At 37.3% G+C, this 70,761-nt stretch overlaps 7 protein-coding genes across 19 annotated transcripts; 4 read left to right on the plus strand and 3 right to left on the minus strand.

Moving 5' to 3' along the window:
• Positions 1-286: 286 nt before the first annotated feature.
• Positions 287-6,923, minus strand: LOC121807528. 8 transcript variants are annotated; one of them, XM_042207784.1, is made up of 5 exons: positions 6,616-6,923; positions 2,090-2,157; positions 1,681-1,750; positions 1,261-1,596; positions 287-1,175 (listed from the first exon to the last, which is right to left on the minus strand). In XM_042207784.1, the coding sequence occupies exons 4-5, from the start codon at positions 1,276-1,278 to the stop codon at positions 555-557; spliced, it is 639 nt and encodes a 212-aa protein (XP_042063718.1). In that variant the 5' UTR covers positions 1,279-1,596; positions 1,681-1,750; positions 2,090-2,157; positions 6,616-6,923; the 3' UTR covers positions 287-554. The 8 variants fall into 8 exon arrangements, with proteins under 8 accessions (XP_042063718.1, XP_042063716.1, XP_042063717.1 ...); XM_042207782.1 differs by having other exon boundaries at positions 2,090-2,177; XM_042207783.1 differs by lacking the exon at positions 2,090-2,157.
• Positions 6,924-10,012: 3,089 nt separating this feature from the next.
• Positions 10,013-16,878, plus strand: LOC121808102 (F-box protein At3g54460-like). Its single transcript, XM_042208460.1, has 8 exons — positions 10,013-10,569; positions 11,698-14,307; positions 14,396-14,609; positions 15,176-15,460; positions 15,537-15,596; positions 15,684-15,814; positions 16,058-16,172; positions 16,564-16,878. The coding sequence occupies exons 1-8, from the start codon at positions 10,118-10,120 to the stop codon at positions 16,726-16,728; spliced, it is 4,032 nt and encodes a 1,343-aa protein (XP_042064394.1). The 5' UTR covers positions 10,013-10,117; the 3' UTR covers positions 16,729-16,878.
• Positions 16,879-18,374: 1,496 nt separating this feature from the next.
• Positions 18,375-19,157, plus strand: LOC121809079 (two-component response regulator ARR9-like; the record flags this gene model as incomplete). The annotated part of the gene is made up of 2 exons (XM_042209631.1): positions 18,375-18,516; positions 18,593-19,157. Coding segments are annotated over 2 exons (564 nt in total), but the record flags the coding sequence as incomplete, so codon positions are not given.
• Positions 19,158-29,149: 9,992 nt separating this feature from the next.
• On the minus strand, positions 29,150-40,893 carry LOC121809420 (flowering time control protein FY-like). Its single transcript, XM_042210035.1, has 18 exons — positions 40,448-40,893; positions 39,498-39,589; positions 38,177-38,245; positions 37,906-38,010; positions 36,948-37,043; positions 36,788-36,870; positions 36,633-36,704; positions 36,200-36,297; positions 34,522-34,581; positions 34,374-34,434; positions 34,194-34,281; positions 33,955-34,018; positions 33,027-33,105; positions 31,940-32,029; positions 30,535-30,623; positions 29,763-30,238; positions 29,496-29,684; positions 29,150-29,396 (listed from the first exon to the last, which is right to left on the minus strand). The coding sequence occupies exons 1-18, from the start codon at positions 40,770-40,772 to the stop codon at positions 29,298-29,300; spliced, it is 2,235 nt and encodes a 744-aa protein (XP_042065969.1). The 5' UTR covers positions 40,773-40,893; the 3' UTR covers positions 29,150-29,297.
• A 2,543-nt stretch (positions 40,894-43,436) lies between these two features.
• LOC121809339 (uncharacterized protein At5g39865-like) lies at positions 43,437-44,952 on the plus strand. The gene is made up of 2 exons (XM_042209917.1): positions 43,437-44,414; positions 44,829-44,952. Exon 1 carries the CDS (start codon positions 43,610-43,612, stop codon positions 44,411-44,413), a length of 804 nt encoding a protein of 267 aa, XP_042065851.1. The 5' UTR covers positions 43,437-43,609; the 3' UTR covers position 44,414; positions 44,829-44,952.
• On the minus strand, positions 44,628-47,980 carry LOC121809337 (probable ADP-ribosylation factor GTPase-activating protein AGD11). Of its 6 annotated transcripts, none has more exons than XM_042209914.1 (10): positions 47,783-47,980; positions 47,550-47,662; positions 47,138-47,218; positions 46,446-46,530; positions 46,226-46,301; positions 45,972-46,135; positions 45,656-45,884; positions 45,379-45,495; positions 45,187-45,282; positions 44,628-45,117 (listed from the first exon to the last, which is right to left on the minus strand). In XM_042209914.1, the coding sequence occupies exons 2-10, from the start codon at positions 47,596-47,598 to the stop codon at positions 44,833-44,835; spliced, it is 1,182 nt and encodes a 393-aa protein (XP_042065848.1). In that variant the 5' UTR covers positions 47,599-47,662; positions 47,783-47,980; the 3' UTR covers positions 44,628-44,832. The 6 variants fall into 6 exon arrangements, with proteins under 6 accessions (XP_042065848.1, XP_042065847.1, XP_042065850.1 ...); XM_042209913.1 differs by having other exon boundaries at positions 47,774-47,980; XM_042209916.1 differs by having other exon boundaries at positions 47,138-47,212; positions 47,731-47,980.
• A 14,154-nt stretch (positions 47,981-62,134) lies between these two features.
• LOC121809596 (translation initiation factor eIF-2B subunit beta-like) lies at positions 62,135-67,795 on the plus strand. The gene is made up of 10 exons (XM_042210318.1): positions 62,135-62,363; positions 62,444-62,598; positions 63,706-63,993; positions 64,229-64,352; positions 65,493-65,600; positions 65,717-65,819; positions 65,897-66,022; positions 66,780-66,973; positions 67,198-67,325; positions 67,455-67,795. Exons 1-9 carry the CDS (start codon positions 62,311-62,313, stop codon positions 67,286-67,288), a joined length of 1,242 nt encoding a protein of 413 aa, XP_042066252.1. The 5' UTR covers positions 62,135-62,310; the 3' UTR covers positions 67,289-67,325; positions 67,455-67,795.
• The last annotated feature ends 2,966 nt before the right edge of the window (positions 67,796-70,761 follow it).

The raw sequence follows: 70,761 nt of genomic DNA on the forward strand, positions 1-70,761 counted from the left end.
GCAATATGGTGTAGGGTTTAGCATTTTGTCGTAAGTTTAAAATAGTAGGAACTTCAATAGTAATGTTATGTTTTATGTCCTCATCCTTAGCAGTCGTTGGTTTAAAATAGTAGGAACTTAACAGTAGCAATGTTATGTTTTATGTCCTCATCCTTAGTTAGTCGTCGAAAATATTGCTCGATGGATGTGTCGATTCTCTATGTATTAGGAATTTGGGAGTGAAGTTGTTGATATTTTAATTTGCTATAAGAAAAAATGGCATAATAGCCGAGCCGGTTGTGTACGTTATATTTAACAAGTCCATTACTTAATAATTAACAAATATAATAGTCAACCAACAAAGTGGATTTCAATTTAAGCATCAGTATGAACCCCAATATTTCAATATTTCATCATTCAGATACACATGTGTCTGGATTGTTAAGACGATCTTAAACGGAGTACACATATTGTTCGGAGTTCATCATATACAACCGCACAAGCATAAACAGGCATACTACGTAAAATACATTGGCCTTATACGACAAAAGACTAGCAAACGTTGACCCCCACTTTTATAGCATCCCATCAGTGTCCAGAAGATCTAGCACGAAGGCCGGACGAGCAAACTCATCCAGACCCCGAAAAAGATCCATAAGCTCGGGCTCCTTAACAAGCTTTTTTGCTGCATAAAATTGTTGCTTTATGATGAGGCCGACCATACCTTTCACTTGATTGAACACCTCAATTCTCTTCACGCTAAGATCGAACTCATAGCCAATTCGACTATAGATTTCCTTCAACCGATCATTCGTGTCTTCGTGGATGCGAGTCATCAAAGTAAGGACACTATCAATCTTGTCCACCTTGTCCATCGAATCAACAGCCTTCCTTTTCTTGTTCTTTTTGTGCGACACCTTTGGAGCAGATGCAACAGGTACTGACGTGCTCTCGTCAACCATCTCCGGTATCACACCCTCAGGGAAGATGTGGTCAGGGTAGAGTTTGTCTAAGGTCAGTGGGGAAGACTTATCTGAATCTTCATTCAAAGGCACCTTTGAGCCATAAATTATGCGAACCGCATCCCCGGTATCCACAAACCGAATTCCCTCCGCACGGTCCTTCCCGAAGATCTCTTTCCAGACATTCAATAAGGGCCAAGACTTGTTCCTCATATATTTCGCATTGCTGTCTTTCTGCCATACAAATTAAAGAAAACCATTAGTGAAGAAACTGACACAAAACAATGCATAACTCCCCAATAATATATAAAACACAAACTGCACGACTTGTGCCCATTGTTCATCATCGATATCTAGGCATTGAAACCCACGCCACTGCGGTCAAGTATTAATATTAGCGAATAGTAGTTCATCTTCCAAGTACTGATCTTAGACTTGATGTGAGGGTGAACACATAAGTCGGTCTTTGGGAATTCGCGGCGAAGTGCCTCTTTTGCTCGGGTTAAATATCCTGCACGGAAGCCATTATCCGATTTCCATCCGGCTGCAGCCAGCTCCTTCATAGTTGACATAAGGATCTCCTCCTCACGTTGTGTCCATACACGTCTTGACCTGTCGACTGCAATCCCTCTACCAATATGAAGATCCGGATCAACTGGAAAAAAAAGAATGCCCTCCAGTCAATTGTTATGCAAAAACTGATCATACAAGAATGAAGGAAATTTACTAGAGGGATTACCATCTGTCAATGGACTGTCGTTGGTGTCATTGGCACTTAATTGTTGGGATCCCATGGGAGCTAGCTTCAACTAATGATTAATATATTACAGCAACAACCACAAAAACCCATTGAAGCAATAAATCTCTAATCTAGAAACTTTTATCCAATATATAGTTTTTGCAATAGACTGAAAGAAACGATACTTCATAAATTTCCCAACCAAAAATGACCACAGAACCAACACAAATTAAATCTCAGACTGCATTATCTTATACATTCACGCTGGTTCAGGTTATACTAAAACATATATTCGAACACACAAAATTGACGAAGGCAATTTAATTGTAAACACCTAGCAGAAATTTGTTACGGTTGCCTATTTCATTTGTGCATCTGTTCAATTATACATTGAAGAAGGCAAACATACCACCTCTAAAAGACCGCTAAAAGAAATCGATAACCGGTCGGATTCAACTTCGGTGGAAGAGCTTCCTCCTGATGGGAATCGTCATAAGCTTCAGTATTGACAAAATAATGAGAAGTTGGTGTTAAATTACGAATTTGAGTGAAATCGAAAATGAGAGGCGCGAACTCTAATTTGGGGACGCGCCAAATAGGGTTTTTTTAGGGCAATTCTGGAATTATGAGTAATTAATGAGGCTATTTTTGGGAATATATAATTGTATCATACATCTCATTGTGCCATACCAAACATATGAATTGCATACATGTGTTTAGTATAGTGACAAACAACCAGCAGTAGGTGATAACTATGCAATTCAGAAAACATAAATATAGTGTTGACTATATGCTAACACATGTTGGTCTAATATGCCAAACAAACGAGCCATAATAGTACTACTGTATTAGTATTCACTTTTATAAAATACGATTATTAGTTTTAGATTTAATTTTTTAAACTTTTACGTCAAATTTATAATTGGATTTAGTTTATGATATAGTTCATTTAATTTTTAAAACTTTTACATCAAATTTATAATTGGATTTAGTTTATGATACGTAGAACTTTAGAGCTTTTTTTTTCAAAATAATTACGGTATTCTCATAACAAAAAAAAGTTATAAATCAAACAAAAACAAATCAATTGACCAGCAATGCAGAGGACCTGGTAAGAAGTTAGAACTCATCCAACTTGGTATCTGAATTTAAAGTGAGGGTATCTGAACTAGTCATTCTAATTAGCATCTTCAGGTATGAGGCATTGCAATTGCATGATAAAGAGTTAGACCACATCGTCATTTATAAATTAAAAAAAAATTAACTAAAAGTGGCCTGTAAAATATAATCCAATGTATTAGTTCCAAAAATTCTACTTCTTATACTCCCTCCATCCACAAATAGGAGTCACATTTCTTTACGGCACGAGTTTTAAGAAATGTTAAGAAAAGTGGGTTTAAGAAATGTTAAGAAAAGTGGGTGGACGAAAGTTAGTGGAATAAAGGTCTCACTTGTAATATTAGTTTTAAATGATATGTTAGTGAAATGTGGAGCCTCTTTACCATTTTTGGTAATTATGAATCGGGACTCTTATTCGCGTACGGCGTGAGTACTATTTTACAACAACATGTAGACAAGCAACGATGCAATAATGAATTATATCATAAAATTCCTAAAAACAATTATGCAAACGTAGATTGACAATGAATTGAACAGAGAAAACCTTGTTAATTCTTGTACTATCTAAGTTAATAATATTTCTCACTTCTAATTTAGAACTAAACTTTGATATCAAATATAGGGATGCCAATCGAGTTAACTTGCTCGGGTTGTAGGGCTATTCGATTACAGGTCATTCGAGCTATGATTTTTGGGTTATAAATTGTCAACCTTAATCCTAAATATTTGGATTTCGGGATAATCTGTCAAGTCAATCGCGCTCAATTTTTTTATGATTACTTATAAATAATAGTATGTTTTTTATTAGTAATTTTATATTTATAAAAATTACTCCCTTCGTCCGTCATTAGGAGTCATTTTGACTTTTTTGCACTCGTTTTATAAAAATAATAATAAATAGTTAAAGTGGAGAAATGGTAAAGTGAGTGAGAGAAAATAAACGAGACTCCTAACGAACGGAGGGAGTAATATACATAGAAATTATAGATGTTTTGATACAGAATATGCAAGTCATTTTGACCTAAGTTATTAATTTGTACATATATAATGTAGCATAAAAATAAAAAATATTAAATTAAATAATGAGTGGAGTATAATTTTGAAATAATAAATTCAAATGTATTTTTCATTTATAATTAGAAGTTTATATTTCTAACTTTGAAATGTTTAAAATAGTAATTAGAAGTTTATATTTCTAACTTTCAAATGTTTAAAATAGTAATGAAACTTGCCTCTTGGTCAAGCCTTTGTTAACTACTCAGAGCATCAGCAGTGGTGGACGTCACTGCGGAATTCCCACTGGCGTGCGGGAATTCCGTGGCGGACGTCCGCCATTGTGCGTCGATACGGGTATTTCAGGGTGCGGGAGGATGCGGCTGTAATCCCGGACACACGCCGATTCAGAAGTGCACTGCCGTAATCAGGCAGCTGGCATACTGAGGTGCGACCGACATGTTCGATGAGATCCTCTTCATCGACGAGACGACTGCCCGAGAGTGCCTGAAGTATTTTTGTCAGGGCGTTAGGGAGATATTCGTGGATAGGTATCTTCGGAAGCCTACCCCTGAAGATTGTCAGGCTCTGTTGGATATGGACGGGAATCAGAACGGGTTCCCGGGGATGTTAGGCAGCATAGATTGTATGCACTGGGAGTGAAATAACTGCCTCGCTGCCTGGAAAGGGATGTACACTACTGGTTTCAAGGCCAAGAATCCCACGATGATCCTTGAGGCGGTAGCTGACTACCGTTTGTGGATTTGACATGCCTATTTTGGAGTAGTCGGGTCGAACAACGACATCAACGTCCTCCAGTCGTCGCCCCTTTTCAACGACCAGTGCATGGGCGTCGGTCATGCCGTCAACTTCGTCGCCAACGGCAACCAGCACAACATGAGCTATTATTTGGCGGATGGGATATACCCGATGTGGCCCGTCTTTGTGAAGACGATCAGGTGCCCAGCAGATGAAAAAGAAGATATACTTTGTGCAACGTCAGGAGGCAGCGCGCAAGGATGTTGAGCGGGCATTTGGTGTGCTCCAGGCTTGATGGGCGGCAGTGAAGGGTCCAACACGGCTGTGGTACGTTGACAGCATCGCCGACATCATGTACGCATGTATTATCATGCACAACATGATTCTCGAAGATGAAGGTCCAGACTGATTGTGCCAATGATGATGCTAATGCTGCGGGTCCAAGCCACGGCGTGGCCACCAACAATGTACGCATGGGGATACCCCATGCCGAAGTCGATCGAGTCCGTGCATTTGCCGACATCCGCCAAAAACAAGCTCATGTTTGACTCCAGAACGATATTATTGAAGAAGTATGGCAGCGGAGGGGTCGTCGTTGAAATGTATTTTTTTAATTTGGTGAAATGTACTTTTCTTTTTTTAATGGAATTTTTTCCCTATTTGTGTCGGAATTTTATTTCCGTAAATTGTTTAATTCCGGAAATTGTTTAATACGTGAATTTGTGATTTTTTATAATGTGTGAATTCCGTCGGGAATTCCGCATGGGAATTCCGCCACTGTGCAGTGGGAAGTCCGTATGACGTGGTAGTGCAGTGGGAAGTCCGTATGACGTGGCAGGAGGTGTTTTTGAGAATTTTGCAGGGAATTCCACGCCACTGCTGATGCTCTCAAACAAGGTACAACTAATATAAGAAAACAATGAATGGTCGAGATAGTCTTTGTCTACAAAAGCAATAAAAGAAACATTCATACTTGAAGAAAGAAAGAAAGAAATTTCTTTAGAATCAAGGTTGTGAATGCAAGTGAATTAGTGTGAAATTAATGCCTTGGCAAGAAAGTATATTGTACCGTGTTGGCCTAGCAGAAGCGGTCTTTTTTGTATTTTTTTTAGTATGTAAGTTAACTACACACCTAGATCCAAAATTCCGACTTATGCTCCAACGACAAAAAATGATGTGAAAGCAATAAATGCGAAGAGAACTACACATCTAAAGTGCGAGAAATAAGGACGACAATTTTACTACATGAACATGAAAGATAAATGCTTTGAATGGTTAAAATGACTATTTAACTAAGAAGATGTGGTAAACAAGGACTGACAATTTTTTACACAGAATGAAAATTCAACACGAACACTCACAAATTAATAGGTTTTAGGTTAAGCCTTATCGATTGATCCGTTATGAACCCGATAATTTTCAGGTTAGGTTCGGGTAACCTGTTAAATATTATTATTATTATTGTTATTATTATTATTATTATTATTTTATTTTATTTTCAAAAAAATCATGTTCGGGTAACCTGTGTTATCTAGTTTTAATTTATATTTCGTATTACTTAACATTAAGGGTGTGTTTGAATTGGAGTACATCTTTCAAACCACTTTGTAGCAATGCTTTTCTTGGTTTTCCATTTCCATTTGTGGTGTTTGAATTGATGATATTTGAATAATAACCTTATAATACATGTTTGGTTTGATATTTTTAATAGTCACTTGGTTTATTATTTATAGTCACATTATTGTAGAAAATTCCAAAATTATTCTCTGAAATATTCTATATTTCCAAGATTGTCTTTATGAACCCTAGCGACAAAATAATGTAAATCCCACTCATTTGATAAAGCCCATTCATTTTGCAAGCGGTGGATCTACTGCTTCAACAGCTCAAGAAGGTAATATTGCGGCGGTTTTACACGATTCAAATAATGAATTAATTTGGAGCAGAAGAGCAATTACAGTTAAATCAAACTATCAAGGAGCATAAAGGCATCTCGATAAAAGATCTGGAAATACAATAATTTAGATTTTCAGTCATTTGCAATTCAAATCCATAACTTCTAACCTGCGATGGTTCTTTTTCACAATTGTGGTCGCCTTGAAGAAAGAGCAGCGGACAGCTATGGAGATTTCGTCAATCGCAGGTTGGTGGGTGAGAGCGGCATTCCAATTTTGCGAAGGAGATACGACGACGTGTAGGGAGTGTATTAAATATGAGATCTATATTAGTAATTCCAAGTAATTTAAGACTAAATTACTCATATTATTATCGGTGAATTTTTCACGATAATAAAATAATACTTTTCATTCCCAATTCAACGGGCACTTGCACATTGCACATTGAGTGGGTCACACAGAAAATTTAACCAACAAACCAAACACTAGATTGGCCAATTAAATGCAATCTAAACGTCCATATCTACCATTTTTATAAGTGAGAAAATAATTAGTTACTATTACTCATTGGTTAATCGTGAACATCACTACTCTCCCGATTAATGTTTGTGTTCATCATATTTACACCTGAAGTTGTGTTCTTTTGTGCGTTGGTTTCGTAATACTCCCTCGTCCCATAAAAATATGGGTAATGGATATGACACGAGAATTAAGAAAAATTTGATAAAGTAAGAGAGATGAGGAGAATAGTAGGGTAATGTAATACCCCAAAAAAAAAGAGAAAAAAAAATCAAATTAAATCAAATTAAATCTTTTTCCTGTTGACTTGGTCACCAAGTTAATAATTCAAATTTAATTAAAGATTCTGGAGAGATTATCCTCCTCCGTGATCTGCAAATAAATAACAAATAAATTCAAGTTAATCCAAAATAAATAAATAAAAGAGAGGGATTCGAAATCCACGTAAAAACCGTTTCTCCCCTCACCCCAATATCTCTCCCATATCTTTAACCACCCTCCCTCTATATCTTTCACTTTACAATCAGTTTTTCTCCCATTCCGTTCTCTGCAACGACTCTCAAGAACCAAATGTTGATGATATTGGGATTTCGACTCACCATTGCCAGTGAAGAAAACATGCGAGAGTAGTGGAAATGAAATCATGGATATACTGAATGACTTGAGCTCCAAACTTGAAATCATTTCCATTGAGAAGAAAAGGATTCCCAAGAAAGTAGATACCATTTTCAGGGCTCATTGAAAAGTAAATTACGTGATGTAACCATCAAAGAGGGGTTCCATGATTATAAGGCTAATGTTTCTTCACATGTACCTGCACTGACGTTGGAGCTCTGATCCGGTGCTTGTCCCTGATGACGGCTGCGCGGAGGAGAAGCGACGGCAGAGGCGGCGCTGCACCGCCATGAAAAGTACAGCGGCTGACCCAGCAGCGACGACGTCAACAGACCGTGGCAGCAGCAAGGCTGCGATCTGACTGAGGAAAAAAATAAGGAACGCGGGCTGCCGGCGATGAAGACCGAGCAGCGACGAAGCTGTCGGCATACAGTGACAACAGCGGTGTGAGGAAGGCAGCGAAGGAGATGGAAGCGGCGACGGCGCTGCTATTTGGAGCGTGGGGCAGCGGCAACGGAGAGACCAGGATGGACGGAGGCGGGTGGCGGCGCTGTGCAGAAAAGAGGTAAATAGAGCAGCGACGGAGAGGCAGAGGTGCCGCGAATTGAGGGAAGAAGGAGAGTAGAGATTCCAATTTTGTGATTCTCCTGATTTTGATACGAGAGAGAGAAAGAGATTGTTGTTCCAGATTTTTGAGAAGAGAATGATTTGAAGAAGAAGAAGACAATAAAGGGGCTCGCTGTTTCTTTTTCCAAAAGTAAGTAGACTCATTTTGAATTGGGCTGCTCTATCTTTTCTTTGATTAGGCCACTGTACTAGTTTTTATTCGGACCATGAGTAATTATATTTGTGGGCTGCGGCTTAATTATTTGGTGTTGAGGGACGTAAATGGGAACGAAAGAAATGGACCGAAAGGATGGGAATAAAAGCGCGAATGGGAATGGCCGGATGACGTAGTCGCGACGTCTAAGGGGGCCTCGAAAATAAATGAAACAGAAGAGCAGCGTTGACTCAAATGAGGGGTTTTCTCTGCATATAAAATTGGAGTCGAAGTAAGGAATTCAAATTCAGAAAAATAAACGAACGAGGTGGGCTTTCTTTTTAAATAAGGGCAATGCCCTAAGTATATTTTTATGTGAAAATGATATGAATATTTGTCATGCCGTGTTTTGTTTTATCTATGGAATCTATCTGATGTGGCTTTTGCCATCAATGGATAATCGAATTCGGGTCTGTCTAGGGAGTGAGTCCCTATTCAGGCTAGTGTACACCTATGGAGATCGTGAGCCGTCTTTTGGGTCGGCCGGTCTAGTGACTTGGAATGTGGCCACATTCTTTGTCATCAATGGATCAGATATGGTAGACATCTATGGGAAAATGACTGCAGTCACGAGTTTTACGATGGAAATTATTTTAGTGTCTTGGGAAATTTCTAAAGTTAAAACCCCAGGGTCACTCAATGGTGGCATGATAAATACTTTTATAAAATGTTTTCGGCATGAGTCCACTGAGTGCATCAAGTACTCAGCCCTGCTTTTCTTTTAAAAATTGCAGGTTGAGCGTGACGGGTGCGGTGGGTGTTGAGCAAGACCGTTGAAGAAATTAAGTGTTTAGAATGTGTCATGTCTTCACACGTGGCATATTCCTTCTCTCAAATGCTTCCGCTAAGTAGTTGTCTTTCTTTTGAGTTCTTGTATCGTTGTGGTAATATTCATTTTTGAGTTGTTGAATGTTGATTGTTGAGATACTCTGATTTTATTCGAGCTATTCCCATTTATTTCGAGCCTTGGTCGAGTTGTGTTGTTTTCCCCTTTCTTCCCCGCTTCTTTAATCCTCCCCTAGTCGCGATCAACCGTGTTTTCTATCCTTAGAAAATGCGGTCGTGACAGGTAAAGTAAGAGAAATGAAGAGAAAAGTAGTTAAAGTAAACTGAGTGGATAATGAGACCTACATTATTTAATTGATATAACTTTCCAAAAATGTAATGCACATATTTTTGTAGGACGAACGAAAATGGAAAGTGCACATATTTTTATGGGACGGATGGAGTATACATGTTACTGTATAGTTGGAGTTAGAATATTAATACACTGTTAGAATTCTAATACGATCCAACCTATATACGTGTATATTAATAACTAAATCAAAATATTTTACTTATAGTTTCAAAATTCCCTAACTCTTATATCCACTTTTAAGAAATATATAAATATTAGAACGTAGTTGTAATATTATAATATTTTTATTAAAAAAATCTTATTTAATAACGTAATACTGTATAATCTTAGTTATTCATCATTAATTTAATTTAAAAATTTTTCCGTACATAGCAAATCCAGTTACACTTAAAATACATTAATACAATGCTTATTAGTAGTATTTTCTGTGGGATTTTATATTAATTTAGGTAATTATTTATTCTTTTTTTAGAGAATAAGGTAATTAATATTCTTGAAAATACGATTTCCCTTCTCCAGTGATCCAATAACCCATCACCATTATCAATTCAATCCTTGCAAGGAAATTCCTACTTCCACATGGAAAACGAGGTCGAGCCGCCGCCTGATTTCAAGCTCTGCGGTTACCTCTGTGCGGTTCTCGCAGTTCCCGGCGATGCCACCGTTCCCCTCAACTCAGTTTGCAGCCTCGCCGGCGAGAACGCCCAAGTTTACTTCGCCGCTCAGAGCGGCGCCCGATTGACCCTCATTGGCAATTCGGAAGCTCCTGATTCCAAAGGTACGCCGTCAACGAAGAAGCGGTGGGGCAGGATAGGGATGGTGCACGGATCAATCAGCGTGGTGCGCCAATTGCACGCCCTCGTTGCGCAAAAGTGCTTGTGGATTTTGGCTCGAATCGTGCACGTCGAGAGCGGGAGTAGGGAAATTAGGGCTGTGGTGTTGGTGGATGTCTACTTGCCGGCGGAATTGTGGTCTGGATGGCAGTTCCCGCGGTCGAGCTCCGTCGCCGCTGCGCTTTTCAAACACTTGAGGTGCTTTTTTACTATTCTCCTTTTTTTTTGCTCTAGTTGGTTTTGTTAAGAGAGGTTGCTGATTGGTTGGATTCTGAAAGGAAATAATGGTATTCCCTCAAATGATCAAATTTTTTCCGGCACAAAATTTACAAAAATGATATTTAATGAGTTTAAGTGAAGAGGGAATAAAATAGAGAATTAGAAGATCATACAACAGGGAAGAGAATAAAGTAAGAGTTTACTGTTTTTTTGCTGAAAAAGGAAATTGATCACTTATAATGGGACGGCCAAAAAAGGAATATCAATCACTTATAGTGAGATGCTATAGAGAGACTGAGGAGTATTAAATTAGATTTGCTGATCACTTTACTTAGGTCAGATTAGGCAGAGTTTCTGTCTTTGCTCTTGACTTCTTGTTGCACCTGCTCTAGCTGTATGGACGAAGCCATTACGATCCAAGATGATAATTGTGTGTTCAGGATGTCTTTTAAACAAAAGTAGGTTTCTGTTATTGCTTCTGCGAATTGAAATTCTTAAAGTCTATTATTCTTGTTCCTTATCAACGTTTTGCCATAAAGACAAAAGTAGTTTTTGGTATTATTAGTAATAATCAATAATAGTATCCATTATGGATGTAATACATAAAAACTGGAAGTTTCACATATTTTGGCGCTACCAACAATTGGCTGGTCTTGGGAATGCAACTTTTTCCTTTTCAAATTTTTTGGCCTGCTTGCTTACATGCCAGAATAAGGATATAAATGTGTAGCATGCATCCATATTCTTGCTTTCCTTATCCTTCTTTTTTTCAGCTCGGCTAGCTTGGAACTGGTTTTTGAGTTTCTTGTGTCACTAATTATCATTATAATCTAGGTCAATGTCATGTCAGTAAGCTATTTTCTCTTTGGGTGGATAAAACAATGTCATATCACTACTCAGTTGCTTGGGATCTATTTCACGAATATACGATTGCAGTTCCATTGATGCCTTTTCGCCGCTTGAATGGTGTGTTAGGTTTTAAGACAGTGCTGATGTGTTTTTTTCGAAATCAATGCTAAAGTATGTACTCTTGAATTTCCAGTATATAAACTTGGAGTAGAGGGATTTGTCTTGCTTTCTAATGTAGTTTATGGATGTTGCTGGCAGCTGTGACTGGGAAGCTAGAAGCTCGATACTCAACTCAGTTAGATTGAATAGCCATGCTTCATGTAGCATTTGGAATGTAAAAGACTGTCATGTTCTTGGTTGTGAACGACATTGTAGCGCACCGAACAATCCTAAGAAGAAAAAGGGGTTTGAACTCCAGGAAATATTTAAGAGTCTACCCAGCGTGACAATGAAGGTAGACTCTCCTTGTTCAAGAATACTGCCAGCAGATTCGTCCAATGAATGCGGAATCTGGGTGCTATGGGATGATATTATGATTAAAATTTTAACAGCATTAAGCCCAAATGACCTTGTTAAGATTTCTTTGACATGCCGCCATTTAAATTATCTGGCAGCATCTATCATGCCATGTATGAAACTTAAACTTTATCCACATCAGCAAGCGGCAGTTGAGTGGATGTTAGAGCGTGAGAGGGATCCTAAAGTCTTACAACACCCTTTATATATGAGTTTCACAACCGAAGATGGTTTTGAATTTAATATCAATACGGTCTCTGGTGAAATTGTCACCGGTTCAGTTCCTACAATCAAGGATTTTCGTGGGGGAATGTTCTGCGATGAACCTGGACTGGGTAAGACTATAACTGCTCTTTCCCTTCTCCTAAAGACACAAGGAACCTTGGCAGAAACCCCAGAGGCAGCACAGTTGACTTGGTGTTTACATAATGGCAGTCAGAGGTGTGGCTATTATGAAGTTAGTGCAGACAATGCGACCAAGGGATATGCATCAGATATCAATAAAATTGTGGGCAAAAAAATTCGTAGGGGGCAATTATCTATTGATGAACTTAACCCAATGAACAATTATATCAGCAATGCATCACATTCTCCTAGGCGTCTTAGATCTGGTGAGCCAATGCTGGAACCCACTGATATGAGCTTTAATAAACGAATGAAGTTGTCTACACCGACTTTCTCAGCACCTGCAAGTAGCACTATAGGGCATAGCAGGAGCTGGAGTACTGTTAAGAGAAATCTCTTGGAGGCGTATGATGAACCATCCTCTAAATCCAAGACATACTCAAAAGTCGGGAAGAATGCCAACAAGGGGAACAAGAAAAATATTTCAGCAAATAAAAATGGTTTCTCTTGTAGAATGGGCACCAGGAAGGTGGAGGAGACACTGACAGGTGACATTGAATGCAATGAAACTTGGGTCCAATGTGATGCCTGTAGCAAGTGGCGTAAGGCAGCAAATCAGCATGAAGCAAATACTTCCGCAGCTTGGTTTTGTAGTATGAATAGTGACCCCTCGTACCAAAATTGTAATGTACCTGAAGAGTCCTGGGATTACAAGCAATCCATCACATACTTACCAGGGTTCCATGCCAAAGGATGCTCGGGGAGAGAACAGGAAAATATTATGTTTTTCACCAGCGTGCTAAAGGAGCACTACACATTAATCAATTCTGAGACAAAAAAAGCCCTGACTTGGCTAGCTAAACTTCCACCACATAAGTTAGTCGAGATGGAAACAGCTGGATTGGTCAGTCCTGTCGTAGGAACCTCGCTATTTGATACTAGAGTTGCTCGTAGTTATCACAAAATATTTAATGCATTTGGTCTAGTACAAAAAGTGGAAAAAAAAGCACTGAAGTGGTACTATCCTGGCCATCTTCGAAACTTGACCTTTGATTTGGATGCCCTAAGGGTTGCTCTTTGTGAGCCATTAGACTCACTCAGGTTTTATTTGTCAAGTGCAACTTTGATTGTTGTCCCATCAAACCTTGTTGAACATTGGAAAACTCAAATTGAAAGACATGTGCGGCCTGGTCAATTAAGAGTGTATGTATGGGGTGATCAAAAGAAAAAGCCTTCCGTTCACAACTTGGCTTGGGACTATGATGTTGTGATAACTACCTTCAACCGTTTGAGTGCTGAGTGGTCTCCCCGTAAAAGAAGTGTATTAATGCAAGTTCACTGGCTCAGAGTCATGTTGGATGAGGGGCATACTCTTGGGTCAAGTCTCAACTTGACAAACAAGTTTCAAATGGCAATTTCACTGACTGCCACAAACCGCTGGCTGTTGACAGGCACTCCAACTCCCAATACTCCTAGCAGTCAGCTTTCTTATCTTCAACCATTGCTTAGATTCCTCAAAGAAGAGCCATACGGGAAGAATCAAAGATCATGGGAAGCGGGTATAATAATGCCGTTTGAGGCAGAGATGGAAGACGGAAGGTCACGTTTGCTGCAGTTACTTAAGAGATGCATGATTAGTGCAAGAAAAAAAGATTTGAAGGCTATACCACCTTGTATTAGAAAAGTGACTTTTGTGGACTTTTCTGACGAACATGCAAAAAGTTACAATGAGTTGGTAGAAACAGTTCGGCGTAATATTTTGATGGCGGATTGGAATGATTCATCTCATGTTGAGAGTTTATTGAACCCAAAACAATGGAAATTTCGGGCTGCTACAATTAAAAATGTAAGGTTGTCCTGCTCTGTGGCTGGGCATGTCAGAGTATCAGATGCTGGCCAGGATATTCAAGAAACTATGGATGTCTTAGTGGAGAATGGCTTGGACCTTATGTCACAAGAGTATGGTTTAATAAAGTACTATCTCTTATATGGTGGCAATTGTGTGAGGTAGGGTATGCCTTTGATTTCGATTCTTGCTACAGTTCACATGATTTAGAGATCATATTGATACTATTAAACCTACTTATTATTTCAGGTGCAAAGAATGGTGTCGTTTACCTGTCATTACACCCTGTAGGCATCTTTTATGCCTTGATTGTGTTGCTTTGGACAGTGAAAGGTGTACATTTCCAGGCTGTGGTTACTCATATGAGATGCAAACTCCAGAGGAATTGGCTCGTCCAGAGAATCCTGATCCTAAATGGCCTGTGCCAAAAGATCTTATTGAGTTGCAACCCTCATATAAGCAGGTCAGTTTATGCGTGTTTTTATATATCTACAGGGCCAATATTTGAATTAATTGACAGAAACACCACTATAATATGTATATTTTCAACAGCTAAGACTAAGAAAGGGAAATAGGCTACAAAACATTATGTTGTTTTTACTCCAGACAACACCAAGCAAATCTTCTAAGCTTATTTTTGTTCCCTTTCTTTCTTTCTTTCAGTAGCGTCTAGTAATCTTCCTTTGTGTGCCTTGTTTGCTTGGTCCACAAGTTGAAGAACTTCTTCTCTCTTTTATCTGGAAACAGGGCAAGTCAACTGATTATTATTCGTACTATTAATTATTTTTTCAATTTCTTTTCGGGAAGGGGAGGCTACATTAAGTGAAATTTTAAATCGAAATTCCTATGATGGAATAGAGTAGGATTGAGAAACCTTTAAAGGTTTGTTTGCCCCATAAGCAAATATGAGGGGATCCCCTTGTCAAAGAGCCCACGTGTGGCAAAGTTAATCACTTAAGTGTCTGTATATGTATTATGCTTGTAAACCACTGGTTGCTATACACTGACAGTAGCCACTGTTTAATGCAGGATGACTGGAATCCTGATTGGCAGTCAACATCTAGCAGCAAAGTTACGTACTTAGTTCATCAGTTAAAGCAATTACAAGAACATAATATGCTGATTGTGTGCCCTACTGAAAAGAGAGAGGTTATGCCTAATGATTTTAGTTTGTCCTCTACGTCGAGCTATTACAACACATCCCGAGATCAGGAGGCTTCCCAAAACTCTAGAAATGGATGGTGCCTAAATGACTTGGAGAAAGTTATTGTTTTCTCACAGTTCCTCGAGCATATCCATATAATTGAGCAACAGGTAAATTTGATCAGACATGGACAAATTTCTTTCTTTTAGTTTCTTCAGTTAATGAGATAAATTTTACAAATCACAGCTGAGCATTGCTGGAGTCCAATTTGTTGGAATGTACAGTCCTATGCACTCTGGCAACAAGGTATATTTGATTGCTTTAGGTTTCTATTGATCTAGGACTGCATACTTCTGGTTTTGTGCACTTGCTTAATCACTGTTTTCATTTCAGATGAAATCTTTGGCAACTTTCCAGCATGACCAAAATTGTATGGCTCTCTTGATGGATGGAAGTGCAGCATTAGGTCTTGATTTAAGCTTTGTGACTCATGTCTATCTAATGGAACCTATTTGGGATAGAAGGTACGAGATGAAAGTTCATGTTTTGATTCTTGGCAAGTACCTGTCGATATTTTCATAGTTCTTTGAAACAGCTCTTCCAGATTAATTGTGTCTAATTGCTTCTTATCAAATGCTTAAACCTCTTGTTATTTCGTGATGTCTCCACTTACATGGGTGATGATGGTTTATAAGATAATAAGACCTAGTGCATCTCTACATTGTGTTTTATGTTGACTGGATTTTGTTGCTGTGGAAATTGATCAGTGTGGAGGAGCAGGTTATTAGTCGGGCTCATCGAATGGGTGCAACACGTCCCATTCATGTCGAAACACTGGCAATGAGGGGCACAATTGAAGAGCAAATGCTGAGATTTTTGCAGGTAAATGCATTCCGCACCGTTTTGTCTCCTGAAAGATTGGGTGCTATGGGGTACTATTTAGTGTTAGGAGATGGGCATGCATTTGAAGTAACATAAATTACCTATATCAACTAACTAGTCGAGAGAAGTCTACTTAATTTCACAAACAGTGGAAATATAACAAGCGCCTTTTATCTTCTAATCCCGACCTGTCTAGAATATTCCCTTTACCCATTAGTGCCCTAACAAATTTATGTATTTACTGATAAAAACTAGTGATTTATTATGCTTTCCATGAGGGACACAGATCATCCATGCATTTGGTGTACTGGATTAGGTCTTCCATCTTAATCATTTGAGAACCACCATTTCTGTAACACACAATGCCTACTAATAGTGTGCACTTGATTAGGATGGCAACGAAGGTGAAAAGTTGTTGAAGGAAGAGTTTGGTACAAGTGACCGCTATCTTGATGGGGAACGAACACTTAAAGCATTGCACGATTTTGCTGAAAGCAATTATCTGGCTCACCTCAGTTTTGTCCGTACAAATTCCAGGACAAAGGCATGTGATTAATTTATAGTTTCTGGATTAGTTTGATGTTAGATGTAATTAGTAGCATGATGTCAATGTGCTCCCTCTACAATTAGCATTTTTTAAAAAACTTCTGCAGGCATTGTAGTCAATTGAATCTCATATTGGAATGACTAATTCCATTTTTTGGTATATTACTTGATTCTGAGTATATATTCCATATGGAATCATGCATTTTTGGTGAAGATTGTAGAGTCTCGTGGTAAATTTGCCCCTTGAAGAAGTTATGTCTGTGAGTTGGATTTGAAGTATTAATATTAATGTCCAATGTTGTACATAAACACACTCTACTCATCCATCTTTGTCTGTATAGAAGAGAGAACGTAGAAGAATTGCTTTGCGTCAATATCTTCATAAGATATTATTATGTCTACTCTAATAATTGCATTCGCAAACAAATCACATATATCACGCTACTTAAATTTAGATTATAAACCTAGACGCTTTAATTTTATCTATACAATATTAACAATATACCGGTTTCAATTATAAAAGACGTCTTAGAGAAAAGATATGAGAAAGGCTGAAAATGAACAATAAGAACAAAAATTAGAGTTCGTGTATAAATTGAACAAAATAAATGATAATTCTCTTTCGAGACCACTCCTCTAATGAGGCCAATTACCATCGTTAAACTAAACAATGACTCAATATACATACGACTTTCAAAAAACAAATGAAAAGACTAAGGAAATAATTATCATAATAATGATGATAATAGTACAATTATTAGTTACTCCACTACACTACCTCTACCATCTTACAAATTATTATTATTATTATTTTGATAAGTAATTGTTGCACTAATCTATGTGAATCAATTGCACCACTTTGAAACAGTTTTGTGTTTAGAACCAAAAAATCCATAAAGGAATCATGTATTGATGAATCAAAAAATCGAATATACTGTATTTACTGACACAAAAGATAAAAATATAAGAAATTAAGATCAAGATAAATTATATAGCATGTAATAATCGTTTATAATCATGTTCCACACTTGCTATACATACAATTATTTTTCATTTCTTTTTTGATCTTTCTTCTTCACAATGGTACAATATTCTGCCTCTAAAAAAATCTCCGCAAATTATATTTTAAGGAAACCCATTAAACAACTTGAAAAAGAAAATAAAAAAATCATCTCAAATAATATCCTTAAATCTTAGCATTCATAATTATTTTAGGAAAAAAAAATGATACTCCCTAAACATTAATCAAAATAGATATTGAAACGAAGATGAGTAAGGTCGTACGTATAAATAAAATAATATTATATATAAATGAAAATTCAAAAAAATAATAATGAAGATCTATATTGGCATGTTGTTACCACAATAATAATATAATGGTGGAAGAGACAAATACTCGTATGTAGCCCAAAGGGGCAAATAGTTCCATTAATTTATTCCAATTCAAGATCCTTTCCATTATTTTAAAAAATCAAATCCAAGCAAAAGCGAGGGAGGAAAATACTAAACAAAATCAACATACAAAATCATCAAGATTCTTAATCATGTCCTGTTCTTCTTCATATCTTCCAATATCTCTCTTCCTAATTCATATGTATATATATATATATATATATATATATATATATATATATATATATATATTGTGCATCATTCATTCCTCTCCACATCAGCATTGCATTCAAATCAAATATGAATGGATTAGGAGCAGAAACGCAGTTTCATGTGCTTGCTGTTGATGATAGCATCATTGATAGAAAATTGATTGAGAGGCTTCTCAAAACCTCCTCTTATCAAGGTCAGTTAAATCAATTTTTCTATCTATTTTTCTTTTCAATTTTTCAATGCTCATATTTGTATTTCATCATATGCAGTTACTGCTGTGGAATCCGGAGTTAAGGCTCTCGAATTCCTAGGATTGGTTGGCGATGAAGAATTTTCAAATTCAAATTCGAAGTGCCAAAGTGTTGAAGTGAATCTGATCATCACAGACTACAGCATGCCAGCAATAACCGGCTACGATCTCCTTCGGAAAATTAAGAAATCGACGTCGTTGAGAGACATTCCGGTGGTGATAATGTCATCGGAAAATGTTCCGTCGAGAATCAACAGCTGCTTGGAGCATGGAGCGGAGGAATTCTTCCTCAAACCAGTGAGACAATCTGATGTGAACAAGCTCAGGCCACATTTGATGAGAGGCCAAAAAAATGTCCCAAATCTGAACAAGAGAAAGCCTGTTGAAGAATGCCTCTCGCCTGATCGGATAAGAGCAAAATTGAATCATGATTTGGAATGATTTTTTCTTTTTCTTTTTTTTTAGAATTTTTAGTATCAAAATTTTGGGTTAATTGGTTTATTGACAAAGGTAGAAACTACTATACACATATTTGTTTAATTTATGTGTAAATATAATTACTGGTCGTTTTGTGTTGTTGATTATGCTTTGCCAGTTTTCGTTTTCTTGTCTTTATTTGATATGCCTAATTTTATTGAAGAGTAGAATAAATTTGTGGGAAGATTCCATGGATTTTGAGTTTGAGGAAACAATTTGAAATAATTTTTGTAAGGCAATATCCAATTCGAAAATCTTGTTTAATCTGATTCGATGAATTTTAACTCTGAGAATTCTTTGGAATAAAAAAGTTTAAGGCGACATCGATTTGAAAAATATTAAGGCAACTCAACTATTAGCCTTTTTGAAGATATAGTGAAACGACGAAAAACCAAACTCTAATATTTTAGTTTAGCTATTTCGAACAACCTATAAATATTTTTTTATTTATATACAAATAACCTACATATTATTCCTTGTTTTTTTACTGATGTAGTTGGTTGTACTTCAAGTATTCAACTAGTAGAGAATAGAAATTTATGTTATAAATAAAGTGAAACAAATCATCAACACAATCCCAATTATTGATTTTGTGAGGATTTGGCGATTATTTATTAGAGATTTGAAGAATAAAGATCAACTACTTAACCATGGTTTCTTCCCCTCAACTTGTGGGTCGGTGACAAATTTTATTAATTAACCTTTTTTAAGTAGTGGCCTGAGGGTTGTCATTGCCTGTCGATGTGGAATACATATTATTAAAGGAATCTTCCATTGCCTAAATATTAAGTATGGTTATTTTCTATATCGAGGGAAAAAAAATAAAATACTATTTTCAAGTGATATGAATGAACATTAGAATGGCTTTGTATTATTATTTATTCAAGTCTTATTATGTGTTCCTCGTTATCTATTTTAATTTGTCATTGTCTATTATTAGTTGCGACATGAAATCAAACTAAATCACCTTATCCGTAAATTCAAATATCATATGGTTTAATTTGTTGACCATGTAACAGTACCTCTAACAACTAATACACTATTAATAGTAGTAGTTTAAATTTAAGCCCCACCGTTGTTGACTATCTATGGCATTTGATGCAGCTAATTGTATCCTCAAAACTGTGTATGTACAAAGAGGGTGGGCTACGCGTTAGAATTTAGAATTATTTATTCATCATGCTTTATTATAGATTTGAAGAATAAAGATCAAGTGATGGGGTACGGAATAAACAAGCCCAATAGCAGTGACGGCCCATCAGCCCAAAGACCAAGGAAGAGTATCAGTTCGGCATTACCAAAGAGCTCGGCCTCAGCCTACAGCTCGGTAAAAGCCAACCAATCAAGCTCTGCTCTCAGGTCGGCATCAAGCTCTACTCTCAGATCGGCAACCAAAGCAGTTCGGTCTCAGTATTCGACCGAACAAGGAGTTAGTGGACCCATACAGGATTTCCACAACTTCCAACACACCCACTACCACGTGGTGTCAACTCAGGCCACGATCGTAGGCCATGACCTACGCTACATCCACGATCTTAGGCCATGACCTACACGACATCCACGACTTAGGGTGGTGATGCAAGCCACGATCTTAGTTCAATATATAAATAGAACTTAGATCTGATAGACGGGGGTTAAGCTCTCTAGAGATAAAATATCATATAGCAAGTCTGTGTTGTAAGCTGTAATCCCAGATCAAGCAATACAATCTTGCCCTCCCTTCTTCCCGTGGACGTAGATTTACCTCAGTAAATCGAACCACGTAAATCTCTGTGTCGTGATCTGTATTTTCCTGCATTCATCACCATCAAAAATTCGCCGAACCATCACTGGCGCCGTCTGTGGGAAACGAAGAACCAAATTTGTGATAAAGCGAATTTTTGACCCTTTTTCCACCCCAAAAAAATGCATACCAGATCACATAACACCCATAATACCGTTCGTGATAACCGTGAGGAAGCTAGTCCAGCTCGCAGGTCTGAAAAACGGCCTCGGGAGACATCTACCTCCGGTTCTCACGAAGAAGGAACAAGCCACTCCAGGAGAGATCGCACCGAGTCTTCCCAGCAGCCCGATTTAAATGAAGCTGTCAAGCTGTTCTTGGCCGAGAAGCAGGAGGAGTTCTTAACCTTCCTGCAGAAGAGCCAACAGCCGGAGAAGACAACGGCGGATTCTCCCTCCTCATCCAGACATGAAAGTCACTACCGCAGTAGTGACGTGTCTTCCAGGAGAAAGAATCCTCAACCCCGACATGTTCCTGTTCCTCCTCGGTACCGGAACCACAGGAGAACTCCATCTCCTCCGTACCAAAGAGATGTCGGGTTCGCCATGTACGGAGCATTGAAGACTCCGTTCTCGGACGATATCACCCGAACTCCCCTTCCACAGAACTACCGAACTCCGTCGATGACTTATGACGGGTTGGTGGATCCTCATGACTTCCTGGGACGCTATCAGTATAATATGGCGAACCAGGGTCTCAATGAGGTCCATATGTGCAAGCTGTTCCCCGAGCTGCTTATCGGGAACGCGAGAAGGTGGTTCGATAGCCTCCCCCAAGGCAGCATTAGATCTTACCGAGATCTAATGGATGCTTTCCACAGGAGGTTCTTTCAGAAAGCGGAAGCCCGAATCACTTCGGCTCAGCTGCTTTCTATACGTCAAGGTCGCGACGAAAAGATCAGCGACTTTATGACGAGGTTCCACAAGGAATGCCTACAAGTAGATTATCTCAATGATCTACTTGTCATTTCGGCGTTCCAAAATGGAATCCTGCCCGGAGCTCTCTACAGAAAGCTCGTGGAATGCAGTCCGCAAACAGCTCAAGAGATGTGGGACATTGCGGACAAGTTTTCTCGTGCCGATGAGGCAGACCGTCGAAAACGGTCTTTAGACAGCTCATCTAGAGAAGACAAAAAGAAGCCCGATCATAGCGATCAGAGGCTTCCTCGCCGAACACCTTCCCCACCAAAGGAGGGATAGCGGTCATCCGAGGTGATCGAAAAAGAGCAAGTGTGTTCACAGATTGCGCTTAAAAGTGCCGAGCAATCAGATCGGCACCATCAAGCATAGCAATCACAGCAGCCGGAGTCAGAGGCAGGCGAAATGACCGAAGTCACACCGGAGCCAAACTCGATGGTGTACGGCACTGAAGCCGTGATTCCGGTTGAGATCGGCATACCCAGTCCCCGAACTCTAAATTTCTCAGCAGAAATGAATGACGACGGACTGAGAGCCGAGCTAGATCTTGCCGAAGAAAGAAGAGAATTGGCATGCATAAAAGCAGCCAAGTACAAGGAGCAAGTAGCCCGGTATTACGACCAAAGGGTGAAGAAGCTGCAATTTCAAGTGGGAGATCTCGTCTTGAGAAACAACGAAGTAAGCCGAGCAGAAAAGCTGGGCAAGCTCGAACCCACATGGGAAGGTCCGTATCGGGTGTCAGAAGTCCTCGGCAAAGGGTCTTACAAATTGGCTCACATGTCAGGAGAACAGGTACCCCGAACATGGCACATTTCCAACCTCAAGAAGTTCCATTTGTAAGAGACAGTCCGGTCAGTCAGTCTTGAGTCCTGTTCGGTCAATGTGCTTTCTTTGGTTTGCTTGGTCTTTGTTTGTCTCTGTGCGTTTTGTCTGTGTGTTTTGTCTGTCTCTGTGCGTGTCGTCTCTTACAAATGTTACTGAGGTATCTTGTTCTTCGAAGGCTGATCCCCTTCTTAGAACATATACAAGCCAACGATTGTGAGTCAAAGCTTCTAAAGAGGATACAAGACCACAATTCAGCTTAAACAAGCAGTTCGTCTGAAACGAACTGCAATAAGCCAACGATTGTGAAGTCCAAGCTTCTAAAGAGGATACAAGACCACAATTCAGCTTAAGAATCAAGCACTTCGTCTGAAACGAACTGCAACAAAAGTCCGATTCACGCGATAAAACTTGCCTGAATTAGGACAAGGGAAAGTCCGATCCACGCGATAAAACTCGCCGAATTAGGACAAGGGAAAGTCCGATCCCCAAATTAGGACAACGGAAAGTCCGATCCGAGCGATAAAACTCGCCAAATTAGGACACAAACCAAGTCCGGTCAAAGATGTTTATTTCATCAGACCAAAGACGAGTCCGGTCAAAGATGTTTATTTCATCAGACCAAAGACGAGTCCGGTCAAAGATATTTATTTCATCAGACCAAAGACGAGTCCGGTCAAAGATGTTTATTTCATCAGACCAAAGACGAGTCCGGTCCAAGAAGTTTATTTCATAAGACCGAGGACAAGTACGATGAAATTTTTTCGCTAAGCTGTAAATACACAGTGTTAGAAGCGAAAACAAAATTTCATTTTTCAAATCTTGTTCGGCACACAACTCCGCTACCCTACGAGATGGCGTTACGCTATTACAAAGGACTATTCTACTGTCCTGGGTTGCTAAAGTTGAGCCATCTATTCACAAAATCCTCGTGAAGCTGAGTTCGGGCGTTCCAGGCAGCTGCAGAATAAGCAGGTCGACGAGATGCTCTAATCGACCTGCCACCTCTTCTCTGAGCCCGGGAAGCCCTAGCACCTCGGCGGCGAAGAGTCTCTTCACGAAGCATTTGCCGATCTTGCTCACTCATAACCACAGCTCCTCTGCGAACTTCAGTCCGTCCTCGACTTAACGTCTCTGGTTGTCCCTGAGTTCGTTGCTGACTTGGAGTAGGGTTTTGAGCAAGTGAATCAGAGGTTTGAGCTGGAGTACTAGCATCTGTTGGCGGGAAATGCCTGAGGAATCTCTCAATTAGGGACGCCGGGAAAGAACTATGTCGTACCGAGAAGCCCAGCGCCGCAATGATTTCACGACTTGTTGGCAAGCCGAGCTCTCCAGCGCATTGTTCCTCCGGAGTACATTATATTCCTCCCACAGTTCGTCAACTCGTTCCTGAACTTCAGAGATGGTCATTCCCCCGCGCCTGCAGATGAAATCCTCATACGCAGTCCTCTCAGCGACGGCAGTGTTCAGCTCGGCCTCCAGATCCTTCTTTTCGGACTCTAAGTCCTTATTATCGGCCTCCAGCTTCATTGAACGAGCCAAGAGTTCGTCATTCTTCATCTGGTCAGCTATAGCTCTTTTCTCAGCTTCGTCTAAAGCCGAAGAGTACAGCCGCTTCCAGTGAAGTACCTCCAGCTCCTTGAGAGTTAAGAATACAAAGCAGCTACGTCAGTTCGGCATTTCAGCTTACCGAGCAGGTAGTAAACCACAACAGGAGTAAGAGAGTACGAAAAGCTATACGAAGACACAAGGGTAGACAGAAGAATTTTTTCATACATAAGGAAAAAATTTTTTACAAGGAGGGCTTCAAGGCCATCTTACAAGAAGGAATAAACTAAACTAGGAGAAGGGAGACGAAATCATACTCCGCTAGCTTCGTCTCCGGCTCCTCGGTGAGGTTCAGCTTCCTTCTCCTTGTCTGCCTCAGCTTCAGCCTCGGCCTCCTTGCTCCCCCCAGCCTGCTCGGCGCCCCCATAGCCGATCTGCTGCGCCTCCTGCTCGGCCTGCTCATCACCGACCAGCTGCTCAAGCTGCTCGGTCTCACCCTCTCCGTGGAAAATTGGAGCGGGTGAAACTGACCCTATGGAGGCAAAGATAGCCTCCATGTTCTCATCGCGGTCAGCTCGGCAACTACGAACTTGGTCTGCAGAAAGCAGGACCGAGGACGAAGCAAGCTCCTCAAGCACCGGCAGACTCTGAAGCCGAGCTGCTATCTCTCGGCCGTACAGCGGCAGGATGACTTCGGGACCCTGCTCGGCTTTATCGGTCATCAGTTTCAGCAGATCACCGACAAAGGCTGAAAATTGGTTGCTCAGAAAGAGTTTCTCCGCGAAAGCACGGAGAACCTCCCCTTGGGCAACCACGGCGGCAGCATCCCTCCGTTTCGTCTGCTCTCGCTGGATGACGAGCTGGTTTTTGGCAAACTGAGCTTCATCCTGGGCCGAAATCCTAGCAGCTCTGGCTTTCTCAAAGTTTGCCTCAGCCTGCTCGGCCCGGTGACAAGCAGCCGCCAACTTCCTCTGCATCTCAGCATAGTCGTTGGACGCTTTGGAGAGTTCGACGGCGACGAGCTTGGAGAGCATATCGTTCCTCTGAAAATGGAAAAAACAAAAAGTCAACAGAGGGGCCACAAAAAATACAGGAAAAAAGCAAGGCCAGAAAATCAAGAAGAGAATTCACCTCGGCGAAGTCCGTGGGCCATAAAAAGGGCTCACAGATATGTTCCGAAGGAGGCGCCAAGACCACGTCTTTCTCTGGCGCTCTCGGGGGTTTCTGGGTCTTCCCCTTCCTACTTGCCGAAGTCGACTCCGGCTTCTTTGGATCCGAAGAGGTCTTTTGCCTCTTCGGATTCTTCTCGGCATCAGGCGCCGAGCTGGTAGCCTTCTCTTTCTCCGGCTCCTTAAGCTCGGAGGATTTGCGGCTAATCTTATTCAGCATGTACACTGCCAAAAAGCAAGAAAGCAAGGTTAGTTTTCGCCGCTAAAGCAGTAAAGCATAAAAAAGAAATCCTCACCCTCAGTTTCTTCGTCCGAAGACGAGATATTGAACACGAGGTCGCCCTTGACGAGCTCAGTTTCCGAGTACTGTTTCCTAATCATAGGAATCTTATTGAGCTCGCCCTCGAGCTCGGCCAACGGTTCTAACCGAGGATGGGGAATCACGGACTTCGGCCCTCTCCAAGGAAAGCCCGGAGCCGAAGTCCTATTATAAAAAAAGAAACGGTTTTGCCATTTCGGCCACTTGGTTTTGCAGAAGGCCCTAAAAGGCTGTAAGGGGATCAAGTAAAACCAAGATCCTTTCCTTTTAAACTGGAAAAAATTAAGGATTGCCCGCAGAGACAGATCCTTATCTAGCCTACGGAGTTCGGCAGCAAAAGCCGACAAGTGCCTCCACGAATTCGGAGTCACCTGACCTAAAGGGAGTTGAAAAAAATCAAGAAGCTCTACAAAAGGTGGGGGAAGAGGGAAACGAAGCCCGCATTCTAAGCAGGCTTCGTAAACGGTGGCATAACCCTCCGGCGGGTCGTTAGCCCTATGATCATCGTCGGGAACCACCGCCTTCCCCCCGGGAAGAAGATATTTTTCGTGTAGAGATATCACGGTGTCCTTACTCAAGACGCTGTGAAAGTATTCTACAGTCTTCTCCCCGGACTCTTTCCGGCTAGAAGACCCCTTGCCCCCTTTCCTACCGCTACCTAACTCTGAAGAAGAAGAAGAAGACATGGTTCTTACTCTTTGCAAAATCTGAAGAAATTCTGAAGAAATTCTTGAAAGCGGAAGGAAATTTTTACGCAAAAGAGACAGAGTGCAGAAGAAGCAATAGCAAAAGTGTTCAACTGATGAAGAAAGGACGTATTTATCAGATTCGGAGAAGATTTCAAAATCATCGCACCGTTTCGAATCCCACCTTTTCAGGATTCAACGGCCGGATTTTACTGTCGCATTTAATGCAGTCACGCGCAAGGCACGTCCCCTGACGTCAGCCTCCCCCGTACCTTTATCCAGAATGCCGAAGTGACTCGCTTCGCCGAAGTGATTCACTTCGCTTTTCGGGGGGGGTAGTGATGGGGTACGGAATAAACAAGCCCAATAGCAGTGACGGCCCATCAGCCCAAAGACCAAGGAAGAGTATCAGTTCGGCATTACCAAAGAGCTCGGCCTCAGCCTACAGCTCGGTAAAAGCCAACCAATCAAGCTCTGCTCTCAGGTCGGCATCAAGCTCTACTCTCAGATCGGCAACCAAAGCAGTTCGGTCTCAGTATTCGACCGAACAAGGAGTTAGTGGACCCATACAGGATTTCCACAACTTCCAACACACCCACTACCACGTGGTGTCAACTCAGGCCACGATCGTAGGCCATGACCTACGCTACATCCACGATCTTAGGCCATGACCTACACGACATCCACGACTTAGGGTGGTGATGCAAGCCACGATCTTAGTTCAATATATAAATAGAACTTAGATCTGATAGACGGGGGTTAAGCTCTCTAGAGATAAAATATCATATAGCAAGTCTGTGTTGTAAGCTGTAATCCCAGATCAAGCAATACAATCTTGCCCTCCCTTCTTCCCGTGGACGTAGATTTACCTCAGTAAATCGAACCACGTAAATCTCTGTGTCGTGATCTGTATTTTCCTGCATTCATCACCATCAAAAATTCGCCGAACCATCAACTACTTAACCATGGTTTCTTCCCCTCAACTTGTGGGTCGGTGACAAATTTTATTAATTAACCTTTTTTAAGTAGTGGCCTGAGGGTTGTCATTGCCTGTCGATGTGGAATACATATTATTAAAGGAATCTTCCATTGCCTAAATATTAAGTATGGTCATTTTCTATATCGAGGGAAAAAAAAATAAAATACTATTTTCAAGTGATATGAATGAACATTAGAATGGCTTTGTATTATTATTTATTCAAGTCTTATTATGTGTTCCTCGTTATCTATTTTAATTTGTCATTGTCTATTATTAGTTGCGACATGAAATCAAACTAAATCACCTTATCCGTAAATTCAAATATCATATGGTTTAATTTGTTGACCATGTAACAGTACCTCTAACAACTAATACACTATTAATAGTAGTAGTTTAAATTTAAGCCCCACCGTTGTTGACTATCTATGGCATTTGATGCAGCTAATTGTATCCTCAAAACTGTGTATGTACAAAGAGGGTGGGCTACGCGTTAGAATTTAGAATTATTTATTCATCATGCTTTATTATAGATTTGAAGAATAAAGATCAAGTGATGGGGTACGGAATAAACAAGCCCAATAGCAGTGACGGCCCATCAGCCCAAAGACCAAGGAAGAGTATCAGTTCGGCATTACCAAAGAGCTCGGCCTCAGCCTACAGCTCGGTAAAAGCCAACCAATCAAGCTCTGCTCTCAGGTCGGCATCAAGCTCTACTCTCAGATCGGCAACCAAAGCAGTTCGGTCTCAGTATTCGACCGAACAAGGAGTTAGTGGACCCATACAGGATTTCCACAACTTCCAACACACCCACTACCACGTGGTGTCAACTCAGGCCACGATCGTAGGCCATGACCTACGCTACATCCACGATCTTAGGCCATGACCTACACGACATCCACGACTTAGGGTGGTGATGCAAGCCACGATCTTAGTTCAATATATAAATAGAACTTAGATCTGATAGACGGGGGTTAAGCTCTCTAGAGATAAAATATCATATAGCAAGTCTGTGTTGTAAGCTGTAATCCCAGATCAAGCAATACAATCTTGCCCTCCCTTCTTCCCGTGGACGTAGATTTACCTCAGTAAATCGAACCACGTAAATCTCTGTGTCGTGATCTGTATTTTCCTGCATTCATCACCATCAAAAATTCGCCGAACCATCAACTACTTAACCATGGTTTCTTCCCCTCAACTTGTGGGTCGGTGACAAATTTTATTAATTAACCTTTTTTAAGTAGTGGCCTGAGGGTTGTCATTGCCTGTCGATGTGGAATACATATTATTAAAGGAATCTTCCATTGCCTAAATATTAAGTATGGTCATTTTCTATATCGAGGGAAAAAAAAATAAAATACTATTTTCAAGTGATATGAATGAACATTAGAATGGCTTTGTATTATTATTTATTCAAGTCTTATTATGTGTTCCTCGTTATCTATTTTAATTTGTCATTGTCTATTATTAGTTGCGACATGAAATCAAACTAAATCACCTTATCCGTAAATTCAAATATCATAGGGTTTAATTTGTTGACCATGTAACAGTACCTCTAAGAACTAATACACTATTAATAGTAGTAGTATAAATTTAAGCCCGACCGTTGTTGACTATCTATGGCATTTGATGATTGAAATAAAGTTTGTATCCTGTTACTAACTTTGTTACAGCTAATTGTATCCTCAAAAACTGTGTATTGTACAAAGAGGTGGGCTACGCGTTAGAATTTAGAATTATTTATTCATCATGCTTTATTTTGAAACAAAATTGGAACATAGGAAAGACAATTTCATCAATACGAGATTATTGGGTAATGTTTGAGATAAACAGATGAATAGCTCAGATTAGTTTTGGAGAGAATAGTTGCATTTGAAGATGAGATGGAAATTATGTAGAATCTCAACCATTGCAGAAGTAAAAATGGCACCACATAATTCATGGAAGATGGAAGACGGTGCAATAATTTACAGTACAAGTCTACAAAAAAAGGAAGGAAGGAAGATGGATATACAAAATCAATCCATCTATTGATGCGCTTGGCCGTGTGGAGGCGGGCCGGGAGGTAGTGGTGGAGGCATCCCAGACGGAAGATTGTAATTTGATGTCATTCCAGGATTTCCAGACTGCACAAACACAGTTACGGGCACAACAAAGTTCAAAATCAAATGCATTTGTCAACTTCAGTCTTTCAATGGTAACTATAGCTGAACTAATATCCGTACCTGGTAAGGGTTGATTCCCGGCATCATCGGCATCTGCCCACCTTGGGGCCTGTTAAAGGGTTGGAACATTTGGTTACCACCTGGAGGCATATTTCCAGGAGGACCAGATCCAGAAGGCATAGGATTCATTTGCATAAAGTGTCCTTGGGGAATTTGAGGAACCATTTGATTCATACCACCATGCATCCCCTGAAATACAAGTAGTGTCAGTTTATCAACTATATAGGAGTATATATTAGTAGTAGAAATGAAGCTTTGTTTACATACCATTGGACCAGGCATTGAAGGGATAGGCATAGATCCTGGCATTGAAGAAGGTGCACTGCCAGATGTATTAAGCGGTTGTAGCTGGGGTGGAGGACGAGATAAATGAGGATGTGGCAGCAAAGGCAAATGAGAAGGAGGTTGCATCTGAGACATATTGTGCGGTGGCATTGACATGGGGGACATGTGCTGGGGTTGGTGCTGTTGGACTGATGGAGCATTTTGTTGATAAGGCTGTTGTTGTTTGCCTGCCAGAAGAGATGGATGTGGACCAGGTGGAAGAGGTGGTGTTGACATAGGAGGCTGCTGATCTCCTTGAGCAGATGAATCGAGTAGAGGCATAGCAGCTCCAATCCCTGGGATCGTTCCTTCATTCCGAGCCAACCCAGACCCAAATGGTCCAGGAGTAGTAGGGGGTTCAGCCACCTGAAAAGGGACAGGCACACGGCCTCCCATAATATTGTTCTGCTCAGCAATGCCTGCCGACAAGATGGAAGAGAATTCATCAAAACACGTGTATGAAAATAAGACAGCATTTCATAGAGGTTAGCACCTAATAAGAGTGGAGAAAATGATAGATATCCGAATCGAGATACAAAATCACAGTCAAAGCAAATTCAAGTGGAAATATATTTCATCCTACACTGCATATGCTAATGAATCAAAGGTTCATCTTAAAAGCATTTCTGGTATGATAAAATAGATGAAAATAGTTCCTAGAACTAATTTTTAAAAACTTTGCAATACCAGATACAAATAAATTTGAGTCAAAAACCTTGATTTTGTCCCGTGTTAAACTTGTCACGAGCTGTATCCCCAGGTCTATTTCTGCACCAAAATTTTGTTGCGTGATCATTGCCACCACTGCACCAAAATCAATCTCATCAGATGACACATTGGCTTGGATCCATTGGCAATTAGCTTAGTCCGTGCATTTAAAGCAATACAATAGCTACAATCATAATCATATCGACCTTCTGTATTAACAGATCTACTAACTAGCAAGGAAATAGGTTCTCCCCTGTAGCTGTTTGAAATATAGATAACAGAATTAACCGAGCTCCAAGACTCAATAAAATAAAGCAAGACACATGAAGTTCAAGTTCTGAAAGCCCATCCAAACAAAGATCTACAGATCCTAATAACACAACCACTCTACCAAAATTATATAGCAACTTGGATTTTTGCAATTGCTAGTCATTTTCTTATCCTTGCTTACCCCATTGCCTTTTCTCAGAGATGACATAGAGAAACACACTCCCTCCGTCCCAAGATAAGCGAAGCATTTCTTTTTCGCACTCGTTTTGGGATAATATTATAAAATAGTTAAAGTGGACAAAAATTAAAATAAAAGAGAGAATAATGTAGAGAAGAATCTTATCTACATTATTCTCTCTTTTACTTTAATTTTTCTCTACTTTAACTATTTTAAATTATTTTTCCAAAACGAGTGTGAAAAAGAAAAGCCTCGCTTATCTTGGGACGGAGGGAGTAAGATATTTCATTATTTCCTCCAAGGAAACCAAATTGATGAAACAAGAGTAGTTTTAGCATACACGTACTTGGTACAAATTATAATCTGGTCTATGTTAGATATGGGCTGTACCAAAGTAATTGATTTTAAAGGAATACCTATTACAGAAAAAAATGTAGTAGCAAACTGGGATTTACAAAAGAAGCTGGAACACATTTCTGCAGATCAATGTTAAAAAATTAAAACAATTGCTAGGTTTAGAGGTGATGTTATGTAGATGAGAAAGTGTTTTTTCGTATTATCTTTTCCCAAGACATATTGTTCCACAATGAAGTAGGGTTTGTCAAATTGCTAAGAGCACGAGACAGTCTAGATGTTTTCATTAGTTGTAAAATCCATGTAAAGAAGATGAACAAATAGAAAAGGGTGTACTGAAATAAATAAAAGTAATAGCAACTGCTACTCCTCTCATGTACAAACATCAAATGCATAAAAATCAAAACACAGATATATTAAAAAGATAATAAATAATCATTCTGTTTAAGAATTTCAGAGCCTAGATAATTGCATTCAATTACTGCACATCAAATCAACCTTATACACAGACTATATGGTCAGGATCTCAGTAGAAACCATCAAGATAATCTTGCACAAGCAACAATATTAAGTGAACAGTCAATATAGTTCTTTATAGATACACCAATACCTGCAAAGAAGGTAGCCTATAGGATGCCAAGCAAGGTCCCAAACACTGTTATCATGAGCATTCTGTATCTCAACCTGGGGAGTATCATGCCTGCAACACAAAAATAAGTCTTGCATGAATATTACTAGATATTTAGCCAATATGAACACTGCAAAAGAATGAAAACAAGTGATTAGTATTGGCTAAAGTACTACACACCCTGTAACAGGAACACAATAATAAAATAGAATGAATTGTCTTCCTCTTTTTCCCATGATTTAAAATGGATAAATAAAAGGGGGAAAAGAAACCAGATATAGAAAACATCACCATCTGATTCATTTTTCGTTGCCATTTTTAAGAATTAGAAAAATGGACAGGGAAGAAAGCAAAATGGAAAACATTTCTTAATACTAAGAATGGGTTTCATGTTTCTCTTCTCAATGTAGTCAGTCCAAATTGTGGTAAAATTGGACAAAAAAAGACCTTGATTATTCCTCAACAAACGTAGGATTTACTGATTCTGCTTACAATAATGAAGAACGAGGTTGGCAAACAGCAATACAGTTTATAATCACGTGAGCTAATATCATCATTCCTCAAATGAACATGATGAATATAAGTGCATGAAGAATTATTCATAGACCATGTATAAAACTTAGAATATTTTAGCAAGAACCGGACTCAAATATAACCAATGTTATCAAATAGCGGATATGGCGGCGCCATGGCGCTATGGCATGGCGTTCAGTGGTGGAAACGCCATAGCACCATGTCGCTGCCATAGCACTGCCATATCCGACATTTGACAACATTGCGTGTGTATTGTATTTAGGAATGGGGCATTATGCAAGAAACATGGAGGTTAGAGTTGTATTTTATACTTTATTAATTGTTTAAAGTGTTTTAGATGTTATATTTTAATTATTTTCTAATTTCTGAATTATATATAAATATATAAGTATTATTTTATTTATTTAATTATTGACCGCCATATCCGCCATACTAATACGCCATATCCTTGTGGCAGTTTTTAGGCGAACAGCCATAAGCCGCCATACAAGATTGATAACATTGAATATAACAAGGAAGAAGGTAAAGACATTACCCAACAAGCCAATGGAATATTGATCCGTCAAAACTACCACTAACAAAATATTCCTCATGAAATGGATGCCAAGCTAATGCTGCAATAGTGAAAGTATCATAAATATAAGGTTAACATAATATGGCAAAAGAATTACATTTTAAAACTGATATTCCATTTCATATAAAATATAATCAAGAGCCAAAGTTGCTCCAAGTAACATGAATGATGAAATTATATGAAATATCTGTATGTTGAAAAAAAATAAAAACTCTGTGAGAAGCAATGAGCAGCCATAAATATAGCATTAGTATCTTATTAGAATTCTGTTAACAAGCTCCACCTAATTTTTCTACCCATAGGCAGGCAGCTGCCTAAAGCAAAGTGAGCTGAGAGACAATCTCGAAATGTTTCACATCGCAAGAAAATAACCATTCCATGTTCCAAGATTTACTCTCTCCGCCCACGAAAAGTAGTCCCATTATTCCATTTCAGTCCGTCCAAAAAATTAGTCATCCAAAAATGGAAAGTTTCTCTCAAATACTTTACCCACTTCTCTCTCTCTCTCACACACACGTTATCTACCTTTTCTCTTTATCTCTCCCTAGTCCTACTTTAACCATTTTTTCTCCTTCCCTTCATTACTTTATCAATTTCTCATTAAAACCCGCGCCATCCACCCATGGGACTATTTCTGGTGGACGGAGAGAGTAACTCATATAAATCACTCTTATTTTCCAGCTTTTACATGATTATCCACAATATATTACTATAATGTCCTCGACTACAAGATATTAAACTGTACATTGAAAGCCATTCAAGATCTCAACGTTCCATGTCCAAATGCATAACGGCTTTTGGTTCAGATAAAAATAGGACAGTGTTTGTATGCATGACTGCAAGTTCCACGTAAATTAAGAGACCTTAAGTGTAAAAATAATTTCCATACCAGTGACATCCTTACGATGCCCACGAAATGCTTCAAGCTCCTTCATAGCCCGTATATCATAAAGCTGCGAACAAAGCAAATATCTAGCATCAAGGAGACGAAACCAATGTATGTAACTAACTATACAATAATCTATTACCACCTCTGACCCTTCATCAATATTTGGCAGAGGAAAATAACAAGCAAACTCTTAGTTCAAGGCAACCAGAAGTGAAAAGATATTAAGATACTGAGCCCACCTTAATAATTTGATCCTTTGAAGCCGTTAGAACCCAGTTACCATTTTGATTCCATTTACAACAAAGCACAGTATTTTTGTGCCCATGACTGCAATACAATAATGCTAATTGCAATTAGAATCAGATATAAGATTCAGCAAGAGTTATCATTTCACGTGTAAAGAAGAACGGTAGCATTACAATGAAGAGAGCTCTTTTCCGGACTTAGCATCCCAGAGTTTGACAAGGTTGTCTTTCCCACCTGTAAGAAGCCCATAATAGAAAATAAATACACTTGATCCCACGTGTTAAGAACTTTCCACTATTTTAGAAGAAATAAAGCACGCACCAGAAACCAATAACGACTTAGTAGGATGCCAGTCAACACACTTTACATCCCAGCCATGGCCTGCCTGAGTTGAAAAGAACAAGAAATCTTAGGTTATACCATGCACAATCAGCATTAACAGTGATTGGGTTATTTGACTAGCAAATAAAACGAACAGAATGTAAATCACCATAAAGGTTTCCAAAAGGAACCAAAGTATGTGTTTGGACATGTACGATCTACTTAATCAAATTATAACACCACCACGGCTACTGGAAAGTCAATCTAATTTCAAATAGAGTGAGAACCATATGAGGGAGTTTCTCGATTAAAAGCATGTTTTAATACCACAAAATCTTGGACTTCACTCCAGCTGAGATGTAATGACATAAATGAAAGCAATGCATGTGCATTGAAGTTTTTTCTAGAAAAGAAATTTGCGATGACATTTTAAATGATGGCAATTGTTAGTTTCCTTGGATAATGTTCTAGTGTTAGAACTATTTTCTAATAAGACAAACAAAAACTCAACAAATAACAACACATAAGTAACCAGGGTCCTTGGACATATTTAATGTTAGGACTTAGCATTGCTTTCTTGCTGAACTGATGAAATGGAATATCAACTTGATATCTTAGCCAAATGATATCCACACAGACATATCTAGTTCGATAGATTTTATTCCAAATAAGAAAAAATATAGTATTAGTTTCTTACTTGAGACTCATAAACCTTTCTTACTTGAGAATCATAAACCTCAACTTTACCCTTTCAATAAATAATAATCTTAAAAGGTACTAAACAGAGTCTCGGTTTAAGTGATCTATTAAGCGTAAGTGATGCAGTTCTAGCTGACAAAGTAGAAAAAAGCCAGTCTCGGAATGACCTGAACATTGGAGAAGTGCTGATATATGATGGGTTTTGGCCATCAGAGACCATTTGAGGGGGAAACGTCATTTTACTGTTTTCCAGTTTTTAGTTATTTTTGAAATTTTTGAAATTTGGATTTTTATTTCCTATTTCCTTTTCTTTTTAGGGTTTGGGCCTCAAATAAATAGTGGGGAAACTGTTTCTGCACTAAGCTTTTTTATATACTTTGGTTTTCAGGAAACTAGGTTTCTTTGAATTCTCATATCGTTCGTTCATTCTTGCAGGTCAATTGACATCAATAAGTCTTACAGCTCCCCACCCAAGAATGTCATAATATAAAAAGAAAAGAAAACTATGGAATGGTCTTTTCTTTTGGCATGACCAAAAAAGTTGAGGTACCTCAATAAAAGATAGACACGAGACAAATACAGCAAAATACAAAGCCTGGTAAATTAAGGAATGATTTCCATCCCGACTCTGTAACAATTCAAAGTATGGCATTCAGTACTAGATAACATATAGTGAACAAGCAGCATAACTGGTAACATGGTCGTTAGAGAACTGATAGAATGATGACCCTGTTTGGTGAAAAGATGAGATTCCAGTCTCAGTAAAATGCTAGTTGTTTAAACTAATAAAATGCTTATTCTAGCATAGCCATCTTACAGAATCGGCAGAAGTAGGTTGTTATTACAGTCATTCAAAGTATAGCAAGTCAGTGAATTATTATGATTTTTTATTGAACAAAGAGAAATGTTTCAACTAATGAAGAGCATTATTTATCTGTAGAGTGTAGACTGTATAAATCAAATAATTTGATAACATTACCGGTCAACGAGCGTTCCTCTTGGCACCTAGCAAAGTCCCAAACTTTAACTGTAGTGTCGTCTGAACAGGAACAAAACTTCAAATCTGTCCTACAGAAACTGATCAGATTGCCACAGAACAGAGTCAGAATGATATCACATAAAAATAAAAAGAATAATGCTGTGATAGGAAGACACACTAGCAGAAACAAGAAAAAGGTTGTTCAGAGATTGCCAATTACTAAGTGTAACTCTTAGATCTTCTCAATATTAGTCCACAATCATAATGACAAAGGAAGATATGTGAACAGCAAAGATTGCAGGGTATTTGCCTCAAAAAGGAGATTGTACGATAATGAAAAGAATTAAAAACATCATTGTTTGAAAAGAACTGTAACCGTGTACAAGATGGCAGAGGCAAATTTATATAACAAGCTTTGAGCAAAATATTTTACCTTAAGCCACGGACTGATTCTTTATGGGCAGATTTATTAGCTTTCACATTATTCATGTTATTTTGCCAGTACCTGCCACCAGGTGAGATAAATTGGTAAATTCGTATACTAGTTTAGTGACAGAATCTTGATTTCATTAGCCAAAGCAGATTTACTTTATAGCACCACCATCATCACCGGTGACCATCCAGTTCTCATTATAACTCCATATCATAGATCTGACTGCCTGTTCATGAGCCTGAAACTCACGAAATTTGTTATGAGTCACTTTTCACCAAGTATTTTGTCATGGAACAGTTATATAATTTATAATACCTGCAGTATCATTTCAAAATTGAAGGATTGACCATTCCACAGAGTGAACTCCCCGCTTTGAGATCCAGTAATAAGACGTCTCCCACTGGGAGTCCACTGCCAACAAATTTGGATTCAAACTCACCACACCAGAAGTGAAAAACTTATATCAACAGCTAGAATTGTGGGATATTATAATAAAGGCTCCCAGTAGAAAGAAACAGAAAAAAGGAATCGGGAAAACAGACAAAAATATAGATTATGGAGTAGTTCTGTATGAGTACAAGCACTAACCATTACCATAGATACAACCCAGCAAAAACATTTTTTATCATTGTAAAAGAGAATATCTGCCATCTCGAAGTGGAAGTTTGCAAGAACTGAAACTACTAGCAACAACTTTTCTCACACAATCCTGTTGTCGCAGCTCACTAACATAATATTACCACATTTGAACACCCAATTTTAACACTATGCCCCGAAAAAATCCCACACGCTTACGACTGCCATAGGCTCATATCCTTCCCTTCTTTTGCACCTGGCCCCTATATTAATTTTCCATTCCCCAATTATTAGAATTACTAACTGTGCCACGTTATACTTTCCATATTATATCAAATTGCCAGGTTTAATGGAATAGCATGTGCAAGATGTCTAGGTCGCTCAATATTTTCATTCTAAATTCTAATCCTAGGTTTAAATCACATGTCTACTAGTACTTACATATGATTTGACTGTATGGAGTAAAATGAATCACATAATCAGAGTAATCTCTTCTTCCTGTTGTGAAATTAAAGACATTCAGCATGGAGGAATCAGCTGTCCTCCCAAGAAGTTAACTTCCAAAAGGCAGAAAAGAGGAAATGAAAAAATAGTTGGTTTTGTAAAAAAAACCACAAGTCCCAAATACATAAAAGAAAGACAGAGGGTGGAAAGCATACAGAAGAGTAATAAAAGAAGATCGATTTCCTCAACTCACCAAAACTCTATTGATTGAACATCTGTTTTTGTTCAATGATGTATGTACAAACTTTGCTGCAAAACTAGTGGATGGATTATCTAAGTAGGAAACAGTAGGCAACATCTGCAAGATGTAACGTTTGGCACCACAAGAAAGAAAAAAGAGTGGCATCAGCAATTAGTGGTGTGTATACCGTATACAAGAATAATGACTATATCCCTAAAAATAAAAGAAACATTTCTATTTGATATAAAAATATGTGAAGTTAGTCCTGAGTGGAAGTACAAACATCAATAGCCGCTGCAGGGGTGGGTTGCAATACTGTCCTATCCTTTGAATCCCGCTGGAACATGCGAATCTGCCAAAGAATGGGACAAATGAGCATATATAGTGACATCAAAGTTTATTTGAAATGGACAACTGACATGTGAGATTCAACTGAACAAGAATTGAAAAATGGCAAAGGGGTAAAAACACACTGTCATCCACACTACACGATTTAAGACTTGGCTGCAGAATCTATCTCTTACGACCTAACCACCGAACTGCATAACTGCAAAACTAAACCATAAAAATATTCTACATTTTTATTCATGTTACCATCAATAACACAGCAAAGATAGAGATAGTACGTTCAAAATCCAATATCTTGTTATGTTTGGGTTTGAAACATGAGGACCTACGATAAAGAAAATATACAAGAAACAAAATATTAAATAAATAGCTGATGGTGGAGGTGATAAATGGTACCACCCACAATAACTTGAGCTGCAGAATTGGTCAAGCTGCTAACCCATCAACTAACAGACAAACCAAGAATATTTTTATTTATTACAATTTCAGCTTAACATTCCACCACTAAAGTACTGACAGCATACAGCAATGTGGAGAAAATTTATTTGTTTAAATAGATCTGTCATGGACTCATAAAAACAAGATGAAGCAACGCAGTAGATAATGTGCATAACTTGGATGACAAGGAAGGTCTAATGGCACAATGGTCGAAGAGAATATATCCAGCTTTGATGACGAAGTACAGAAGAATATGTAACACAAGGCTATAACCAACTCAAAGGCTTAATATTATAGCATGCCAGATTTTACGATCTGCAAACAATTATTTCTGTACCAAAATCCAGCTAAGACGTAAATGTTCACTTAATATCTTCTTTTGTATAACATATGATAATACTCCAAACAGCAGATCATAACCAATAAAACAAACGTTCCATATGTACAATTTATTTAAAAATCTAGCCATGGTGCCATACAGGTATTAGCCAAGGCACCAGCAGCCTTATGAGTAGTCCTCGATGCTTATGTTTCATACTAATTCAACAGAGGAATAGGTAACGCTATAAGCCTATGATGGTGATAAAGCATTCTTGATTAATTCATATAAAGAGCTTCAATGGCTAACTTACAATATTATTAGCCATCAATAGAAGAGTCAACCGGTCAAAAAAAAGAAACATGAAAAAAGACGACTTTATTACCTCACTTCATTGTTTAACAACCTAAGCTATGTGTGTACTAAGTTACCCATGGCGAAACATGCATATCAATGTATTTCAAGGATATAAAAGAATAATACTATGAACTTATATTACCTGCATATAACGCACGACAGTGCTCGTATAGTCAACTGCCCGTCTCTGTCCAATTTTCCGCATTCTTTTTGCAGCTAAAAAGTCCCCATGAGCTACAACATGTTAAAACAAGGTAAGTTCTACAATCTTAATTAAGAAAACCTGAAACAAACAATTTTATCCATATAATAGATCTTTTCATGCCGTCAAGTAGGTAAACCAGCTCGAAAGATTTTTTTTATTCATTCAATTTAAATCAAAATTAAGTTCCTGAGTGAAAATCACAAAAACTGACTCGGCGATGTAGGAATTATTGCAACTAATAAGAATTTTCATAAATTTTTTCTGTTTTGTTACACCAAACTCAAGTAGAAGACTCACATACCAAATCATAAGAGCAGGTTGTTTACACTGCAATTGAAACAATTTACACAGAAAAAGGGCTAAGGGGATATGTCAAGACAAAGTTGAGGCCTCGTTTAATTCATAATCCTGGTCATGCAAGGATAGGACAGGTGATGTGATGCGACAGATTCTTAGATTTTCCATTCAGTCTAGGTTATTGCTAACCCATAATCATTAGCACATCTATTGTGTCAATTATGCAAAGTCAGAAAAAGAAACACTAATGCAAATATGTAAGCCTAGAAAATCACAATAGCTTATGATAACACATTCCTCAATGGCAAGTTCACAACAAAATTACATGTACGCCTAAGTCCTTAGAAAAACCAGATATGTGAATTTCACTATCATTCATAAGAAACAGGTTTTCCCGACAATAACTCCTAAATGAGTAAAAAAACTTGCTAACTTGGGCAAAGCCTGGGAAAATTATAGGTAGCTCTGCAAGCTTCTATAAATATAAAGGCGTCCTACGAAACATAGATTTTAAGGGCTATTTGTTGATGAATATACATTGATTGGAAAATTAAACGTATGAGCACTGCAGAAAAGGTTGAGGCTCTAACCATCATAAGGCAGCTGCATCCCGGAGAAAGGCGGCTGAGCGTTTGGGTGGTGGTGGTGCTGCTGCTGATGCTGGTGCTGCTGTTGATGAAATTCAGGCGGGGGAGGGTTGAGGGTGGTGGATGAAGCAGAGGGCTGGCGCATAATCTGCGGCGGCGGTGGGCCCTGCGGGGGGTGTGGGCCCCTCTGAAACTCATGCGGCGGCTGTTGGTGCATGAATTGGTGGGGATTTGGGTGCTGCGGCTGCTGCATCTGTGGTGGCAATGGAGGCCCCGGCGGGGGGCGTTGGTGCTGCTGATGGTGGTGCTGAGGATCACCGCCAAACATTATTATTTGATAACGATAACAATGGCGAATGCGAGCGGGAAATGGAGGTTGGGATCTGGGTCTAGGGTTTTAAGGTTTTGGGGGTGGGGGAGCGGCAATACGTGATCCCGATTTTTTACAGTGAAAATCAAGGACTAATTTTGCTCTGCCAAGTGAATTCTTCACCCAAGTTACAATTTTGCCCCTATTTTCTGACTCATGTCTAATTCTACTTTTTCATTTTTTACTATTCTCCCATTATTTTTCACAAATCCTTTTTATTGCAAACATTTTTATTCAGGCACTATTATTTCATTTTCTTTATGCAATAGTAAAAAATTGGATTTCTACAAGAATTAGGCCAAGAGCATTTACAATAGTCCCTATAAATTAGTTTATCCATATTTTTTCCTCCTGTATTTGTAATAGTGTCCTAAATTCTGCCCTATAAAATCGCTTTTCCTCATTTTCCACTTCAACAATATTTATATTTTTTAAATTTTTATGATATCAAATAAAATAAAATAAAAGCAAAAACAAAACATACATAATTTTAATAAAAAGTTACAACTAAAAAAAGGCTACTGTTGCTCTAAATCACAATGATAACCTAATTTTTACTTAAGCTAGCCAAGAAAAGCTACGGTTGGCGGAATGTTTTTTTAGAAGATAAATAAGGTATAAAATGAAATTGTTTGGTGAGTTTTTAAAGTTTGACTTATGAAATTACAATTTTAGCGGTTATTAATGAAAAAAACTCATTCCTCTTCGTTCGTTTCTTTTTTATTGTTAATTCTTTATTATGTCTCATTAAAGATTGTTTCCTGAACCCTTCAATATAATTATTGTAATTGTTGAATAATGAATTGAAGCTCAAGTGATGGAGAAGCGGCTGAGATTGGAGCTGAAACGAAGGGATCAGCTCGATCACTAGTTTTAGTTGAAACTGCACAGTAGCCGTTCATTTGTTTTAGTAAGATTTGTTTGAATCTTAGCCGTACGATCAACTAGACGTTGCTAGTTTGCTAAGAGCCTTTAAAGTGGTTGTATCGTGTTGAATCTTAATTTCAGTTTTTACTTTCTTAAATTATCTCTCGTTCGATTCAATCAATCAGCTCACACACAAATTAGCACCACGATTCGATCAGTCTTCTTGTTCTTCGATTAGCTCACAAGGTTGGAATCTCCAACAATGATGTGTATATACAATGTTGTTGACGAGCTCAGAGTTCATGGCCTATTTTAAGTTGGGACATAGTTGATGGCTTGGTCATATATATATTGTGTGGGTGCATGCACACATACTTGGATTGATGTGGCTAAAATACTAGTACGACAACATAGCTACATAGTCACATATGTAATATTGTGATGACACAACCGTTTCATATTTTTAGTTGTCTTCAAAGAGAAGCAAATCAATTAATTAAATGACAATATATAGTTTGATCCAAAACATTAAACTTTCAATCAATTACTCTTAAGTAGTCGATGGCCACCTAATATAACGGTTGAAATGGACACTGCATTTGATAAACTTCAATATTTCCAGCATTACATTAATTATTCATTTATTCCCCAATGTCTTTTTACACCGGGAAAGATAAGGAAATTAATAAAAACAACAATAAATATAGAGATAATTATATTATGTTACATTAATACAGGAGTATATGAATAAAAGAGACGATATTTTTTCTTCGGATGCATACGGACATGACAATTGGCTCTTTCCCAAATGAGCAAGAAGACTCGTCTAATTTATGGGCACGCCAGGAAAAATCTTTAATGCACACAAATTATACTATAATTTTCAGTTTTTAGTATTGTTAATATATAAAATTATTAATATACTGGTACCAGAAATAGCTTAATTGGCAAAACTGTGAAATATTTTCCCATCTGCGGTGTTTAATTTAATTTAATCTTTAATAATGGTATTGTGTATAATGATTTTACATGTGTTCTCTCAAAAGAATAATATACTTATGTAACATGCTTTAATTATGGTTTTTGTTTAACAGTTTAACTCTCTATTGTTTACTGATAAAAACGCGTCAGTAAACACGAAACTTACGCGCAAGCCAGCATTGGTCTATTATGCTTATAGAACTCACAAAATGGTAATGTTACTCTATAATATATGGTGTATTCCACCTTCTTTTTTTTAATAATTATCATGAATTTATTTCACATATAAGATAACAGAGCCACTATTTGTTTTAGTTAATACTACCCCTATTAAAATTGTTAAAGGTTTTATCCCTATCCTAAAAAATGTTAGCAGATTATTCCCAAACATACTTAGTAATGATTTTATTATGCTGAATTTTCTAAAAAAGTAAATTTTCGCAAGTGTTTGATTTCACATATCATTTTGGCATAGATACAAGATCCCAATTTGATAGTAATGATTTCGCTTCACATAAGTTAAAAAAATATTACTAACCCAAAACTCACCACCCACATTGATGGTGGCTGTGGATTCTTATTTTATCACTGCTGCCATTTTATACAAAAAAATACAATTCTAATTTATTAGTAGTAGTATTACTATATACATACAAGCTCGGATTCCCCAAGTAGAAAAGATTGAACGTTATTTTTGCTAATTATTATGCTTGGTTGAAAATTAACTGTCACCTTATTGTTTCTCTCAACCGCTAAGGCAGCCCATCAATTAGTAGGAGTACAACAATTTTCGTTATGTTAAATTAATTAATCGAAAAAGAAATCCTAACCGAAAAACCATAAAACAGAGTCGAGCCGATGAGAATTGATTCACCGCTCTCCATCTCTCTGCTGATAGCGACGCCTCTGTAGAACTTTCGCCTCCTTCCCCAGCCGATTCAAAACTGATGTTCGATTGGAAGAATCAGGGAATGGAATCGCCCGATACAACACCGAAATCCGGTTTTTCTTCCTACTTCAATCGGTCGCTGACGCTCAATTCATCTTCCGACCTAGCCGCCACCACCGCAAAGCCGCTCTACACCGCCCCCTCGCTGCAGCGGGGCGGCTCGATCAAGAGCCTCTACAGCTCCCCGTTCGGTTCAATGGTCTCCGCCGGGAACTCGCTCAAGGGCAAAGTCAGGAAATTATGCTCGATTTTCGAATCCCCCAAACTGGCCCCAACCCCTCCAAAATTGCTCCCCGCAGCGCTGGATTCGTCTAATTTCGTCGCCGATGATGCCCCGTTCCGGCTCCCCGGCACGGAGGAGCGGGTGGTGATCTACCACACCAGCCTCCGAGGCGTGCGCAAAACGTTCCAGGATTGCCACAGCATACGCATGATTTTCCGGGGGTTTCGCGTGAGCATCGACGAGCGGGATATATCGATGGACGTGGCGTACAGGAAGGAATTGCAGAGGGTTTTGGGGGAGAAGCGCATCAGCCTGCCGCAGGTGTTCATCAAGGGCAAGTACGTCGGCGGCGCCGACGTGATACGGCAGCTGCTGGAGGCGGGGGAGCTCGTCCGGCTGGTCAAGGGGCTGCCGCTGCGGCCGGCGGATCCGTGCGAGGGCTGCGACGACATGAGGTTTGCGCCGTGCGGCAGGTGCAACGGGAGCCGGAAGGTGTTCGACGAGGAGGAGGAGGAGCGGAAGAGGTGCACCGAGTGCAACGAGAACGGCTTGGTCCGTTGCCCACTCTGCTGCTGCTGAGGTTTTTGTGATGAATCTCATTGCTTATGAGATTAGATTTGGTTGCTATGTATATACAGATTAGTTGTAGCTATCTAATGTAACTAGTATATACTGTTGTATTCATCAATAATGTGCCTTTTGTTTCAACATTTCTGCTGTATATTCATATCCTCTTCTATGATGGTTGCAGCTTTCTTGCCAAAATTTATAGCCTTCTTGGCAAATGCTAATGTTTAGATCAACTGGAATATAAATATTGGATGCAACTCATTTGCAGCTCTACACTGTTCCAAGTTTTTATAACACAACATACACAAAATTTCTGAGATGAATTCTCTATTAACAGATGAAGCAAAAGGGATATATAGGAGCGCAATGTTACCTAAGTTGACAAACTGGCTAATAAGCTACATTGTCTCTTCTTGATATGCAGGCAGCTATTGTGTGAGAGGCATGCATTCAAGCTCAATCTCCAAGATTCCCCTCTCAACGTTCTGCAACCTGATCGCAATTTCCTGTTTCACCTTACCGTCTTCTAAGATGATGGCGCCGTCTCTTACGAGGGTGTTCTCCTCCTTGCTTGCTTTCCAATTCCCTAGCTGCATCGGCTCACTGATGGACGAATACTCTGTAGCTTTTGCAGCAGAGAGAAGTGGTTGAATGTCAATCTCCGCGCTTCCCATGAAGTCGTCTGTTGAGAAGGTATCCTTGTCGTATACTAGCTGCAAATAAATCATTCAATACATCTACAAATATAAATGGTTTTGTGAAACAATTGATGCAATTTTTACCAATTTAAGGGGAGGAATATCTTCTGGGATTGACAACATTAGTTTTTCATTCCATACAGGGTTGAGGTTATTCTTTATGACTCGTGTCTTCATAGACTGCAACCCGGGGAGAAGCCTTGTAGTTGTTAGAAGCAGAATAATCAATCCAACTTCAGTTGAAGATCATGTAAGGAGAAGAGAAGAATGGTTTACTTGATTTCCAAGATTGAGGATGACATACGGGTCACTAGAAACCATATCTCGGACAGCTAGGTCAGTGCCTCTGACGATGTTAACATTAATCAATCCTACGAATTCAACCATGCCTGCCTATCGAAAGTAAGAGAACAAGGTAAATATTATGCATTTCGCAGAACAAAGACTTTGACATAAATACTTATAAGATAATAGTAAAAACTAAAACTCTATGGACATGAATTTCTTTAAACTTGAGGTATTATATGGTGGTTATCCATAAACTAGTTAATACCATCGAGTTGTTTTTTTTTGCTGTCTTGTTCTCTCGTCTCCAGCTATAACGAAATGCGTTCCCCAGACCATGCATACGTGTGGTGGTTTGTTTCTTGTAGTTTTTCTTATCGGCTCCTGATTGAGAAGAACAACTCGAAGAACGGCTATGGGTTGCTGGAGTTGATGACGGAAAAGGGCAACACATCAGCAATTCACTGTTAACAAACTGTTGAAGCTCATATTTTTTCCTGAGCATAAAAACATCTAGGTTCAGAAAATAGATATAAACACATTTTGGAGAAAGAGAAAATATCTCAAACAAGGCGCTGTACCACCTTATGAAATCAGAGCGTTCCTCTGCAGATGCATCTGGTTTTGGTTTGCTGTAATCTTCAGGGATGTTGGTTTCGTATTTGAAGTTTACGGCATTGTTTCCTCCCATCTCAATTAAGGCATCAACTTGCTCATCCGTCCACTCATCAAGCTTCACAGACAAAACCTATAAGGTAGACATGAAAGATCACTCATTGATTCTCGACTTGAGAAACACAACTATACTTATAGCTGTTGGGCTAGATGAGCTCCCGACCTTTGTTATATGCACTCCTAGGCTTCTATGTACACCCGAGCACTTTATACATATGAATGCTCCAATAGTCAAAGATCTGCTCGTCACAAACGGAACTATAAGTCGCAACATGAAGTTTTATAGACCTATCCATACCATGTTCAAAGTAGCTCAACATAATGGGATTTTCTGCCTATGTGTGATTGAGAACTGCGATAAAAGAGACAACACTGAGACTTACACCCATTTTGGATCTGCAGTTCCACAATCGGCACAAAAATCATTGCCAGCTTCAGTTAATATATTCTCCAGCCTCTTTCTCGCACCTGTTCGCACACAAAAAAAATGTGAAATCAAGTTGCAGGAAGCTGTGAGGTATTACAGCTTTCCTGCGCGTAAAATATCAATTTGAATCAACAAATTCTGTCGAAAGTAAAGGATATGAGAGTATAAGAATCCGTGTAAAGGGACCTCGACAGCAGAAATAGAGTAATCCATTATCTTAGTCTAATTTGCACTACTGTTGGGAGAATTTTACCAAGTAAGAATTCTAACATCAAAATTGTATGATCAATATACTGAAATAGTAATGTTGCTTTAAGATAAAGATGATTGTTACAAATGATTGGAAGGTGTTTTCGTCGACAGGCAAATTTATCTAACATTGACAGGATCGAGGACCCTTGAAACTTGATTCCTCAGTTCAATGTTCAAATAATCAGTTTGTGTATTTGAGTTAATAGGTAGCTCGGAATGCCCTTTCAGTGCAGGTTGCATATACACGATCGTCTTAGTTTTATCAATTGTGAAACAATACTATTTCCTGTTTTTAACTCTGACTGCGTATTTGGAGCACTCATCACAAGTGCAATAGCAACACGAATCAAATATACAAATCATTACAGGACCTAAATAAGACTACAATTCACTTACAGGGAGAAGGTGGTTGTGATTTCCTCGGGCTGTCCTCCCACGTTTCCAACTTAAGAAGGTCATAAAGACAAGAACCTGCAACTGATGTTCAGAAAACTCATGTTGCCAACATATATAAATTTGTGCTATAAGAATCAGACATGTTGTACAAAAGTATAGAAAAGTTCCACAATTAGATAAGTGAATGTAGTAGAGACAAAGGCCACTAATCATGTAATGTAATGCTCCAAATGATCTCTAGAATTTGAGCTCTAGACTGGTAATCATGCACAAACAATTATTGCCCAGAAACACCAAAATGAATAAATATAGCCTATCAAATAAATTGCTTATTAGTTATTACATTTTCTGATTGAAATTCCAATATATACTATAATGAAGCAAAATCCATTGATTAAATAAGCGGAATTACCTGAAACGGTTTCAGTTTCAGGTTCGTCATTCTCTAGTTCAACAGACATTTGGGGATTTGAAACCCAAATCACGAAATCACAACGAAAAAACCATGTTGCTGCTTTTCTTCTTCTGCATTGGCAATACCGAAAAAAAATCAATATCACGTAACAATTTGCAATAAATAAGAAAAACAATACAGTTAATTGAGGTCGTTGGTGATGATTAAATCATTGGACACACGTTCACCACCAGAAGTAGTTGCATGGAATTAAATACAGCCTAGTTGGTAGGGGCCAAATGATTTGCGCCGATGAACAACAGATATTCAGGTTTTTTTATAAAATTTTTTGGAAAGGGGAATAAATAACCAGAGGATTGAAAATTGGATTAGGATTATTGTGAATTGTGAAAGCAGAAAATCGCAGGCAGAAAGTGAAGGGTGGTGGATAATGCTTTATTGATGGTGGTTGACGTCAACCATAGCTTCAACCTTTTCTTTCCATCGCAAACTATGAGCGCGTGGTATGCACGTGATGTTAAAGCGTGTTTGATATTCATTACACATAATGTCTCACATACGTGTCTTGGACTTTAGTATTTACATAATATTCTTACATTTTTCAAACAAAATATGCAGTGGATGTTATTTGTAAAATATTATGGACGTTACTAATGCTTCAAATCCATGTTTCATTATTATATTATGGACGTTACTAATGCTTCAAATCCATGTTTCATTATTAATGCGACTACTCTGTCACATTTTAGTCAGGGCATTTATTTTAAACAATCAATATTTTATGGTTACCTGGATAGAATAAAGTATAGCAAACAAAAAAAAAACAAAATAAAGAGAAAAGAGTATTAACTTTTTGAATTTTTATGTACATGATATCCTTAAATTTTTAAATTTAATTAAATTTTTTTATTTTATATTAAACTCCCTCCGTCCCATAAAAATATGTACACTTTCCATTTTTGTCCGTCCCACAAAAATATGTGCATTCCATTTTTAGAAAGTTAGATCAATTAAATAATGTAAGTCCCACTATCCACTAAAACTACTTTAACTATCATTATCATTTTCTCTCTTACTTTACCAATTTTGTCTTAATTCCCGTGTCATATCCAATGCCCATATTTTTATGGGAAGTATGTAGCATTAAGAAAGAAATGATATAGAAATTTTATGTCAAATCTTAACATGATTTCGAACTTGATTGGAATTAATTATACTCCCTTCGTCTCGCACTATTTGCACTTATTTCCTTTCCGGGCGTCCCAAGTTATTTGCACTCTTTCCATTTTTAGTAACAATTTATACCTACAGCCGTAATTGTTGACTTTGTCTATCACTCATTCCTTAATCTCCGTGCCCAAAAAGAAAGGTGCGAGTAGTGCGGGACGGAGGGAGTACAATATTTGGTAAAAAAAAATTCTTAAATATACAAATATTTAAGTTAAAATTTCAATATTTTTCGAAGTGTTGTATGCTTAGTATGAAATTTATTTTAAATCAATTAATGTTTATAAATAAATTTTCAATGTAAAATGTAAAAAAAAGGTTCGAATGTAAGTACAATTATATACTCCACATTTATCAAAAAAAAAATGACTCAAGATATTGTGTTATCCAAAAATTAATACTAACTTACTACAAATTATAAGTGGTGTATGACAATAACCGAAAATTTAGTTAGTGCTAGTAATTAGAAAATGCATCACTCTGATATGAACATAAATTAAAAAATTAAAGAAGTTTATGTTTCCTCAAGTATAGTCAAATCATCTATTGCAATTACATTTTGAAACGCAAAAAACTCGTATGCCGACATTCACATGCATGTGGATAAATTAACGTTTGGCCCTATCGATAATCTATCATCTATCATTATATAAAAAACTGAAACTTTCAGAAATACCACTTCTGCCCTTTTTTTTGGGAAAACTGTTAGATAGTTGTTCATGCAATAAAAAATTACTCTGCACGCCAGAAACTTAAGACAGAGCATGGCATGAGATATTGTGAAAGCTTTTTATTTTGGGAGCTATTTTGTGCAGATGCTGGGAAAGTGTGAAAGATTACAGAGTAGTACCATACAAGCTACGATTTTAGAAAACTGTGACTTTTGATTCAAATTTAAAAATAGAGCCAAAGGCACTAAGTTTTTCTATAAATACATATCACCATCAATTAGTTTTTCATGTCCATTTCACTCTCTTCTCCAAAATTACATTATCCAACTATCTTTTTCACTACTTCTTCTCCCTTGCGTTTGTATTTGATTTTGGCTATTTTTTTCAGCTGTTTTATTGTTTGTTTGTTGTCTTTATTATTTAATTTTTTATACTATTATTTGTGTCGTATCTATTTTACTTCACGTGATAAAATCATTCTTCATGAATCCTAAGATCTGTTGGGCTGCAAAAAAAGAAGATCAAAGATGTGGAAAAATTTATAATATGGCATTAGTATTTTTCTAATTAAAAAAAACAGTGTGCATATTAGGCCATCCACAACGTTGTTCTTATACCGTTCCTTAAACCACTATTTGAGGGGCCCCACTGTACTTTTTTACTCCATTCCTTAACTAAGGAACGGAACCTGCAACCCTCCGTTCCTTAACCGTTCCTTAAATTACTATTCATTCAATTTTATTTTTTTTTATTTCCAACCAAATTCAATTTAAATAAACACACTTTATTAAAAAACAAACACACTTTATTAAAAAACACACAACATTAAAAAAAAATTAAACTTTTAGAAAAATAAAAAGCACACAATTAAAATCCTAAAAAAATAAAAAGCACACAATTAAAATCCTAAAAAAATAAAAAGCACACAATTAAAATCCTAAAAAAATAAAAGTACACAATTTTAATAATTTCATCCGCCGAAATTTGCCCAAATGTGCTCAATTAGATCCTGTTAGATCCATTAGTTTGATTAAATTTGGAAGTAGGAAAGCAGAGTTGATTTGAGATGAAAATTGGGGTGGAAATAGAGAGGAATAGATGTGTGTTTGTGATTGAAATGAGTATGAAATAAGAGTATTTATAGAGTAAATAAATAAATAAAAAATAAAAAAAATACAAAACGGATATAAAAAACGGTCACGTTACCGTTGCAATTATTTTTTTTTATTAAATTCGATTTTTTTTTAAAAAAAATTGAATTATTGCGTCACCGGGACGAAGCCCACTCGCGGGGCAGCGAGTGGGCTTCACGCGTCGAATGGGAGGCCGCCACGTCGCCTCGGCGCGTGGCGGAACGTTTCGTTCCGCGTTCCTCCGGAACGGAACGCGGCACGGCATAGGAACGGCATGGGGACGGAATGGCGACGGAACGAAGCCCGCAACGCGTGCCGCTGCGGAACCGTTCCGCCGGAACGGCATAGGAACCGCAACGGCACAGCGTTGCGGGTGCCCTTACTTGGCTTTGCTCCAGCATCTTCTCAGCCAGTTGAAGTATTGCAGTGAAAAAGCATAAAGGAGTAAAGTTAAAAGTATTTCAGACAACAAAGGAGGAGGAGAATTCATTCTTGATGTCGAAAAGCTGAAAAGAATATAGTATGAAAATTCTTTTGCACAGAGGAAGAGAAGAGAAAAAGATGCAGTTTCACGAGGAAAATACAGCATAAATTCAACTTTGAATACAACTAAAAATGGAGAATAAAGTGAAGAGGTAAATAATCTTATTTTCTTTGAAAAATTCTTCGTCTTGGACGAAATTTGTTGTCTAGACTGATTTTATGAAAGCCCAAATTCAAGCTCAACTGGAAATTGTATCAGACATTGCCATTTACAAATAATTGAAGATTATAACATGAAAGTAGATTTAGGAATTGAACAAGTCACATATTGGCAATACTCTTACAGAAACTACAAACTACAGGCATGCCAAAATAGAATTGAACAAGCCAAATAATATGTTGGAGGTAATAATTCCGAACCGAACCTGAGTAAGAAAAATTGTCAAAAGAATAGGAAACGGACACGGATCCATATATATGACGGCGAGCCGGAGTGCTGCAGAGATCTTAGTCGGGACAGTGTTGACAGTGGTAGAGAAGAGCGTTTCTGGGTTTGCATGCGGATGGGGCCGTTGACAGTGTGGCGTCGGGAGGCAGAGAATCGTCTTGGGGAAGGCCGGCGAGACTGGAGATGGCCGGAGTGCGAGTGCTAGCAAGACCGGTTGAATCGGAGATGGAGTAAGAGATAGATATGGCGGCGACGTGTTAGGAGGCGCCGATTTGATTAGAGATGAATTTTTTATGTGTTAGTATTTTTAGGGTTATAGTTGTTGGGCTTAGAGTGAGTTGGGTTGTAACCTAATATACTAAGTACTACTATGATTCTTATATGGGCTTTAATTTGTTAGGCTTGGGATGATATACATAATTACTTTATCATGCACAAATTATGTAATTTCTTTGTTCAAAACGTATTAGTGCTTTAACATTATATAATATATCAATATTTTTTATGAAAACATAAACTAATAATTAGTATTAATTTAAATAAGATAAAAGAAGCTTTATTTAAATCAAAATTGAATATTATAAAGTGTAGATTAATTATTCGATGTTGATGGCAATTTACTATTCAATCCTATGTGTTCTTAGAATATATTAGCTCTCTTTGTAAATGACGTAGAGATCAATGCTTTAATCCTCATATATATTCTATTAATTTAATACATTATATTACAGTATATTCTTTTACTATATATTACTATATAATATATATTATACATAATATTGATTTTATATTATATATATATATATATATGTTTTTTTCGGTTTTTTTGGTTTTTGAAGTTCGGTTTGAGCAAAAAATCGAACCGAAACACCAATGCTCACCCCTAGATATTGTTTCTCAAAGATCTACTTTAGTTTTTTTTTAATCTCAGTCTAATATCGAAAATAGGGATGTCAATCGGGCCAACCCGCTCGGGTTGTTGGGTTATTCTGACGGGTTGCAATTTTTCGACCCTAACCCTTTGGGTTTGGGGCTAATCGGGCCAAAAAATTCAACAATGCTTAGTTCCAATTTTTATTTTATTAAAACTTAGAATTCATTTCCACTACTTCACATAATAAAGTAATTGAATTACTTAATCTTCTTTGTTTTGTAAACAATATAATTATTACTATAATGATAACACAATTATTGTACTCATTCCATCCCATGCTACTTGCACATTTTTCTTTTTAAACCGTAAATTAAGAATTGAGTAATTAGTGTAATTAAATTAATAATTTAAGTGTAATAAGGAAACACTCAATAAGTGACACTTAATTAATTATAATATTTTAATTAAATATGATAATTCTTACATAAAATAATAGTGCAAATAGTTTAAAACGAGACAAAAAAAAAGAAAAGAAAAGAGCTAATAGCAAGGGACAGAGGGAGCATAAAATAAAAATAAAAATATGTATTTATTAAATAATAATAATATTTTAAATATAATATCATGAACTTTGGAAAATAATAATCTCAATATTAATGTATTTTAAAAAATATAATCATAAATTTGCAAAACACAAAAGTGTTAGCATATAATTGAATTCGTTTGTAGTATTCATTATGAGTTCTAAAATGAGTAATTTTATCCATAAAATTTATGAAAGCAAAAACTAATAAAATTATGAAAGCATGATCTATATTCAAAACAAATCTTAAATTTATTCTTTTAATTGAAAAGTGTAACCCGTCTGGTTGACCCGCAACCATATCGGGCCAGCCCGCCTAACCCGCCGACCCATTCGGACTGGCCCATATAGCCCGTTTTATATTTGGGTTGTAAAAATATAGCCCTAACCCTATAATTTATCGGGTTATACCTAATCGAAATTCATTTGGCCTTTGGCCATGCATTTTAAGATGTGCTAAAATTCATGCAATGATATCCTCTATTTTATTTTATTTACTCCACTCACATCGGTTGATTAAAACTATATAAAATCATATGTCGAAGTCCAAATGCTTCATTTGGAGTGGGATAATATAAGGACGTTCTCTTTTTGTAAGTGTTCATAATGTTATGAATTTTTTTTTCCTATAAATTTATTAAAATTTGTATTCATTATTTGAAAATCTTATATCTCGTGCATAGTACGGGTGATAACACTAGTCGATTGAAAAGTCTTACTTGTTTCCATAAAAGATCTCATTACTATTATAAGAGCACAGCCATTAGTAACTTATAAACTCGTCCTATTATAATCAGCTCATTCCTATTTTCCTCCTGCTACATTTTCGTTTCAAAATTTCCAACTTGTGACATAGGATATTAGATTGAAAACACTACCAAAACGCAATCACAAGATTCACAACATTTGATAAACATGAACCTCAATGCCGAGCACCTATGTGCTTGTGATATGCAAAATAAATACTCCCCCTATTCCACAATAGGAGTCATTCGTATTATGTGCACGGATTTTAAGAAATGTAAAGAATAATGGGTTGAAAAAGTTAGTAGAATATGAGATCCACTTTTTTATATTGGTTTTATAATAAAATGTGAGTGAAGTGAGTTAATGGAATGTGAGACCTACTCAAGTACGGAACCAGAAATACAAATTAACCGGTACTGAAATTTAATAAAATATTATTATTATTATTATTTAATATATATATATATATTTAATTCAATTTGTTATTCCGATAAATTTGTAATAGATCAAACCAAGTCAAAAATTAATACTCCTATTTTGTTTGAAATGCGAAAACAAACTATCATAAATGTTGAGAAATCAAAAATTAAGTTCAATGAGGTATTAGATCGAAATAAATTTATAAAAAGAGGTATTAGAATAAAAACTAATTTAATTGTTATAATTTTGTTATTTGGTTTTTAATTTGATGTTGTGTATTTTAAATAGTAAGTTATTCGAATAACTTTTTTTAATTTGATGTTATATATATACTAGTAACATAAATTAGATGAATTCAATAAAATATTAATTAAATAAAGTCATTTAATTATTTAAATAAAATAAAATAATTAATCTCAAAACCAAACTCGTTCATTAACTTTTCAAATAGTAATGAGTTAATGAACCAATCATTTACTTTATTTAAATTGGGACATTTAACCAAATTAATCAAAAGTCAAAACCCATTTAAAAAAGGGCTCAATTGAACAAAAGCTAAAAGCGGTGTCGTATCTTCTTCTTCCTCCCATCTGCAATTTTTCCCTTTCTTCTTTTGGCCGATGCAGTTTTGTTCACTCTCTAATCTCAAAATACAAAAAAAATATTATGTCTTAAATATCAATGGGTCCGGCGCTGGCCAAGCCCCAGCTGGAGCGGTGACTTGGCCAACGCTATCTCCGTCCCTGGACCTACTTACCATTATGGTAAAAATAAAGTTTGACTCTTATTATGAGACAGAGAGAGTAAATATCATGGAACGTTAAAAAAGTTGGGTTTTTTCCCGAATTTGTTATTTCACAGGAATGAAAAAATTCTGGCTATATTAATGGATTAATGAAGAACAATTGTGGAGGGTGTCCTCAAAGATTGAAGAACCAGAAGTTCTAGATTCGAGAAATTAGAAAAAAGATATTATTTGCCATAATTTTTTTGCAGGTGGGAAATAACAAATAGGTAAAGTTCATGATATTATTTGTCAAGTTAAAAGTTAGTGGGAAAAACCTAACTTCCGAAAGTTTTGATATTAGGGGCCAATATTCCTTTAAAAAATTACTTAGTAATAATAATGTCGTTCGCAATTTCTCCCTAGCGACTTTGTTAGATCCTTGCTTATTGGTGTGAGTTTTTGTGAGAGTTTTCGAAAACTAGAATAAATAGTACCCCATCTGTCCCATTAAAAATGAAACATTTTCTTTTTTGGATTGTCGCATTAAAAATGAAACGTTTTCTAAAGTGGAAACATCTATTTATACTTTTCCACATCTCTTACTTTACTTTCTACATTAACTCACAAAACAACATTATATAAAAACCCGTGTCGATTCGCAAATATTATATATTTAATGAGATAGAGGAAGTATCATCCAAGGGCCATAATATTCAACCAAATAAACATAATATCCATGGCCACAACCAAACATTGAAAGTATCGAAAATTTTAATGCAAAACTTGTTTGTAACCCGCAACCCGATCTAAAACGGCTTAATGGCATAATATCCATGGCCACAACCAAACATTGAAAGTATGGAAAGTTTTTATGCAAAACTTGTTTGTAACCCGCAACCCGATCTAAAACGGCTTAATTGCATAATGGAGTGTGAAACATTCTAGGATGTCTCTATAAATGGAAAAATCAAGAATGGTTTCATAGAAAATCAATTGCTCATACTTAAAGTTAAACCTTTTGATTTTTAAAATATCAATACTTAATGTTGGACTTGAGCATTTAAATTGGAAGATAGTGTATTGGATTATTCTTTTTTATAGTTACACATTCTTGGATGTGTTACTCTTTATTTCACAGTGGGATAAAAGTAATTATTTATAACTATATGCTAGATCTCCCATCATTCTTTGTCTATATTAGTACTCTATCTTCTATTATTATAATTTAACAACAAATATTATTACATTAACTATTATTCATTAGCTTTTTTTATCATTATCGGTTTGCTTATGTTTATAAATTTATGTATATGTTAACTAATAAATACTATTATACACATTAAAAGAATAATTATTATACAAATTGTATAAACCTAACGATAACTATTATACAAATAAATATTTTCCTATATACAAATCATATTTCTCAATAATTGTTTATTTTTATCTATCAAGAATATATTCAAGTAATAATTTTGTTTATATATATTATATAAAAAATGAAGAAAAGTAGAAGACAAAAGAAAGTTTTGTATCCCGCATTGGAAAAAAATGAATGAATGAAAGAAAATACTTCAACATATTTTGTCCTACATTGAAAGTGAAACATAAAACATTCAAGGATGTCTCTATAAATGAGAAATTAAGAATGGTTTCATAGAATTCATAAGGCAATTTTTTTTTGCCTAAAGTGAACCGCCAAACCGGCCCGGAACCGGCGGTTTTTTTGTATTGGAACCGGAACCGCCTAAACCCTTGGCGGGCCGGTTCAGGTTCCACATTTTTTTGAACCGTGAACCGCTGGTTCCGAACCAGAACCGACGATTTTTTTGAACCATGTGCACACCTATCTAAAACATATCTATTGTCATCATCGTTATATAAAAGTCGAATTTAGGGCTAATATTTGAATATTTATAAGTTTGGGCTGGATTTTGAATATTTATTAAATTTGACCAACTATTATGTAATTTTTTTCTTTTCTTTTTTTGGAGTGCAGTTTCTTATTGAATGTTTGTTATACTGAATTCACATATTTATTCATTTATATTAACCCATTTGTTAGATCGAACATCGACCCATGCCTGACTCAATTTTCAAATAAAGAACAAATTCTCGACAATAAAGAACAAAAGTTATGGAGTACTGCGGAACTTAAAAAACTTGTGGATGGAAGACGTGATGGCAAGACCTGGCCAGAGATAAGTAAAGAATTTACAGCGCGCCGTCGAATTTCCAATGGCTGTCGTAAAAGATTTGCATCAATGAGGTTGAAGGCGGTGAAGGCCACGGACGCACCTAAAAACACTACTGTGGAGGCAACGGGCACTACTGTGGATGGTAAGGCAGAGGGCGCAACAGGCACTACTCTGGAGGCAACAGAAGCTATGCTCAAGGCCTTAAACGCTGCAGCGGTGTCTATGAACGCTGCAGTGGTGAAGTACAAGGCTGCAACTTTGGAAGGGGCAGACCATGTAAGCCATATCTCAATTTTAATGATTTCGATAATGAAATCTAATTCTAAATTTGAATTAATTCAACCACAACATTTATACTATAAAGTGGAGATAGATCACCAACCTCCACCCATGCTTTTCCTGTATTGAAGAAGTTGAATCCACATTATCCTCTCCTTGATGATTCTTTTAATGGATAAAGAATCAAAACCTTGTATATAATGTGTATATATATGCTGTGACTTTTCTGTATATATAATTAGGGTTGTTGGGTCGATACGATATATTGTACCGAAATCTATACATATCTAATGGGGCAGTTGTGAAACCGTCCCATGAATTACCATAGTGCCCTTTTGGGGGAAAACTTGAGTATAAGTACTTTTTTGTCTTTTTCGATTATCTTCCCACTGTTTGTGTCTTCCCGAGAAGTGCAGGGAGAACATTACAGTGTAGCTTACATAGGAAGTTTTAAGCCATTATAAAATTTAACAAGACATGAGCCAATTCATAAAAAATGTATTAGGCGTGAATATGATACACTGAACGTGGAGAATAGTGAAACCATAGTAGTAATAAAGAAGGTGGCGTTGTCTGGAATCTAGCCTCACGAAAACAGACCATTGGATTTAGCTGGAGATGGCACCGATTCGTTGTATGATTTTTGAGGAAGTTTAAAATTGGATTTTCCAATTAAGAATAAATAGAAAGAGAGAGAGATTGTTGGTAAAAATTCAAGAGAGTATGGTGAAGCAATGACCGACCAGGAACATAGGCAGCAATGGAAGTGGAGTCAGAAGGTAGGCGGAGGCGCTAGGGTTGGAAATTGGAGACGACGGGAAAGGGATTTTAATCCCCAATTTTTTTTGCTTTGGTGTTGGGCCACTTTCTTTTAGTTAGTAGTTAGGTCAGCCTGGATAAAAGGATAGAGAAATAATTAATGTTGTGGACTATAATTGAATTAAAGAATTTCTTGTGAGTTGGAATTAATTCACATAGTTTTGTGAAGGTGAGCAGCCGACCGATGTCACCCGCGTTGCCTCGAACGAGGGCAAGGAATGAAAAGAGGGAATATAGAAGAGGCAATTAAAAAAAGAAGAGACCAGAATACAGATTATTAGCGGAAAACTAACGGCTAGAGTAAATGCAAAATGCATCTACTATTCTTGGGACAAAACACTACGCCGCTCCACAATAAATTAGTAATTTGTTTTTTATTTCTATTTTCTTAATTATGAATAAGCACAATCATTTTCTTTGTATTGAGTATTAGTATATGATTTTGTCCTCAAAAATCATTTTAAATTCCATTTTATAATACCTCTTTTTCAAGTAACACATAATTTTTTAAATATAAGAATCATTATCTCCTCATTATATTTTGTGTTACTTTATTCTTCTCCACTCAATTCACAAATCTATATTTTATAGAACTATATGTCAGAATACAAATTTTTTTACTTCAGTTAGAGAACTATATTTTTCTTAGTAAAGTATTTAAATTTTATTTTAATTATTTACGATTGTGGTCATTATTTGAAAATCCTAAGACCCGTGCATAGCACATGGGATAATACTAGCTATATAAAATCCAAAAGTATTGCACCATCCGTCCTCTAATATGTGTCCACTTTCACCAGCACAGGTTTTACGATATGTAATACTAGAAAGTAAGTTGAAAAAGTTAGTGGAATGTGGATCCTGATTTTATGAGTAATATTAATTTGAAAACATATACATTAGTATTATACAAATCTGACCAAAATACAATATCTACACGTTTAACTACCAAAATTCGCCCACCCACCCTGATCTTTGTTACGAGCCGGTAAACAAAAATATAGAATTATAAGAATCACAACCAAAAAGTAAAAATTAACTTAAATAACACAGTGGCGTGAAGTCGGAATTTTAATGTTTGGGGTAGACAACTTACTATTTCTGGCTGTGAAGTATTTTTGGTGTCGTTGTTGCCAAACACTGATGCAACCAAAACTCTGTTTAGAAAGGAAACATGTTAAAGGGAAGAGTATGCATTCCTACTCTGCCGCCAAGGAAAGAGTACCCACACTTATGTATTCCTACTCTTCCTATTCTACCGGCAATGAAAGAGTACCCGTGCCCATTATCAGTGTCTACCAAAAAGAAGACAGAGAAGCCCCATAACCAAAAACTACAGCAAAAGATTTACGAATGTGACATTTGTAAACGGGTTCGACACCCATAAAACTCTAACAACATTGAGCCATGAAGCACCCAGTAGAAAGAAAAGAAGTGAAAACTTTGTACAACACAACTTCCTACGGTCCCACGTAGACAACGATAATGTTTGCCCTAACGACTGACAAACATATATGCTTGAAAAAATGTTAAGATAGATCTATAACGAGAAGTGAGATCTCTAGTAGCCATAGAAAGGCTGAGGAGGAGGCTGGATAATTTAAAGTTATAGATTAGTAGCTATGTATTTTGTAGAGCAAAACTTACAAAGCTTGGTGTATTTGTAGACTTAAGGCTTTGTGTAACTAATAGTTTAAAAAAAGAAAAAAGGACAACTAAAAAGATGAATATTGTATTTTAAATGATAAATAAATAGATTAAAAATATATTTTACTTCATGCGTCCCCTAATAAGAGTCATATTTGGTTACGACACGAGTTTAATAAATATAAAGAAAAAATGAGTTGAATAAGTTAGTGGAATATGAGTCTAACTTATGAATATTAATTTTGTAATAAAATGTGAGTAGAATAACTTGGTGGAATGTGGGCCCTATTTACCATTTATGGTAAAAGTGAAATGTGATTCTTAATGGGGGACATACGGAAATGGAAAAATAAGACTCTTAATGTGGGACGAAGGGAGTAAAAAATGGTATATTGGATAAATTAAAAATGGGCGCCCTAAAGTCACAAACTATTCCCATTTTTTGGTTTTTCCCACGAGCTAAAAAAATGGCTATATTGTCATGAACTTTATCGAGTGCTAGAATTTCCCATTTGACCCAACCTTGGAGTTTTTCGGTTGAAATCTTACATACGTGGCAAGCCTGTCTGACGTGTAGAATGCCGGAAATTCATTAACCCTAAAAGTCACAAACTTTTCCCATTTTTCGATTTTTACCATGAACTTTTCCCATTCGCTCGTTGCGATTTCTTCTCCCTCCCGTGGCTATTTCCGCTGTAACCAATATCGATTGAATGGACAATTTTTCGATTAGTTCGAATTCAATCAATTTTCTAGTTTGAATGTGTGGTTTCGATTTCAATTTTATTTTTTTAGAATAATCACTTCAGTGGTAATCTCACGAAGATGCAACTCCAAAATCTTGACCAATTTAATGTATCTTTCAACAAAAGTTAAACGATTTCATTTTGAAAGGCCTTGTGGGGAAATTGAAGGATTAATTTCTAGGCACTTCTCATTGTGGGAAGCCTTTTAACAGTGTGAGTCCCGAAACTCTGGCTATTGCCGCCGGTGGAGCTACGAGTGGCGGCGACAGAGTGACTATACAGAGTGATTATCAGCTCACTTTCAGAATAAAGTAAAAGTCAAGATCCCTATCAGCCTCGGCAGCGGAGATTAGACCATCATCAACTTTGGGGCAGTTTTTTAAATCGAGGCGGCGGATGTGGGGGTAGCGGCGAAGGGCGGGCGGTATGGAACAATTTAAGAGTTTTTTAGGGCGGCGCAGAGGGAAGTCATATGAGTTTTGTACTATTTTTAATATTTTATTTTATTCATATATTGATTTAAATTCTGTTTTGAATTAATCTTTTTGGTAATCTAATTTTGTTAAAACTAATTTAAATAGGGCTGACTGTCTATATTTAAAAAGTAACAACAAAAAAAACTTAAGTACCTTTTATGAACCCAAAATAATAAAATAGCCTCCTATTAGGGCATCCACTATAGGGGCGGCGCCGGCCACCCCGGAACCGCCGTCGCCGCGGCTGACTATAGTGGGCTGGGCGTCCGCCCCGTAGCGGACAAATTTTTTGGGGCGGAACATCCTTCGCCGACTAGGCGGCGAGGATGCGCCGGTGCTCGTTCGGCGCGCCTGCCTATAGCACATCCGCCCGACGCGGCGATCTGAAGATTTTTTTTTTTATTTTCGACATTTTTAGAGAGAGGGGGAGATTGGAGAAGGAAGAAGGAAGTAGCAGGTAGTACACGTTTTTGGAGAGAGAAAGAAGTAGCAGGAAGAAGGGCGTTAGTAATTTTGTAGACAAATCCTTTAAATAATTGACAATTATTTAAAATTAAATTATTTTTTTTTAATTGTTCGTCGTATAATTTTACCGTTTCCAATACAACGAATATTTGGTCCCAATTACCTCGTTTTTTAATTATTTACACTCTGATAATATTAATTATAATTGATTTAAAATAAACGAGAAAAAAATGAAAAGTGGCTAAAAATTTTGGGGCTATTGGAAGTGTCCACCTTATAACTGCGGACACTTTTTTTTGTGGGCGCGGAAAAATAAACCGTGGCTGTGGATAAAAAAGGTGGCGGGGCTATTAGAAGTGTCCGTCTTATAGTGGATGGTCTTAATCACGGGTGAAGGAAGCTGTGATCCACAGTGAAATTTATTCTTTCATATGTTTATCTATACATTTATATATTCAAATAAAATTAAATATATAAATATGAATATTGGAAAAGAGCATTAATTTTTATTTTATTTTATAAAAAACAGCTAAATATGTGAATTTAAATTCAAGCAGAGTGATAGAATCAAATCAACTTGATCCAATTAGGGTTCGCGAAAGGATATTACTGGGTTCGGACCACGGTGACCCGACCCGACCCGACCCAACCGATAAACCCTTTGCAACGTTTCAGTTTCACCATCTCCTTCAACAATCCCAATTCCATCCGACGCAAGTTTTTGATTCAATTCCTTAAACCCAAATTATCCCCTGATTCAGCAACTACATCATTTTTTTCCCTTTTTTACTGGCGTTATCTTACCCGACGGAATCATGCCGGACGTGCATTCCCTCGTGAATGAGTTCGTAATCAAGCTCCAAAAACGGTATTCATTAAAATAAATAAAATTCGAACGATTTCACGCCGCTTTTGTGTTTAATTTGTTGTTCAATTTGATAATTGCAGCCAAATTGAGGGATCCAAGACGACGGCAAAGCTCACTGCGGAATTGCTCCGTTCGTTCATATCTCAATTGAGGCTGCCGCACAGTAACCAAGCTGGGGCTCTCATTGATGCCGTGAAGGAAGTTGGCGAGAAGCTCATCACTGCTAAACCTGTTGGTATGTTAACTCTCTTTGTTCGACTTATACAGTCTAATTGATTTTACTAGTTGGCGAGAAGCCCAATTTATTGTAATTTTGTATTTTCTATCTTCAATTAATTGTGCCTGACTCCTTGTAATACAGCTTTGTCCTATCAATTGTAAACTTGAACAAAAAGGAATAAGTTCGGATGATATGAGGAATAAAAGGAGGTTTATAGAGATTATCTAAGTGTTTGTTAACTTCTGAATGAGCATGATAATGGCCAATTCCAGATATCAAATAACAATGGTTGAAGTATGTTGATTAATTGCTAGCAATAGCTAGGCTCATTTAGTAGGATTTCTTGGCTCCTCAATTTTATTAGATTTTTGTACTATGGGCAAAATTTAGGTTTCTGATAGATAAATTCAGTCAACTGCATGAAATGTTGTTCTCCATCAGATTAGGGCTGTGATATATAAATATCGTATATTGCCAGTGGTATAAATTAAATCCCATTTGGATGATAGGATCAACTGGGATATGGAGGTACAAGGTGATCCCTTTTTGATTTGATTGTTCTTGGTTTCTTTGAGTTAGCTGCCTAATGCATATTCATGGTGGTTGAATCTTCTTTTGTTATCTTCCTAACCTATTGTTTGTCAAAAATAATACCAGAATTGGGCCCCTTTAGAACTTCATAATTACTCTTGTCCGATAAACGTCTGTTATGTTAGTTTAAATCTTTGAAGGTCGTAGGAGTTGATAAGTAGTATGCTGTATTGATTGATCTATAAGGTATTAAGGTAGTAACATTCTATCATTCAGAGAAAAATCCTGTTGTAGGAGCTTCTTTCGTTGACATGAATGTTTGCTGGTGCTTGCAACTTGCATGGAGAATGAAGAGGCAGAGAGCACTGTTTGGCTATCAAGCACTTCTTGTGGAATGCATAACAAACATCAAGCAGTTCTTATTTTTCCTCTAGATAATAATATCTATTTGGCTATTTGAGCTCCAAGCAGGTTGTTCCATGTGGATAACATGAAAAGCTATATTTGGTTATTCGAACATCAAGCAATTCTTATCTCTGTTGAATACTTCAGTTTTTCTAGCTTGATGGTGATGAGAAATTTTGGTTGCAGAATTGGCTGTTGGAAATGTTGTCCGCCGTGTTCTACATATTATACGCGAAGAAGATCTTTCTATTACTAATGCTGCTGTTGGTGGGCTGAATTTAGCATCTGAAAGTGATGATGATGACGGCAACGACGAATATGATCATCCAGTTCTTTCAGCTTCTGCTGTAGCTGCCGCTGCAAGAAGTGCTTTAAGGCCACCTTCATTACAGACTCTACTTGATGATATGCCTCATTCAGCAGCCAATCCTCATACGTCTTCTTCTGGGGGTGATTCTGAAGGCAAAAGCAAATGTATATTCTTTCACTCTGATCGCACAAAAATCTAAAATTAATTTGCAAGAAACATGCTTTTTTTCTAAAACTACACTATATTTGTTTTATCCTGTATATTTATATCTAGTACTATATAGGTAAAGTAGGCAGTTCCAGTTATGTCGTAAGTTTCAAATCAATGAATAATCTGAATATATGTACTCTTTAAAGGGTATTGTCTTCTAAGTTCTTATTTATTGTTTCTTCCTTCCAGCTGCTGATTCATTGAGGCGGAAACTGAAACATGATGTCATTGAGGCGGTTAACGAACTAATTCAAGAAATTTCCACTTGCCACGAACAGATTGCTGAACAAGCAGTGGAACATATACATCATAAGTATGCATTCATATCCCTATACAACCACTACCCGCATATATTTGCACGTCACTATATTCCATTATATTAGTTGGGGACTTGGGATTAGTTATTTGCAATGCCTTTAATGCTTCAGCTTGTTTGTGATAAAAAATTAGATCCGGTATGAACTTGAAATTTCCAAGGAAGTATTTTCTGTGTGCTATCATGAACAAGAATTGGACTCAGCTTATCTTTCATTAACTAGTCATCTCGTCTTGTTGCTCATTTCATGTACAGATGACATTGCCTCTTCTTCATTCTCTGGTTTGGGAAAAAATGCTTTGGCATCATTACTAATACTGGGTAAAGATCAAGTACTTGGTTCTCCACGTAGAGAGTCTTTTGTAATAAACTAATCATGATTATGAATCTGATGTCCTAAAATAAATCCTGGACTAGAGAAGTCATTAGATCAGTGTTTCTTTAGTCCTGCTTATGACAGTTCAAGTGCCATCTTTTTATGCAAACAAGTGCAGTCTCAAATGATACTATGTATAATTTGCTGTAGTTATGAATCAAAAGGGAAAAGTGAAAATATTGAGTGCTATGAATCAAAGTCAGCTAATATTGACAATGATAGCTAATATTTTAAGAGAGTAACCAATGACCCCCAAAAACTCTTGTAATATCATAATCCCTCCGTCCACAAAAAATCCCATCTTTCCATTTCGATTTGTCCATACAAATATATCCAAAAATGGAAAATTTTCTCAAATATTTTACCCATTCTCTCTCTCTCTCTCTCTCTCTACCAATTTCTCATTAAAACCCGTGTCGTCCACCCATGAGACTATTTTTGGTGTACAGAGGGAGTAATAATTAGTGGTTAGGCATGAATTGGTTTGCACTTTTAAGTTAGAACTTAAATATTAATTGTTGATCTTTATGTAAAGAAACTAATGTTGTAACCTCTTATCTATTTTGTGCTACATGGTTTTTCATTGCAAACCCTATACTAAATTTGGGTCTGTGTACTGAATGTCTAGTCTTTTAACCTTATAATGATGTCTGTGTGTGGAGCTACTAGGCACCCTGATTTCTCCAACATTTTTGTTGTTGCATTTGATAACTTGAACTACTATTTTGCTCAATTATCTCTTTTCCCCTTCCATGTTCCAGTGAGGTGATCTTGACACTTGGCAGCTCACAGACAGTAAAAGAGTTTCTACTCGCTGCAAAGGAAAAAAATAGGTCATTCCGTGTATTTGTCGCTGAAGGTGCTCCAAGGTTGGATGCTTGGATAATTGAGTACCCTTGCAATAGTTTTCACCCTAGGCAATTAAATGAAGATTGTCTCTGGAAGTATAATTTTTTATGTTCATTGATGTTTGTTATCTAATCAGATATCAGGGGCATGCTTTTGCAAAAGAACTGGCTTCCAGTGGCCTTCAAACTACGGTTATTACCGATTCTGCAGTTTTTGCCATGATTTCCCATGTCAATATGGTACATATGATGGTTACATTGAACTTTTATGCATTGTTATTATTTTGCATTTGATTGGAAAAATCTTCCTTTTAAAGGTTATAGTGGGAGCACATGCCGTCATGGCTAATGGTGGTGTTATAGCTCCTGTGGGGTTGAATATGGTTGCCTTAGCAGCTAAAAGGCATGCTGTTCCTTTTGTTGTCCTCGCTGGAGTTCATAAGGTATTCTGTTGTAGGGCCCTTTCTTATGAGTGGCATTTGACCATAAGGCAAGGTTTAATGTCAGATTACATGATTATTGGAAAACGAGAGGAAATTGACTGTGCGAGGCTCTTGCATAATGATTATAAGAATTTCTTACCAGTCTCTTTTGCTGTAGCCAGCAAAAGTTAATTTTCTGGTAGATGGATAGGATCTTGGGTGAGACTTAAATTATGATAAATCAAGTGAGCACCAGGAGGAAATTTCCACACTCAATAAGGCAAGGTTTGATGTCAGATTACATAATTAGTGGAAAACAATCGGAAATAACAAACTGTGCAAGGCTCTTGCATAATGATCTTAGGAATTTCTTACCAGTCTCTTTTGCTGTAGCCAGTAAAAGATAATTTTCTGGTAGGTGGATAGGATTTGGGTGAGACCTAAATCGTGATAAATCAAGTGAGCACTGGGAGGAAATTTGCACACTCCATGTACTTCCTTAAAGCTTAAATCCTCATAGGGACCGTTTAGTAGATGGAGTACCTGTTTGCTTCCTACTTTCGTTTTTGTTTAGATCCATGGTTCCTTAATCAACATTGACTAATTGAATGTCAATAATATAATCAAAATCTGGTTGATTATTGACATTTTTGCTTTATAACAACTTAATGTTGTCGACATGTAATGTTGCTTAACTATTATTTCCTGGCTTTTTTACATAGTGACTTAGTTAAAATTGCATCTACTTCCTTGCTAATTGTTTTGCCTAATTATACAGTTGTGCCCTCTATACCCTCACAACCCAGAGGTCCTACTGAATGAACTGAAGTCTCCATCTGAGTTGTTGGACTTTGGAGAATTCTCAGATTGTTTGGATTTTGGGAGTGGCAGTGGTTCACCTCTTATTCATGTCGTGAATCCTGCATTTGATTATGTGCCGCCGGACCTTGTTAGCCTGTTTATTACAGACACGTAAGTTCTTGGATAAAGTTCAATGTAACATGTTATAGATCTGGAATATTTGACTTGTCAATTTGAAAAATATATAAATGAATGCCAAAGCTTCAATTCACACTGGTTTTACTATAGGATTCATGTATTGGAGTGACAAAAGTTTTATGTTTATGAGCTATATGCTCTCATCAAATTGTTACACAGTGCTTGGCATTCTCACTAACGACTTCTTTCATATACAGTGGTGGTCACAATCCTTCCTACATATACCGGCTCATTGCTGATTTTTACTCTCCTGACGACTTGGTAGTGCGACGGAAATCAGCTTCTTGAAGATCGCCTTTTACTAACTATGCTCTAAAACATGTTGGTAAGTCTTAGATCCTACAGCAACTAATTTTAGTAGCTAAAACAGTGATAACAAAAAAAGAATGTTATTTACATAAAATTTGTTCTGTACATTCTTCATCATTTTCACCAACCGTATTTTATTTGTCAGTGGAATCTAAAACTTAGCAGATTGGGGAAAGTATGGAAGTCAAGCAGGGATGGGAAAAGGGTTGCTGTAGTAGATTCTTTTGTGGAAACAACTGATTTAAGAGGGAGAGGAGAAAATACTGGTTAGAATTAATACGTCGTAAATTAATGATCATGCTTTGCTATGATGAAGTGCATCGCCAAAGGTTGAGTGGCACGTCTAAGTTTTGCATGTCTAGGCACATTCCTTGATGAGCAAAACATGCCTTCTTACTTCTAATTAACCGTGTAACTGAGTGAGAGTTTATTTGCGTATGAACATCATGACTTTTCCTCTTGAGATATGAAGATATCATTTGTCCACGAGTTGAAGCTGATTTGTTTTATATTTACTCATTTGTATGTGCATTCATCACTACCTCCATTTTGAAACTTATATTGGTGACACCCATGATGTGATGATGTTTTTGGAAAATTGTATATTGATGATATTATTGGAATTCAAACTTAGCATATGCAGATATTGCGGTTGAGAAGTATCGGATTTTTATATAAATTGGTTAGTTTTAGGGAGTTCTTAGAGGAATGTCGTTGATTAGATTGCATTGTTTTAAGATTTGTCGTATTTCTAGTTGCATTGGAATCGAAAATTCAAAAGTTTAGTTATTAAATCTCATTCACCATAAATCTAAAATTGTACTAAAGATAGATATTCAAACTATTCTGAACTTATTTTTCTAGTATTTACAAAGGGAGGCAATGGGTGTGTGATGGGCGGTAGGAGACGAACTTGACAAGCGAAGAAGTTAGGGACCCAAAGGAGAAGAGTTGGGGACACATGGGTGTGTGACGGGAGTCAGCAACGCAACGGATGAGAGGCCGATTTTGGGAGTTTCTCCACCGCATGCTGCAAATGGAGAAGGAGAACGTTGTAGGAGATAGGGCTGACAATTTTTGACACGACACGATAACCCGACACGAACAGGCACGAAATTAATGGGTTTGGGTCAGAGCTTATTGGGTTCGTGTCCTTATCGGGTCGACCCATTAAGGACACGAAAATTTCGTGTCGGGTTCGTGTCGGGTTCGTGTTATCCGTTAACAATACGTGTTTGTGTCGGGTTCGAGTCGGGTTCGTGTTATCCGTTAACAAATAATATTTTAATATTATTAATTCTTATTGTTTTCATTTTTTAATATTTATTAAATTGACTCTCATAGTCTCATATGGTCATATCTCATTTAAACCATTTAAATATTTAATCACTTTCCAATACGTGTTGTTATTGTGTCGTGTTGACCCGAAGTGGTTCGTGTCGTTAATGGGTTCGTGTCGTGTTCGTGTCTGAGGGTAGCTGGTCGTGTTCGTGTTTGGGGTTTTCTTAACAGGCCGTGTTCGTGTTTGTTGTTATCGTGTTCGTGTCGACACGATAACGACCCGACACGCACGATTTGCCACCCCTAGTAGGAGATGACTATCAAGGGTTTTTTTCTTTTTTTTATTCTAGACTATAAATAACATTCCTCGAGTGTACTAGACTTTTTTTTGTTCCAGCTTTGGGAGAGACGCATAGGATTATGCATCTCATTTAATGAAACGCATGACGGAGATGTGTCTTTGTGGAAGACGCATGAGAAATCTGCGTCTTTGATTTTTTTATTTTTTATTTAGGTGACGCATTAACGTCATGCCTCATATCCTTTAAAACAATAAACTTGTATTTAGTGAGATTTGATGTCTGCCGCCACCGTCATCACGAGAGGAATATCAACTAATTAACTTTTTCCTCAATTTAAATAATTTTTCAATTTGAGAGCTTTCTGTTGTCACGTCTCCCGGACCATTTTTTCCAGCGATTCGCGTGTGTTTGAGCAAGTATTGCCATAGCTGTCGAATTCATCATACAAAACCCTGAAAACTTGTGTGCGATTTCCAACAATTGCAGCATCGCGATTCTCATCGAATTTTGTAAATCGAACTCAATTATAGCTTAATTTCATGCAAACAATGCAATTATATACATTTCCAGCATTGTAGATATATTAATTACTTTAGCAGAAGAAGGTGTAGTGCGATTTTGTTGCAATTGCTCAATTCCGATAGCCAATTGATGAAGGGGGAAGTTGCAAATTGCATTTAAGTTCTTTCTTCAAAGATACGAAATACAGGGGGCTTATTTGCACAAGAATGAATTACAAAGATAACTGCAAAATTCTATGATTACTTAATCTCTGAGAGAAAGTAATTGTATTTTAGAAGGAACAAAAATGGAGAACGATAAAGAAAGAGAAAAGAAAATAAATGAGCATATTGATGATGTGGAAGTCGCTCACACCAGCAATCAATTTAGGGGCGGCAGACGTCAAATTTCATCTAAATTAGGAGTATTAAATACTCCCTCCGTCCCGGGCTACTCGCTCCTTTCCTTTTCGACACGGAGATTAAGGAATGAGTGTATAGGAAAGTCAAAAATGACGGCTGTAAGTGAAATTTTTTACTAAAAATGTAAAGAGTGCAAGTAACTTGGGACGCCCAAAAAGGAAATAAGTGCGAGTAGTGCGGGACGGAGGGAGTACAAGTTTATTATTTTAAAGGAAGTGACTCATGACGCTAATGCGTCACTTAAATAAAAAATAAAATTTTAGCGTCACTTAAATAAAAAATAAAATAACCAACGCTACATGCGTCTTCCACGAAGACGCAACGTTTCATTAAAGGGAGACAAAGCTGGAACCAAAAAAAATTCTAATACGCTCAAGGAATGTTATTTGTAATCTAGAATAAAAAAAGAAAAAACTCTAACTATCAAAGTTATAGGTCAGTGCGGGTGAAGTTGTTGTGTAAGAGCATCCACAATGAGACTAGACTTCACATAGCCCTCACATAGCCTTCACACTGCCACATCATCAGCACTAAAATTCTCCTGCCACATCAGCTTGCCACATCAACTGGACATCAAATAGCCCTCACATAGCCTTCCCACTACCTATCCACATCACTAATAACAATTATATAATTTAATTTACAATCGTATCAACATACGGAATTTAATTTACGAGACAAATACGGGAAATTCGAATAATACTATTAAAATTTAAAAAGTACATTAATTTAAAAAAAGTACAATAATTTAAAAAAAAGTACAAAAATTAAAAGTACAATTTAAAAAGTAAAAAAAAATCACTCTTCGCCGCCGTCCTCGTCTCCATCGTTGCCCAGCCGTTCTTCACTGTCGTCGCCGCCGCTTCTGTAGCCACCTACGCCGCGGCTATTCCCGCCGGTCTCCCTCCTCATCGCCTCCAATTCTTCACGCTGGCTCTGGAGCAAT

Source organism: Salvia splendens, chromosome 6 (assembly GCF_004379255.2).
Source record: "Salvia splendens isolate huo1 chromosome 6, SspV2, whole genome shotgun sequence".
Classification (NCBI taxonomy): domain Eukaryota; kingdom Viridiplantae; phylum Streptophyta; class Magnoliopsida; order Lamiales; family Lamiaceae; genus Salvia; species Salvia splendens.

What these genes read in the sequence shown, in the direction of transcription:
- LOC121808102 (XM_042208460.1), top strand. Translation starts at nt 10,118, where the DNA reads ATGGAAAACGAGGTCGAGCCGCCGCCTGATTTCAAGCTCTGCGGTTAC. An exon ending in TATGGTGGCAATTGTGTGAG is followed by an intron (nt 14,308 to 14,395) that starts GTAGGGTATGCC and finishes TTATTATTTCAG; the next exon opens with GTGCAAAGAATGGTGTCGTT. An exon ending in TGCAACCCTCATATAAGCAG is followed by an intron (nt 14,610 to 15,175) that starts GTCAGTTTATGC and finishes TGTTTAATGCAG; the next exon opens with GATGACTGGAATCCTGATTG.
- LOC121809420 (XM_042210035.1), bottom strand. Translation starts at nt 40,772, where the DNA reads ATGTTTGGCGGTGATCCTCAGCACCACCATCAGCAGCACCAACGCCCC. An exon ending in ATATTCCATTGGCTTGTTGG is followed by an intron (nt 32,030 to 33,026) that starts GTAATGTCTTTA and finishes TTTGTGTTGCAG; the next exon opens with GCATGATACTCCCCAGGTTG. An exon ending in CTTCAATGCCTGGTCCAATG is followed by an intron (nt 29,685 to 29,762) that starts GTATGTAAACAA and finishes CTTGTATTTCAG; the next exon opens with GGGATGCATGGTGGTATGAA.
- LOC121809339 (XM_042209917.1), top strand. Translation starts at nt 43,610, where the DNA reads ATGTTCGATTGGAAGAATCAGGGAATGGAATCGCCCGATACAACACCG.
- LOC121809337 (XM_042209914.1), bottom strand. Translation starts at nt 47,598, where the DNA reads ATGTCTGTTGAACTAGAGAATGACGAACCTGAAACTGAAACCGTTTCA. An exon ending in ATCACAACCACCTTCTCCCT is followed by an intron (nt 46,531 to 47,137) that starts GTAAGTGAATTG and finishes GTGTGCGAACAG; the next exon opens with GTGCGAGAAAGAGGCTGGAG. An exon ending in CAAAAAAAAACAACTCGATG is followed by an intron (nt 45,496 to 45,655) that starts GTATTAACTAGT and finishes TACTTTCGATAG; the next exon opens with GCAGGCATGGTTGAATTCGT.
- LOC121809596 (XM_042210318.1), top strand. Translation starts at nt 62,311, where the DNA reads ATGCCGGACGTGCATTCCCTCGTGAATGAGTTCGTAATCAAGCTCCAA. An exon ending in TGATTTCCCATGTCAATATG is followed by an intron (nt 65,820 to 65,896) that starts GTACATATGATG and finishes TTCCTTTTAAAG; the next exon opens with GTTATAGTGGGAGCACATGC. An exon ending in TCCTCGCTGGAGTTCATAAG is followed by an intron (nt 66,023 to 66,779) that starts GTATTCTGTTGT and finishes CTAATTATACAG; the next exon opens with TTGTGCCCTCTATACCCTCA.